This window comes from Brassica napus, chromosome A6, assembly GCF_020379485.1.
Source record: "Brassica napus cultivar Da-Ae chromosome A6, Da-Ae, whole genome shotgun sequence".
Taxonomy (NCBI): domain Eukaryota; kingdom Viridiplantae; phylum Streptophyta; class Magnoliopsida; order Brassicales; family Brassicaceae; genus Brassica; species Brassica napus.
In genome coordinates, this window is record NC_063439.1 from 14,813,094 (window position 1) to 14,885,182 (window position 72,089).

Genomic DNA, 72,089 nt, shown 5'->3' on the forward strand with positions numbered 1-72,089 from the left:
AATAAGGAAACTAAGAAAACCCTAGTTTCCCAGAGGACCCGGATATCTGTTAATTACCACACGTCAAGCAATCAGAACACGAGAATAACAACGATAAAAATAAGAAATCGAAAAGAGAGCAAAATAGATCTTATTCCGAATCTGCGTATGAGCGTTACAACAAGGTATAAGCCTGGGCTCGAGAGCTGTCGGCGAGATTCCTAGTTCTAGCAACCCTAAGACGGCTAAACCTAATTGAGTCGCAGCTCGAAATAACAAAAACGGAAAGTTGCCTAAATCGCTCTAAGTGCTAAGTTTGCTCTGAAAAAGTTCTCTCCTCTGCTCCTCGCCTAGGACTCCTTATATACTAGCTCCAAGGTCGGTTTACGCTTTTACTCTTCTGCCCTTAAGCCGTCATAGCATAAAAATGGAGATATTCCATTTTTCCCGATCTTCACAATTATCTTCAAAACTTCCGTATTTATCCGCGGAAACTTGACATTTATCCTTCCTCGCGGGCCAAGCGCGAACCACGCTGTGGTTCACGGGCTTTTGGTTAGGAAAGATCGTAGGATGGGCCTCGAGTCGTGTTTTAGGTCCCTTTGGGCCGTCTTCCGACTCGACACGTTTACTACGAGTTTTCCGCGGTTTCTAATCCGCGAAGTTTGATCGATGAATTAGAATAGCGGGAATCATAGACTGAGCTTGCTACGGTCTTCGGGAGATAGCATTCGAAGGTTTGACGAGAATGCAAGGACTGGTGTCGTATCGATGTTCGGAAAGGTTCAATCGCTATACAGCGACCGATCTTTGGCTCGAGCCCGGTCGCTATGTAGCGACCGAGCGAAACGAGTGCTCGGTCGCTACGTAGCGACCGAGCTTCGGCTTGAGCTCAGTCGCTACGTAGCGACCGAGCAGGACGATCGCTCGGTCGCTACGTAGCGACCGAGCTTTGGCTCGAGCTCGGTCGCTACGTAGCGACCGAGCGGGACGATCGCTCGGTCGCTACGTAGCGACCGAGCTTTTGGCTCGAGCTCGGTCGCTACGTAGCGACCGAGCGGGACGATCGCTCGGTCGCTACGTAGCGACCGAGCTTTTGGCTCGAGCTCGGTCGCTACGTAGCGACCGAGCGGGACGATCGCTCGGTCGCTACGTAGCGACCGAGCTTGGCTGAGCTCGGTCGCTACATAGCGACCGAGCGGGACGATCGCTCGGTCGCTACGTAGCGACCGAGCTTTGGCTCGAGCTCGGTCGCTACGTAGCGACCGAGCGGGACGATCGCTCGGTCGCTACGTAGCGACCGAGCTTGGCTGAGCTCGGTCGCTACGTAGCGACCGAGCGGGACGATCGCTCGGTCGCTACGTAGCGACCGAGCTTGGCTGAGCTCGGTCGCTACGTAGCGACCGAGCGGGACGATCGCTCGGTCGCTACGTAGCGACCGAGCTTTGGCTCGAGCTCGGTCGCTACGTAGCGACCGAGCGGGACGATCGCTCGGTCGCTACGTAGCGACCGAGCTTTGGCTCGAGCTCGGTCGCTATGTAGCGACCGAGCGGGACGATCGCTCGGTCGCTACGTAGCGACCGAGCTTGGCTGAGCTCGGTCGCTACGTAGCGACCGAGCGGGACGATCGCTCGGTCGCTACGTAGCGACCGAGCTTTGGCTCGAGCTCGGTCGCTACGTAGCGACCGAGCGGGACGATCGCTCGGTCGCTACGTAGCGACCGAGCTTTGGCTCGAGCTCGGTCGCTACGTAGCGACCGAGCGGGACGATCGCTCGGTCGCTACGTAGCGACCGAGCTTGGCTGAGCTCGGTCGCTACGTAGCGACCGAGCGGGACGATCGCTCGGTCGCTACGTAGCGACCGAGCTTTGGCTCGAGCTCGGTCGCTACGTAGCGACCGAGCGGGACGATCGCTCGGTCGCTACGTAGCGACCGAGCTTTGGCTCGAGCTCGGTCGCTACGTAGCGACCGAGCGGGACGATCGCTCGGTCGCTACGTAGCGACCGAGCTTGGCTGAGCTCGGTCGCTACGTAGCGACCGAGCGGGACGATCGCTCGGTCGCTACGTAGCGACCGAGCTTTGGCTCGAGCTCGGTCGCTACGTAGCGACCGAGCGGGACGATTGCTCGGTCGCTACGTAGCGACCGAGCTTTGGCTTGAGCTCGGTTGCTACGTAGCGACCGAGCGGGACGATCGTTTGGTTTGAATCCCAAAGAATACTTCTTCGTAGAAATAACCTCGTATAGTTTATTTCGACGAAAATTACATCCCTTCTTTAACCCTTTCGGAAATACGATCTCTGAGGATTTTCGGATGGTAATTCCGTCGTAACCGTTTTTGACCCCAACAGTTAGCCCCCCAGCCCGTTAGGATCATGCATGGGGGGATCCTAGCGTGCGGTTAGGCATGTTTGGCAAGTTAGGCGTGATGGATGGAATTAATATGCGAAAGTCCGAGCTTGAATAGTAAATCCTCATGTCTTATAAGAAGAGAGGTAACTTGTTCCATAATTTTTTCACTTTCTTGTTTTTTCTCTAAGATCTTTCAAAAACTTTCTATCTTTCTCTCCACCCTTTTCCTCTATTCTCTTAAGAGAAGTGTAAAGATGTCGAGCAAGAAAAGATTGCGAAAAAAGGGTCTTCGTCCGCGAGTCCTTACGAAGAGCTCGTCGTTCCGAAGACGGAGTTCGTGCCTCACTCGGTGCATCCTGCCGAGAACGAGGCATGGTGGGTTGCTCATTATGGCTCGCTGATCCCTCCCAAGGAGAAGCCATTCCCGGTCCTGGTCCATCGTGGAGTCGAGGGAAAAGACGCAAGTAGGACCACTGACGAGTTTCTCGCGACGATGCGGTCGTTCTACCGCATCCCGGATGTTGTGGAGTTCCGGGTTCCCTGCCGCGGGGAATGTGCTAACAACCCCCCGGAGGGTTACTTTACTTGTTATGAGGTGTTCATAGTGCGTTGTCGCCTCTGGTTCCCCATACCCGAAATTCTCGTCCGAGTGTTGGACCGTTTTGAAGTCGCGATAAGTCAGTTGACACCCCTTGCCATTCAGCACCTTATTGGGATCTTGATCCTAAGCTATGAGCATGGCCTTTCCCTTTCCGTCGATCATTATGAAGCGCTTTTGAGGCTTCAACTTGTCAAGGATACGGATAAGCATAGGTTTGTCCCTCGGAAATTTATGTCGGTGGTTAAGAAGTTCATTTCGAACTTCAACTCGTGGAAGAAGTTCTTTTTCTTTGTTCGTTTGGACGCTGCGTCCGTCGAAGAGAGTTGCATTCCACTGTTCCGGAGGTTGCCGAACAATCGTCCCTTCATCAATCCTCTTGCTCCGTTCCCTGAGGATATTATCGCGGTGAGGGATCTTCTCAGGAATGGTCCCTTCTTCTGGACTTCTTTCACGCCGAGAAGGGTTCGGAAGGCGCTGAAATTTGTGCACCCTGGTCCAGCTTTGGACGCGGATACGGGAAGCGACTCCGAACCCGACGGCCAGAGTCCCGTTGAAGCTCCGACAGCCGCGCCGGAGTCGAGCTCTTGGAAGGGAAAAGACGTCGATCTCGGCGACATAGAGTTTTCGATGGATGACTCTATGCTTCCAGGATGGGATCCGAACCTTGCTTACGGCGACGGAAGCGGTTCGAGCGAAGCCCCCATTCCGGACTTCGATGATTTCTTTGCTGGGCTGCCATCGGGTTTCGATGCTCCTCCTCCTACGAAAGAATCGGCGAGGCCGAGAGTCGTTGCGGAAGGATCTCGCATCATCAATGGGGTTAGTTTTTTTTTTTTTGGGAATTTTTAAGTGATTGTCCTATGTATGGATTTGTAACACGCCTATTGATTTTGCAGGGCCTGAGCTTGCTGGGCTCGGCCATCGAGGCGGGTCATAGAGAAGCCATGGTTTACCGCTTCAAGGCGGAGAAAGCGGAGCGGGATCTCGCCCGCGTGCAAGGCGAGATGCTGGAGCGAGAGGCACAGCTTACTCGTGATCATGCGCGGGCTGTTCGCAGATCGGAGAGGAAAGGCAAAAGAGAGATCGTCGAGGTGATGAAGACTCGCGCATCTCAGTTCCAGGTTGAGTACGGGAATCTTAAGAATGCCTTTACCTCGGTGGGCGACTTTCGCGAGTGCCGTGGTTCGGTCGGAAGTCTTTGGAGGACGCAAGCCGACGACTATGTGTTTGAAGAAGAAATGAGCTTGATGAAGAGTGGGATGAGTGACCGTGCCCACGCTGAGGCGCTTATCCCTCCGATCGACGAGAGGATTCAAGGGTTCTGGGATTCCATCCCGGTTTCTCCTGATACCGAGGAGGTCCCGATCGATTTTCACGGCGGTGGCGAGGAAGTGGATCGTCCTGCGGATGCGTTTGGTGCTTCGTTGTCCGGGGACTTCGACTTTGGATTATGAGGGATGGATCAGTTATCCTTGTTTTCGGTCGAATGTGGCCTTTGAATTTGGATTTCGTTTAGGCCACGATGGCCGTATTTGTATTTCCGGGACTGGCCGTTGGTGGCTTTGAATCCCTTGCCGCTTTACGCGGTTTATTTATATGATAAATGTTTCGTTTCGAGTTTTTCCTGAGTAGGGTTGAAGTAAATACGAGTTGTCGTCTCGTATGTAGTTCTAATTAGACGTTCGATCTGTTGGTTCGTTCGTGATTTTCGTAAAAATTTATCTGTCTTTACGATTTTCGAGAACATTGAGATACGAACGGAGAGGCATGGTTTATGATCTCGTATCTTTTAGATATCATGCCTTGAGATGTTTGAGACCAGAGCGTTGGGTTTAGGGCAAGACCTAGGTTTACTTTCGGTTAAGGTTTGTGCGGTGACTAGCCGGCTATCGTTTTTCCTGTTGCGATTTCTTCCTGACTCGCACCGGTTTAAAGTCCGCGATATGTTCTCGGCTTATATGACTTGTATGGTACGAATCGAGCATCTTCTCAGAATCTGGAAGTGCTAAACCAAAATTTCGGATTTTTGTTGTAGCGCGCTTTTGTCCTTGTGCTGGACGTTTTTAAAGATCAAAAGAGTGATCGGATTGCGTTTGTTTAAGACGGCTGGCGTGTTCGTCGGGGCCAATCGACGAACGGGGTGTAAGGTTTTTAGTGGTCGCGTTCGGACAATTTGTTTAGCATTGTCCTCGAATTTTAACTTTTTGCGACGTCTCGCAGTTATTTTCGAGGATTATGCGTGTTTGAAAGGTGATAATCTTTACGATTTTTGGGCCGGATGAGGCCGCAGACGAGCGTAAACTGAAGCGTAAGCGTTTTCGATAAAAAGACAGTGTATATTGTAAAAATTTTTATGTTTCTAAAAACTCGATTACAATAATGGCGATTGTGGGAGTATACGAGTATACGCACCCACTCCCCCCCCCTTTTTAGAGAGGGGGATAGCTGAACTCGTCTTTTGACAAGCTGCCTACGTACCCCTTTCGAGGATCAAGCCATCTCGTAGTTCTGTTTCATGCCGCGAGTGTTCTTACTCGGCGGTTGGTGTCGCGATGTCCGCCTTGACCGTGTCGATCGTGGCTGGGTCGACGCTATTTTCCGGATGTTCCGGTTGAGTTGTCGCGTGGGCTTCGGATTTATGTCGAGCTTCGACGTCCGATGCGTTTGCGTTGACAGACGATTTTACTTCGTCCTTGTGCGGGGTGCTTTTGGCCGAAGATCGATCTATCTTCGCGCGTTTGCCGTTTGCAGAAGCCGTGATTTGCCTTAACTTATGCTCCGCGAGGAAGCATAGTCGCGACTGTTTTTGGCATCCCCAGATGGCCGCGACTCCGCTCGGCGTTGGGAACTTGAGACCCAGGTGGTAAGTTGACGGAACTGCCTGCATGGCGTTGAGCCATGGGGTTCCCATGATCACGTTGTAGATAGCGGGATGGTCGACTACCGCGAATTCGACGATTTTCGTGATCTCCTTGGCCATGACTGGCAATTGGATTGACCCGAGAGTCATCGACACTTCGCCTGAAAAACCCGTGAGTGGTTTTGGCGTCGGAATTACCTCTCCGAGTTCGATACTCATCCGATTGAGAGTGTCGCGGAAGATTACGTTGACCGTGCTTCCCGTATCGACGAGTACCCTTCCGACTTCTAAATCTCGTATGACGAGATCTATGACGAGAGGGTCGCAGTGAGGTTGGTCGATACCGCCGGCTTCTTCCTCCGTGAAGGTGATCGAGCAATTTTGGCCGTCTCGAGGAGGAGACCATGTAGGCCATTTTGCGCTTGATTCTGCCTTCCGTTGGTAAGCCTTGATGGCTGACACGGTATCGCCGCAGTATTGAGATCCTCCGATGATCATATTGACTCTGCGACGATTGTTATCGTTCCCTTTGTCATCCGGCCTCCTACCGCGTTTATCCCCAGGTTGGTTTCGTTGAGGAGATTTTTCGGCGGGCGGATTTCTGTCCGTCTTTGGAGGCCGATCAGAATCGAGGATGAGATCCTTGACGCTAGTTACTTCCGAAAGCTCTCCAGCGAGCAGCTTCGCGGCCAGTCTTGCTCCTAAGACTTTGCAATTAGTCGTGGAGTGTCCTCGGGATTGGTGGAACTCGCAGAAGGTGTTCTCGTCATACCCTTGATTGCGAGTCCATGTGTTGCCCGTGGTCCGGCCTTGATCCGAACTGATCGCATAGTTATGCGCCCCTTGGAGATCTTCCCCCTCGTGATGGACGTACTTGTCGTTACGAGAGTTCTTCTTTTTCCCCTTCGGATCTGCGTCTTTCGAGGATGGTCTTGCCGGCTTATGTTTTTGCGATAAGACTTTAGTTTCTTCCTCCACTATGATATAGTCTGTTGCTTTGTGGAGGGCGTCCTGGATCGTTCGCGGTTTGTCGAGAGTTATCCATTTTCTGAATTTCGACTTGTACCAGAGCGTCTTTCTCAGCGCGTCGATGGCCACTTTGTCGCTTATCCCGCTGACCCTGGACATTATCAATTTGAATCGGCTGATAAACTCGCGGAGGGGTTCGTCTTCCCTCTGGGAGAGACTCCAGAGATCAACATCGGAGGTTTCCCTGTCTATGAATACAGAGTACTGTTTGAGGAATTCCGATGCGAGCTGTCGAAAACTCCCGATGGTGTTGCGACGAAGGCGTGCGAACCATTCGAGCGCTGCTCCTTCAAGATTTTCGACGAACAGGCGGCAATAGCCGGCATCCTTTTCGCCGTCCTTCAGTCTTGCTCTTCCCATCGCGATGTGGAAAGCCTGAAGGTGCGCTTTCGGATCGGCCGTACCATCGTACTTCGGTACTTTGATCTTTCCCGGATCGGACACCCTCATGTCCGAAATGCGATTGGTAAAGGGGGTCTTTCGAGCTCCTTCCAGCAGTCGATCGATCTCGGGGGCGGCACTAGTAGCATGATGGATTTGAGACTTTACGGCTCTCACTTCTGCCGCAGTCTTGGTGATGTAGTCGCGAAGATCGCGGATATCCGATGTCTCGTCAGAGGATTTCCGAGCCTGTCGGCGCTTACTGCGAGTGAGCTCGGTTTGCCTTTCGGCCAGCTCCTCTTGTTCGTTCCAATAGGCGACTTCTTCTTCTTCCGTCATTGGTTTTTCGAACGGGGAGCCTTCCCGAGCGGATCGGCTTCTGGTCCTTCTTGGATGTCTGTCGCCATCCTCGTCGCTGTCGTTGGAGACATCGCTAGGGTCCAGGTCAATGTGTTCGGCTTCGTTATCCTCCGAGTCCTTTGCAGGGAGCGGAAGACTTTCAGAGTTCCCCTTCTCGATGGGAGACTTCTCGCTGGGGTTTTGACCGGAAGGTCGTTCCCGCGCGACTCCTGCTCTATCGAGTGGGGTGGCGAAATCGAGCCTCTTCCCGCGGATTTTGGTGGTTCCGCGGGGACGGATAGCTTGGGTCCTTGCCGTTAAGGTTTCAACCTGTTTGGTCAAGGTATTCACGAGCTTATCCTGTTCTTCCGACCTTTTTTCATAGGTGGCGAACATCTTTTTAAACTCCTCGAGAGTCGCGGCGTTGGCTTGCGCGTTGGCCGCAGATACGTCCGCTACCGGAGTGTGGAGATCGGTGCCGCTGCCTCCGTTAAGGGGAGTTTGCACGTTATCCGCGTCGTTGGTTGACATGTCTGACTGTGTGTGGCTTTTGCGGGTTAGATTGATCCGTAAGTCCCCCTCCTTCTAGCGCCAAACTGTGGGAACCGAAATTCGCACTGTCGATTTCCGTTTAAATAAGGAAACTAAGAAAACCCTAGTTTCCCAGAGGACCCGGATATCTGTTAATTACCACACGTCAAGCAATCAGAACACGAGAATAACAACGATAAAAATAAGAAATCGAAAAGAGAGCAAAATAGATCTTATTCCGAATCTGCGTATGAGCGTTACAACAAGGTATAAGCCTGGGCTCGAGAGCTGTCGGCGAGATTCCTAGTTCTAGCAACCCTAAGACGGCTAAACCTAATTGAGTCGCAGCTCGAAATAACAAAAACGGAAAGTTGCCTAAATCGCTCTAAGTGCTAAGTTTGCTCTGAAAAAGTTCTCTCCTCTGCTCCTCGCCTAGGACTCCTTATATACTAGCTCCAAGGTCGGTTTACGCTTTTACTCTTCTGCCCTTAAGCCGTCATAGCATAAAAATGGAGATATTCCATTTTTCCCGATCTTCACAATTATCTTCAAAACTTCCGTATTTATCCGCGGAAACTTGACATTTATCCTTCCTCGCGGGCCAAGCGCGAACCATGCTGTGGTTCACGGGCTTTTGGTTAGGAAAAATCGTAGGATGGGCCTCGAGTCGTGTTTTAGGTCCCTTTGGGCCGTCTTCCGACTCGACACGTTTACTACGAGTTTTCCGCGGTTTCTAATCCGCGAAGTTTGATCGATGAATTAGAATAGCGGGAAACATAGACTGAGCTTGCTACGGTCTTCGGGAGATAGCATTCGAAGGTTTGACGAGAATGCAAGGACTGGTGTCGTATCGATGTTCGGAAAGGTTCAATCGCTATACAGCGACCGATCTTTGGCTCGAGCCCGGTCGCTATGTAGCGACCGAGCGAAACGAGTGCTCGGTCGCTACGTAGCGACCGAGCTTCGGCTTGAGCTCAGTCGCTACGTAGCGACCGAGCTTTGGCTCGAGCTCGGTCGCTACGTAGCGACCGAGCGGGACGATCGCTCGGTCGCTACGTAGCGACCGAGCTTTTGGCTCGAGCTCGGTCGCTACGTAGCGACCGAGCGGGACGATCGCTCGGTCGCTACGTAGCGACCGAGCTTTGGCTCGAGCTCGGTCGCTACGTAGCGACCGAGCGGGACGATCGCTCGGTCGCTACGTAGCGACCGAGCTTGGCTGAGCTCGGTCGCTACATAGCGACCGAGCGGGACGATCGCTCGGTCGCTACGTAGCGACCGAGCTTTGGCTCGAGCTCGGTCGCTACGTAGCGACCGAGCGGGACGATCGCTCGGTCGCTACGTAGCGACCGAGCTTGGCTGAGCTCGGTCGCTACGTAGCGACCGAGCGGGACGATCGCTCGGTCGCTACGTAGCGACCGAGCTTGGCTGAGCTCGGTCGCTACGTAGCGACCGAGCGGGACGATCGCTCGGTCGCTACGTAGCGACCGAGCTTTGGCTCGAGCTCGGTCGCTACGTAGCGACCGAGCGGGACGATCGCTCGGTCGCTACGTAGCGACCGAGCTTTGGCTCGAGCTCGGTCGCTATGTAGCGACCGAGCGGGACGATCGCTCGGTCGCTACGTAGCGACCGAGCTTGGCTGAGCTCGGTCGCTACGTAGCGACCGAGCGGGACGATCGCTCGGTCGCTACGTAGCGACCGAGCTTTGGCTCGAGCTCGGTCGCTACGTAGCGACCGAGCGGGACGATCGCTCGGTCGCTACGTAGCGACCGAGCTTTGGCTCGAGCTCGGTCGCTATGTAGCGACCGAGCGGGACGATCGCTCGGTCGCTACGTAGCGACCGAGCTTGGCTGAGCTCGGTCGCTACGTAGCGACCGAGCGGGACGATCGCTCGGTCGCTACGTAGCGACCGAGCTTTGGCTCGAGCTCGGTCGCTACGTAGCGACCGAGCGGGACGATTGCTCGGTCGCTACGTAGCGACCGAGCTTTGGCTCGAGCTCGGTCGCTATGTAGCGACCGAGCGGGACGATCGCTCGGTCGCTACGTAGCGACCGAGCTTGGCTGAGCTCGGTCGCTACGTAGCGACCGAGCGGGACGATCGCTCGGTCGCTACGTAGCGACCGAGCTTTGGCTCGAGCTCGGTCGCTACGTAGCGACCGAGCGGGACGATTGCTCGGTCGCTACGTAGCGACCGAGCTTTGGCTTGAGCTCGGTTGCTACGTAGCGACCGAGCGGGACGATCGTTTGGTTTGAATCCCAAAGAATACTTCTTCGTAGAAATAACCTCGTATAGTTTATTTCGACGAAAAATTACATCCCTTCTTTAACCCTTTCGGAAATACGATCTCTGAGGATTTTCGGATGGTAATTCCGTCGTAACCATTTTTGACCCCAACAACGGGTATTGAATTAGGAGAGATTGGATATCCGAACCCGAACGGGTAATATCCGAACCCGAATGGATATCCGAAAATAACCGAACATATGATAACTAATCTTATATTTATAGTTTACATCTTTCATTTTATATAAAATATTTATATTGATACTACACATACTTTAAATTCATATGATATACATACAATTACGTAGAAGATGATTTGTTATTCGCTTAAAATGCATGTCAAACTTTTTATTTCAGCAATTAACAAAAAGTTACATCCAAAATTTAAAAACAATAACCAAATTAATGTCTTTTTAGTTTGAAAATGTTATGTCCAAATCTATTAACCATGAAATCTATTAAAAATAAAAAATAGTTAAGTGAAAAGTTATATATTTAAATACAAAAAATTTGAGAAATGAAAATTTTCATTTTTTTTCTTCAAAATCTAAATATCCGAACCCGATCCGAAATAACCGAAACCGAACTTAAAATACCCGAACCCGACCCGAAGTACAGAAATACCCGAACGGGTTCTACACCTCTATACCGAAATACTCGAAAATCCGAAATACCCGATCCGAACCCGAACGGGTACCCGAACGCCCACCCCTATATGGAAATATGGTATCCGGAAGTAAAGATGGAGCTGGGATTTTCTCCAAGCAAAAATCAGAAAATCGTCGTCCTACTCTAAACAATTAGTAATATTTTCCTAAATTATTTATTCATATATATTAATGTCTTCCTAAATTTTTTATTTATATATATATATATATATATTACTTTTTGGTGCGACATGATTTATTAATTATTTAATATTTCAAAACCAAATGTTTACATAGAAAATTTATTTAGTGATATATGAACCATTAGTCATTACTTTAATATATGTAAATGAATAGTATATATATATATATATATTTACAAAATATAATATATATAAATTAATGTAAGAATTATGATGTAATTAATTTTATTTTTTCTTTTTAATGTGATATATATATATATATATATATTATATTTTTATGGTAATATATAAGTAAATATCTAATAATATATTTCAAAAATGTTGCCAAAATAAATATTTATATATAAAATTTAATTTAATGATTTTTTGAGATTTATTAATAATTATGATATTAAAAATTTGTCAGAAATATATATTTTTTACAAGAGAATTTTATATGCACAATTTGACTGATATAAAATTATATTTTATGAAAACTATGTCTAGGAGTTTGTGGTCAACTGGTAAGGAGAAAGACTTAGGATGTTAATACATTTTAGGTTTTGTTCATTTTCCATGCGAAATTAAATTACATGTTACCTGGACATTTTACATAGATATATGTTTTTTTCTTTTGGCCCATTTGAATATCTGAAAAAAGGAGCTATCCATAAAATGCACCTCCACTTGAAAACTAGTTTGGGTTTTTTCATATAAGCCTGGAACACCCCTAAAATAATAAGAAAAAAAACCATGTCATTGTTTTATGAGAATGTATACTTTATAACATATTAGGGTAAACCCGCCCTACGGGCGGGACAATAATTTAAAAATAATATTGAAACATCTTATATTTGAATGAGAATTTGTAAATATAATTTTTTTTTAATTATAAATGTAATTTTCACTATTTGTTTTGTTATTTTTGGTAGAGATCACAAATGTTTTTTGATTATGATAGTATTTAGAATAAATATCTTTAGAATGGTAGTTGATTATATTCTATAAGATAAATATAGATTATTTCTTATTTTTGTATGTGTATTTTTGAATTTATTGAAATTTTGGAAATAAAAACATGTTCACAAAAAAATAATTGATTCAAAATGATGTTGAAACTCACAAATCATTGATTGAATTAAATGGTTTAGATGTAGACAAATGAACTAACTCTTTAGAAGTAAACACCTTCTATCTTTTTTGTTTCACATGATATGATCTATTTTGACTTTTGAGCTTTACATGATATTTGTTCTTAGTAAACTTACATTGGGATACACCAACCAAATGATCTGTGTGTTTGCTCGCTCTTTAGAAAATCTGTTCATGACATAAAGTAATGCTTGCCTTAAAAACGTATTGATTTCACATAGGTTTTGGTTTTTTTTTTTTTGTCATCGACTTTTACAGACTCATACTGACTCTGTAAACCATATCGGAAGATCTGCATCCATGTAAACAACAAAAAACGGTTGTATCCTTGCACTGCGTGCGAGGCTATCCGCTTTAGTATTTTGCGTTCTTGGTACATAAATGATCTCTGATAGGTTTTGGTTTATTTTTTCTAGTTTAAATGTTTTTTATTATTAACTAAAAAGATTATCGAAACTATATTTTTATAAAACATGTACATTCAGTGAATCGAGGAAGTATATTTTATTGTTAAAATATAGTCTTTTTAACTATAATTTGGGGTTAACAACTATATTGTGGTTTTAATTATTAATTATAATATTTTTGTTCCTATACTGGTTAGTTTTATGTTTTCCAAAAAGGGTAGTTTTATGTCTTCTGTTATGATAACTTTTTCTTATCTCTGTTATTTTTTATTTGTCTTTTTTGAATTCATATTATTATTTGCTGCAAATTAAATGTAATATATATATATATATATATGTATACTTCGTAAATGAGCGGTTTTGATTTAGCTTATAAGATATTGTTTGTTATTAACATATTTTTTTGTATTCATTTTTTATTTCATGTCTCATTATTCGGTGTATTTGGTGTGTGTTTTTATTTTTAAAATGCTTACGTTTTTAGTATATTAAACTATCATTTGATTTTTGATTTTTGGGCAGTGTAAAACCTTTTCGGTTGAGGAAGTGGAGAGAGATGTAAGAGACATGGGCAGCTTCAAAGCGCCAGGACCTGATGGTTTTCGGCCGGTGTTCTATCAGAGGTGTTGGGAGACAGTAGGGAACTCGGTGGCCAGATTTGCTACTCTCTTTTTTGAGACGGGGAAACTCCCATAAGATACGAATGATGCTCTAGTGGTTTTAATCCCGAAAGTGAATAAGCCGGAGAGTATTACGCAGTTTCGCCTTATAAGTCTTTGTAATGTGTTGTTCAAAATCATTACGAAGGCTATGGTAGGGAGATTGAAGGGGGTCATGAAGAAATTAATAGGTCCTGCACAGTCCAGTTTCATTCCGGACAGGCTAAGTGCTGATAATATTGTGGTGGTTCAAGAGGATGTACATTCGATGAGAAGAAAGAAGGGGCGAAAGGGTTGGATGCTATTAAAATTGGATTTGGAGAAAGCTTATGATAGACTGAGATGGGACTTTCTGGAGGATACGCTCAGGGCTGCTGGTTTGTCAGAGGTTTGGGTGAGAAGGGTTATGGAATGTGTCTCTGGTCCCTCGATGTGTATTTTGTGGAATGGAGAAAAACCAAATCGTTCAAGCCATCAAGAGGTCTCAGGCAAGGAGATCCCTTGTCACCGTACTTGTTTGTGCTATGTATGGAGAGGCTCTGTCACTTGATTGAGGAAGCGGTGGAAGAGAAGAGATGGAAGCCTATAAAGCTGTCGAGAGGTGGTCCGGAACTATCACATATTTGTTTCGCAGATGACCTTATTCTCTTTGCTGAAGCATCAGTGACGCAAGTAAGAGTGATAAGAAAGGTGTTGGAGAAGTTTTGCAAAGCTTCGGGGCAGAAAGTAAGCCTTCCGAAATCCAAAATTTTCTTTTCTAACAACGTTACTACAGAAAGAGGGGAAAGAATAAGCCGGGCAAGTGGTATTGCTGCAACAAGGGATTTGGGAAAATACTTGGGGATGCCGATCTTACAGAAGAGAATAAACAAAGATACGTTTGGGGAGGTCCTTGAGAAAGTTGCCTCACTACTATCAGGTTGGAAGAAGCAGACTCTAAGCCTTGCAGGAAGGGTAACCACGACAAAGGCGGTCCTATCATCAATACCGGTACATACGATGAGTACGATAAACTTGCCAGTGAGTACACTTGAGAAACTGGATAGTTTATCAAGAAGCTTTGTGTGGGGTAGTGGTCAACACTTGGTCTCATGGGAGAAGATCTGCAAACCGAAGGCTGAGGGAGGTCTTGGGATTAGGGGGTCGAGAGACATGAATAAAGCTCTGATAGCTAAGGTGGGATGGCGGCTGCTGCGTGATACCGAAAGTTTATGGGCTCGAGTTCTTCGCAGTAAGTACAATGTGGGTAGCATCCATGATTTATCTTGGACGGGAAGGCGTAGTAATGGATCCTCTACTTGGAGTAGTGTGGTATTGGGGATTAGGGAGGTGGTAATGACAGGACACAGCTGGGCTATTGGAAATGGAAGAGACATTAAGTTTTGGACAGACAGATGGCTCTCAAACCAACCTCTCAGCTCAGTTACGATTGGAGAACTACCAGAGGGATATGAGGATGTTACAGTCAGGGAAATGTGGGTTGTAGGTGGAGGATGGGATCTAGCTCACATTGCTCCTTTTGTAACTGATGAGACACGATTAGAGCTTGCGGCCGTAGTGGTGGACACGGTTAATGATAGTGAGGATCGGTTAGCTTGGAGCCAGACTAAGAATGGACAGTTGACAGTGAAGTCTGCTTATGCTCTGATCACGCGAGATGATGCTCCAAGACCAAATATGGAGTATCTCTTTCGACGCATGTGGCATGTTGTGCCTCCTGAGAGAGTGAAAATGTTTCTCTGGTTAGTTGGAAATCAAGCGATCATGACAAATGCTGAACGTTACAGATGGCATTTAAGTGGGACTGATGTGTGTCAAGTGTGCAAAGGAGGAATTGAAACGATCCTACATGTTCTTAGAGACTGTCCTGCGATGAGAGGAATATGGGATCTGTTTGTTCCAGCTGTGAAGAGGCAAACTTTCTTTTCTATGCCTTTACTTGAATGGCTCTACAAAAACTTGAGTGATAATGGAACAGGGAGAGAGATTCCGTGGCCTACGACTTTTGCGTTGGCGGTGTGGTGGGGTTGGAAGTGGAGATGTGGAAATATCTTTGGTAAGAATAGTCTCTGGAGAAATAGAGTTGGATTCTTAAGAAATTTAGCTAAGGAAGTGATGCTAGCAAATGAGGCTGAGAAAGGTAATCCTAATGTTGATCATAGAACTGAAATAATGGTGGGATGGGCACCTCCTCAGAGCGGGTGGATGAAGCTTAATACAGATGGGTCGTCTCATGGAAATCCGGGGCCGGAAACTGCAGGTGGGGTGTTGCGGAATGGTGAAGGGGAGTGGTGTGGTGGTTTTGCTCTAAATATAGAGAGATGTGGAGCTCTGTTGGCAGAACTTTGGAGAGTTTATTATGGGTTTGTAGTTGCTTGGGAGAAAGGTATTAGGAGGTTGGAGTTAGAAGTTGATTCTCAGGTGGTGGTAGAGTTTCTTACGACAGGGATTGGAGACACTCACTCTCTGTCTTTCCTTGTACGAATGTGCCATGGCTTACTGAAAAAGGACTGGTTGGTCCATATTGTTCATGTGTATAGGGAAGCAAACCGCTTAGCTGATTGTTTAGCTAACCTTGCATTTTCTCTTCCGTTTGGCTTTCATAGATTAGATGAGACACCGATCGAGGTGGTTGTTTTATTGCAGGAGGATGTTGTTGGACCCCCTCGGCCACGACTAACTCACTTGTAATCTGAAGTTTGTTTTTGAATAAAGTTTGGGAGTTTCTCCCAGTTTCTTACCCAAAAAAAAAAAAATCCCCTAGTTTATATTTTTTTTGATGAAATGTTAAATTTATTGATCATCATAGGAATAAGAGTTTATGTACATGGTTGAATAAAGAATAAAATTTTCTATCTAGTTATGTGTTTGGAACCAATATTGCATTAGCCCCATTAAGCGAGGCTTCTCCCAGTATCTCACAGACAAGAGTTTATTCCTTACATCCCCTAGTTTATATTTGCGACGTGATTTTGCTACATGTCATTTATACAATCAATTTCACAAAACAAATATGACATGACTACTCAAATTGATGACATGTCTTATAGCTAAATATGACATGACAATTGCATTTAATGTTATTTTATATTTTTGGTAAACTTTTTAAAATATGGTAATAACTCATATATTACATTTAATGTCAATTTATATTTTTGGAATTTTTTTTAGAATATGGGAATAACTCATAAATCATCATTAAAATAAATATATTCAAATATGACATTATAAATTTCGAAATATAATTTAATTATATATTTTTAAATTATACAATTTTATTACTAAAATTTTCAAAAATGTATACAATTTTTTTAGAAAATTATAAAAATTTAATCATAAAATCATTATTTTCTTATATATCTACAAATTTTATAAATATTGTTTAATTTTAATTTTTGGTAATTATGCAACTTTTACAAATTTATGGTAAATCGATAGAAAAATCTATCTAAGATTACAATTTCAAATATATACATGCATATTCTTAAATATAAATAATTAATATAAATAGATAGAAAAATCTATCTAAGATTATAATTTCAAATATATACATGCATATTCTTAAATATAAACTTTATGTTTAATTAAATCAAATTTATATTAAAATATTGATATGAAAAAGAAAATTTACAATATTAATAAAATTTCATTTTAAATTATAATTTATATTTATTTGTTAAAGATATTTTAAATTTTTTTACTGCACATGGTGCAGGAAGACACCTAGTATATTAAACTTATGTAGAGAAGGTGTGATGTGTAACAAATAAGGTCCTTCAGTTCAGAAAATCAAACGAAGAAGGTTCTTTAATTTTATTACAATGTAATGTTTTGGCTGCCGAAGATGAATAATACCATATACTGTGTTACATGGAAACGGAAGCGGATACGTGGAAGCGGAAGCGTAAGGAAGCGCAGAAGCGAGATTTTTTAAAATATTAGGAAGCGGGTACGTGTTGGAAGCGTATATCCATATATAAATAAATATATATATATATATATTAATTTTTACAAAAATTAGGACTAAAAATTATATGATTTAAATTTGAAATAATGCATTTATTCATTTCTAATAATTTTGAAATGATTTTATATTAAAACTGTAAAAATACACATAAATTAAATTTACAAAAAATATTATATTAATTATTTTTAATACTTCATAAAATAATTGACACAATATATTTCAATATGTGCTATATCTTTAATAAAAATCTCAATGCATAAAGATAATTTATAGTATTATTTTTAATATTTGTATATTTATAACTCAATATTCATTACTATTAATTTTTTTATTGTATATAGATTAAAACTATGGTTTTATATTTTATTGATATACATTGCATTTAAAAAAAAAAACGGAAGCGTGATTCCAAACCGGAATCATAAGCTTCCAACAGGTTTTTAAAGAGAATATTTTAGAAACGTTTTGGAAGCGAGATTCCGCAAGCTTCCACAAGATTCCGATTCTGATTCCGGTTCCGAAGCGGAAAGCGAACGTCTGATGAAGCTTCCATGAAACATATCGCATGTGAGCATGACACCTTCCAACAAAATTTATGTCATATATTATTTTTTCTTCTACTGATTTTGATGACCATTCACTATTATGTCTTATGAATATTTGTCGCTTTTGTTTTTATGAAACTACTGATATTATCTAGGAATTTATCAAAAAAGACTTGTTTTTCAGAAATCGATTTTGTAATTATTGAAATCACTTTTCAGCATTCGGTGATGTATTTTTATCTTACCAGAAAGTTTGATTATAAATATTTAAGTCCCATAACATTATGTTTCGTTAAAACTTAAAACCATAAGTTTTACATTAAATTTTTTGACAGGTTTTCTTTATTTATACAAAGTAATTAATATTTATTCCTTTCATAATTATTCAAGATAAGGTGGAGGCTGCAAAAGAAGAAATCAAGTTAGGGTAACTAACTTTACATTCCATAAGCAATATCACATTTAAATTTTGTCTGTGACTTATTAGGAAGCAGCCATATGTCATTTTGTTTAGAATATACAATAGATCAAAGTTGCTTAAAATCAGAGTGAACCCATTCTTTATTCTTGTTCAAAGTGTGTGAATTGTTTGCTATATTAATTTTATCTGCTGGTATGATAGTAGTTTTTTCTTAGCTATGTCTTCGGACTTGCTAGTTATCTTATATATTAAAACAGAAGTCACAACCTTGATTCGTGTATGATTTTTTAAAAAATAGACCTAATGGACCTATTACTAGAAATTCATTTTACATCTTTCATATTAATTTTGGACTATCTATTAGGAATTTATCACATTTAATTCATGTCCACATCTTAATATTTACTCTTCCTAAACACACGATTAACTTACCCAAACCATCTACTTTCAAAACCTAAACCTCTCTGCAAACGAAACATGAAATGAATGCTTGAGGTTTGTTTCATAGTATATCTCCATACGAAACTGGTAAGGAATTGTTGCTACGTAGTTAGATGCAGTCATATACATCAATCAAAAGTAGCAGAAATTAATTGACCACCATGATATTACGCTATCAAATGCTTTTGTGTGAGAATCCACACACAAAATTCCAACCATAGATTTTAAATTGACAATCGAATAAGCTTATATTGTTTAAAATGAAAATATTAGTTAAATGAACATGTTTCTTCCATTACTGTTACGTTATTTGATTGTTAGTCTTGAACATGACCATTTGTTCATAATCTTATTACTTAATAACCTAAACACAGTGAGCATTTGGAGAAGATGAACATGGTATACCTGCATGTTTTCAAGTTTAAGATATGATAATTGGTTAATTCATGTAAATTAAATTAATAATTAATTGTGCTCTAAATTCGTGGAAACCCCGTTAACTAAACAATCTTTTTCATACATTTAAAATTAGAATAATTATATGCCGAGAATATGGTCGATGTCCAACAAAGGATCATTCCTTGGACAATATAACAAGTTTTTCAAAACGTGTATTCTGTTAAAATAATAACCGGGATTTGCGAAATGATAGTTTATATGGAATCAACGAAATGTTACAATATCATATTACTGGTAACATTTAAAAAAGGATATTCTAACCATATTGTGTGTGTTTCCTAAAACTTTGCTATGAAATATCCAAACAACTACCAAGAATATCCTCTAATATATCACATAATTTATATCTACGATATAACTAACCATAAAAACCGATTTAAAATTTTCTACAATTAATTTTATTCCTAAAGTCACAGTATATTCTCCGTAAATACCCTAACAAACCTAGCGATATATATATATCGATTGCACTACATTTAACCTCAACCATCACCTAAACTAAAACAGTTTGAGCAATGTCTATGATTCAAGCATTTTCGTTACTAAAAGACGTCAAGCCTTACAAACAGGGCTGGCGAGTCCAAGTTAAGTTGCTTCACTCCTGGAGGCAGAAAACCAATTATGGAGGAGATACCCTTGAGATGATATTCGCAGATGAAACTGTAATATTCATTTTATATGTTGTATGTTCTGTTTTAGTTTTTGTTTATGTACTTTATGAACTAAATAACTATGTCTATGTACTAATTTTTATGATCTATTTTGTTTCAGGGTGTTAAGATACACTGCTCGGCCAGAAAGACTCTCATAAAAAAAACAGAGAGTAAAATTCGGCTTGGTGAATGGCGACTCATAGACACATTTACAGTGTCTCACGCAAGAGGACAGTACCGTCCCACAGACCATACTTACAAAATGTCTATCATCGAAGACACCTCTATAGACCAAAGTACTTTTGAGTGTGATGATGTGTTCCTGAATTTTCCTCCTTTTGACAATATTGGAAATGGAACTCTTAATACTCACTTCCTGATCGGTTAGTCAGTCAATGAGAATTTTTTAACATAATATATGTATATTGTACTAATATTAAGCAATTAATTATTTGACAGATGTAGTTGGTCAAGTATCCAGTCTGCGTGACATCCAAACTGTCCAAGTTGCAGGGAATGATAAGAAAAAAATTGAATTTCGCTTAATGGACATCAAGTAAGTGATTCAAGATATTATTGTGGTACTTTTATTAAGCTATATATTATATATACTTTCAGTTTAATTTTTTGAAAAACCTTTTTATTTCAGGGGTCAAAGCATTGCATGTTGTTTGTGGGGTAAATATGCAGAACAGCTAGATGAGCATCTCCAACAAACAAATAATCCTAATATGGTGTGCATGATCCGCTTTGCTAAAATTGGGTTTTACAGAGGTATTACAAATATAAAAATAAATAATTTATCCTTTTATCTTTTGTATATTTATATTTATCCATTTTATATACGGTTATAATATTTACCAAATATTACATGCTTATTTTGTGTAGGAGATGTGCAGATAACCAATGCTTTTGATTCATCCCTGGTTTGTTTCGATCCTGACTTACCTGAATGTCTGGCTTTAAAAAACAAGTAAGATTCTGGGCGAAATAGAATTTGTTATCAGTTACTTAAAATTTGTCTAAACATCTAAAAACGGATTTATTTTCATTTTCAGAATGCCAAATGATGAGTTTGCTCTTGCTCTAACTGATACAAAGAATGATAAGCGTCCGATCAAGGATCAATTGATGATTGGAATGATGTGGGTATTAAATCTATATCTGAAATCATCATGGCAACTCAGGTTTCTTTTGTAAAATTCTAATTAACTTTATATTTACCAACGTCTACATTTTATCAGTTCTAAAACTATTGCTATGTTTGTACCCTTAGGAGGAGGATTGCAAAATAATTTGCTCAATTGAATCTATTGATACGGATTGGAGCTGGTTTATTTTTGGTCATGTTAGCCGGAACAGGTGTAACAAACGTTGCCTTCGCATCAAATCGAAGGAAGGTGGTAATTTGCCTCCAAATGAGAAACCATTATTCTGGTGCACATCATGTCGTGTTAATACCACCACCGTAACACCACAGTTAGTTTTTGTTTAATTTTAACGAGAGTTTTATTTTTTTAATATTTTTTTTATATACGTTTACGGTTCAAATTGCTGATTATTTTTTTTTGTTTTGAAACAGATTCAAATTGCATCTGATTGTCAAGGATGATACAAGTACTTGCAAACTGATGCTTCTTGATTCTGTTGCTAAAGTCGTTGTGGGCTTCGAAGCTAAAGATATTTGGGATGGTTCCTATGAAGAGGTTATAATAATTTATAACATCATAAATATATTTTATACACTTTGTCAATTTATATCTTATATATTAAATACAGATTGAAGATCCAGATATTTTGCCAAAAGCTATAACAGATATGGTTGGAAAATCTATTTGTTTTGGTCTTTCTCTTGGCTCTGAAAATGTTAAAAATGGATCAGACATCTTTCTGGTTTCACAAGTATGGTCTGGTGATAAGATTCTCCAAATCGAGTCCAACTCTGAGCCTATTACTCATGTTAGCTCTGCTTCATCAATAATGTCCGGTGGAGAGGTATTTTTGGAATCTTATATGAAAATGTGTTGTCGTGTATTATTTAAAGACCTTTATTTGTTTAATCATTTTTCTGATTTTTAATATTATTTTCAATGTGTTTTTGTCTTGTGATAAGGTTTCTTTAACAGAAAAAAGTGAAGCAAATTCATCTGAAGGTTCTTCTACCCCATTTTCAAAGCGTAAGGAAAAAGATCAAGTTGATCAGACTTCAACTTCCAAAAAACTTTGTACCAAGGTGGTGAAGATGGAGAAGATTAAAGATGACGAGCTGAATGTTTAGTATTTTTTTCTTGCTTTTTGGCTTTTCTTTTAATTAATGGTTTAGTTTTTTTAATAATGTCTGTTGTTTGATAAAACAGACACTTTGTTTTCGGAGTTTTACTTAATAATTATGGGTTTTTATATTGTCTGTTTATTTACTTATCGAGAATCTAAAACAGAGGCATTTCAACAGAAAAACCTAATATGAGAAATCTTTATAAACCACAAATTTGATCTAACCAAACCACTAATTTAATCTAACCAAACCACTTAATTATCTATCACACAATGTAGTATAAACAAACTTACTTGGACTGCACGTACATTAGAAGTTCCCTGTTTATGAAAGTTTCAGCAAGACACAGTACATTGTCAAAATGATCTCTGAAACCAAAAAAAAAACAACACATGAAGAAATACACATTAAAATAAATGTTTAATTTAATCGCTTAATAGGATATTAGAAATGTCATATTTGTCAAGTTAAAAAATGTCCTAAACAATATACGAAAACAAGTAAATTATATAACCCAGACTTGAGGCAATCAATATGTGCGTTTACATATCTTACAAATTAAATGAATAAAAAAATAGTTGAACAAGTTAAATAATACAATATCACTCCATATCACTTATCTAGATTATAGGAACTAAATAATTGAAAGTAATAACATAATATTACTAGATTATAGGAACTAATAAGTTTTTAGGCCTTTGCAAACAAAACATCACAGGTTCACTCCACATAACTTTTCTTATTCTCGAATTGGAATTACATTTCCTGTAATCTCGTGTTTGATCATCACGGAACGAGAAGAGACTGTTCTCGAGACTGAGTAACGTAATCAAGTATATTATTTGACACATACCACAACCAGACTTAGTTTTATGGTTTACATGCTGATATTTTGACCCAACGAACAGATTTGCAGATATAATGAAGAGGAAACAAGGTTTCCCCCCCTATACAAAGAGGAGATTCGACACAACAAGCAGAGAGGATAACGAGACGCAAACAGAACAGTGGGAATTTAGTTCAAGTTAAAAGATCTGTGAACCGAAAATCAATCAGAACTCTGGATGTTCCTGTGTCTACAGTTTTTAAGAGACTATTTCATGGTTTTGGATACATTCCCAGCCCAGGTATTTCACCTAATGTACAACAACCGAGACAACTCACTCCATGTACACCACGAAACATAATCAAATGTGCTACAAGTAAGTTTCAGTGTATCAAATGCGCTAATGTTGATGTTTTTATATCCCCACTGTCCATTTGAATCTAACCAAAACTATATGTTTATCATTCTAAGGTATGGATTGTGGAACTGGACAAGCTTCATACGGAACTTTACAGAGAAGTTGTCTCACATCTGTAGCATGTAATTATAGATATCATTACCACATTGAGTGTAAATCGTATGAAAGATATTCAGAGACAAAATACTTATTTTTTTTTATTACTTTGGTAGACAAAGCTGGCATCAGAAAGAGACCACGATCTGGCTTACAAGACAAAACTAATATATGCAGTTTTATTGATCATCTGGATGAGGATTTACATAGTGATGCATTTCAAGAGCAAATTAGTGGTAATGAAAGTGAAGAGGATTGTAATGCAGTAGCTTATGATTCAGACTTTGAAGGTTATAGTTTAACTTTGTTTCTATATATATATATAGAAATATATACTTGACGATAATCTTAGGTTTCTATCCGTTTACTGTACCAACATTGTCATGTTTTGATCGTATGCAGATAGATTTGACGAAATTTTACAAGCAGATCATGACTGTAGTTCACAAGAAAACACAGATTCAGAATCGGATCAAGAAATTGAAGTAGTTGATTTAACAGTCAATAACGAGTCAAATACCATGCCGTCCAGGAACAGAGTTAAATCTCTAGCATCACTTTTTGAAGAAGCATTTCGTGCTACTGAAAAACCAGCTAAAAGAACTGGACCAAAAGAAGATGGTAATATACAATCCGTATACTTGCATTGAATATTTAGATCTACAATTTTGACATACTGATTTTTTTTAATGGTATATACAGATTATATAGATGAAGGGGATGCTACTTTCACATGTACTTACTGTGGAGCTATTATGTGGTTTGGTGAACGCTTAAATAGGCGTCTAAAAACACGCAACCCTAAGTTTGCTCTCTGTTGTATGCAAGGACAAGTGCAGTTACCATTACTGAAACAACCACCAGAAGTGCTTAGAAATTTACTGAATGGAGATGATAAATTAAGCAAGCATTTTCAGAGAAACACAAGAGCTTACAACATGGTGTTCTCATTCACTTCACTTGGTGGAAAGGTTGATAGAGCTGTTCGAAAAGGAAAAGGCCCAAACATGTTGGTACTTCAAGGGGAGAATTACCATTTAATTGGTAGTTTACAACCACCTACTGGAAATAATGCTAAGTTTGGACAGCTTTATATCGTTGACACTAAAAATGAAACAGAAAATCAAACTAATGCTTTAAGGTAACTATTTTAATTTACTTTTTTAAAACATAGAGAAGATTTGCTTACTGTGACTATTAATCTGAACTTTGTTATGTTTGTGCTTTTTTACAGCAAAGGGGGGCAAGCGAAAGCTTATAAAAAACGTGATGGACTTAAGAAGGAGATCATTGACCTTCTGATAAAGATGCTGAATGAGACCAATCCTTACGTTAAACAGTTCAGATCAGCAAAAGATCGTTTCAACATCAATCCTAAAGACTCTTTTCACATGAGGATAGTCAGTGATAGAGCAAAGGATGGAAGAACCTATGACACACCCACAGCATCAGAAGTGGCTGCACTGGTTCCTGGAGATTTTAGTCTGGACATGGATAAAAGAGATATTGTTCTTCAACAGAAATCAGGCAAGTTGCTAAGGATCGATGAAATACATGCTTCATATCTTGCACTTCAGTATCCTCTTTTATTCGTACATGGAGAGGATGGTTTCAGGCTTGAGATAAAGAAAGGTGTTACTGAAGCTACAGAGAAACTAAAAAAAAAAATCTCAGCATGAGGCAATTCTTTGCCTTTCGTTTGCATGAACGTAAGAATGAGGCTCATACGATCCTAACTTCAGGAAGGTTGTTTCAGCAGTTTGTTGTGGATGCCTACACAACTATAGAATCTAATCGCCTACGCTATCTGAAGACTCACCAGACAAGTTTGCGTTCTGATACTTATGACTCTATCAAAGAGTCTGAAAATGCTGGCAGGATTGATATGGCCGAGCAAGGATCTTCGTTTCTCTTACCAGCTACGTTCACTGGTGGTCCTAGATATATGAAAAACCTCTATCTGGATGCAATGACTATATGTAAGCATTTTGGTTTTCCAGATCTTTTCATCACTTTTACATGCAATCCTAAATGGCCAGAGATCACAAGACATCTTAAGAGCCGAAAGTTAAAGGGAGAGGACAGATCAGACATCATTTGCAGGATGTTCAAAATGAAACTGGATTCACTGATGGATGATTTAACTAAGAAAAATATCCTTGGCAAAACTGTATCATGTGAGTTAAATATTCAGCTTTATTGATCATATGCTTTAATAATTTCAACTATTTACTAAACTAATATTTGTTGTCTGATCGTTGCAGCTATGTACACAATTGAATTTCAGAAACGTGGTCTACCACATGCTCACATTCTCCCATTTATGCATCCTACAGCCAAGTTCAGCTGAGATTCCTGATAAGTCTCAAGAACCAGAGCTGTACGATATCGTCAAGGATATGATGATTCATGGACCATGTGGAGCTGCTAATATGAAATCTCCTTGCATGGAAAATGGGAAATGTTCTAAGCTTTACCCGAAATCATTTGCTGATAAGACAACAGTGAGTAAAGAAGGATTTCCGATTTACCGTAGAAGAGAAGATACTGATCGTTTTGTAGAGAAGAATGGGGTGAAATGTGACAACAGATTTGTTATTCCTTATAACAAGAAACTATCTCTACGTTATCGAGCTCATATTAATGTAGAGTGGTGCAACCAGGCTGGTTCTATAAAGTACTTATTTAAGTACATTAATAAAGGAAGTGATCGTGTGACAGTTGCTGTGGAACCACCAGATCACATGGTTGCAGACGCGCTTGGTTGTCCAGAAGGAGAAGTGGACCCAAAAAAAAGGAATGAATTTAAGGAGTTCTTTGATTGCAGGTATTGTTTTTTCAATCTTTTTATGTATAACTATATTTTAAAAATTAATAACATGATATAAGAAACTAATAAAATCTATTTTGTTTGGTAATGTAGATATGTTTCTTCGTCTAAAGGATCATGGAGAATTTTTAAGTTCCCCATTCATTACAGGTCTACTGCAGTTGAGAAGCTTAATTTCCATCTTCCAGGCAAACAAACCGTTATTTTCAAAAAAAAAGACAAGCTGGAAACAGTGGTCAGTCGTAAACTCATTGAGAATACAATGTTCTTAGCATGGTTTGAGTTGTGTAAAGTTGATGATCTGGCTAAAACTCTCACATATGCTCAGATTCCTAACTTCTTTACATATTCAAAGAGGCAGAAGATGTTCATAAGACGAAAAAGGGGATTCAGTGTTGGCCGAATCAACTATGCTCCACGTAATCAAGAACATGCTTATTATCTCCGTGTGTTGTTGAACTATGTGAGAGGTCCTACGAGTTACGATGACATCAAAACATTTGAAGGTGTTGTTTATCCAAGCTACAAAGATGCATGTTATGCTCGAGGATTGTTAGATGATGATCAAGAGTACATTGATGATATTCTGAGGAGAAGCTATGAAAGCACAGGAGCTGAACTAAGACAGTTGTTTGTTATGATGCTCATGAACAACAGTTTATCTGGACCAGAGGACGTTTGGGAGAAGACTTGGGAATGTCTTTCAGATGATATTGAGCATCACAAGCGTAACACTTTCAATAGGCCAGGTAATATTAATTTCTATTTTCGTTTATTATTTGATGTTGTAGCAAAATGTTACATTATTTTTCAGTCTTTTTTAAATAGATAAACTTCTGTTGTAGGACTATTGTTAAGTGACGATGAAAAAAAGAAATTCGCTTTGCTGGAGATTGAAAAGATTCTGAAGCGTTGTGGGACTTCTTTGAAAAAATATCCTTCTATGCCACAGGTAGCAAATACACATAGTAAGGATTCAAATGTCTTGATATTAGACGAGAGAAGCTATGATCATGAGGCTTTGTTAGAAACTCTGGATAGAGATATTCCAAAGATGACTCCAGAGCAAAGAAAAATATATGATGAAATCCTAGATGCTGTTAACAAGGAAAGAGGTGGAATGTTTTTTGTGTCTGGATTTGGTGGCACTGGGAAAACTTTTCTCTGGAAATTACTATCTGCAGCCATTAGATCGCGAGGAGATATTGCTCTTAATGTTGCATCGAGTGGGATTGCTTCTTTGTTGTTACAAGGTGGTAGGACTGCTCATTCAAGGTTTGGGATACCACTTAATCCAGATGAGTTTTCTTCGTGTACTATAGCTCATGGATCAGATCAAGCTAATTTGGTGAAAGAGGCATCACTGATTATATGGGATGAAGCCCCCATGATGAGTAGGTATTGTTTTGAGGCACTAGATAGAAGCTTATCTGATATTATTGGGAAGCAGAGCGACAAGCCTTTTGGTGGAAAGGTTGTAGTTTTCGGAGGAGATTTCAGACAAGTGCTCCCAGTAATAAATGGCGGTAACCGAGCTGCCATCGTTATGGCTTCAATGAATTCTTCTTATCTGTGGGAGCATTGTAAAGTGTTGAAATTAACTAAGAACATGTGATTATCATCGGGTGGTTTGTCAGCTGAAGAGTCGAATGATCTAAAGGAATTCTCTGAGTGGATCTTAAAGGTTGGTGATGGTACACTTGGAGAGCCTAACGACGGAGTAGCTGAGATCGAGATCCCCTCTGAATTTTTGATTACTGATTCTGATGAACCAATAGAGGCCATTAGCAAGGCAGTGTACGGAGATCCTTCTTCATTAAAAGGAAACAAAGAAGCTAAATTTTTCCAAGAGAGAGCCATTTTGTGTCCAACCAATGAGGATGTTAACATGATCAATGATTACATGTTGGATAAGCTGGATGGTAATTTATATTATCACCTTTTTGTGATTGATTTTAGATCCCAAATTTATTGTTTCTTATATACACTAACTACATCCTATGTTTTAATTTTTTTAGGTGAGGAAATGATTTATCTTAGTGCAGATAGTATTGATCCTACTGATACAAAAGCAGTGAATGATGAAGCACTTGACTCAGATTTTCTAAACAATATTAAAGTCTCTGGATTGCCGAATCATAGACTTCGCCTGAAAGTTGGTTGCCCAGTTATGGTTCTCAGGAATGTTGATCCTCCAGAAGGGTTAATGAATGGAACAAGGCTACAGATTACTCAGCTGATGGAATTTATGGTTGCCGCTAAGATTATCACTGGATCTAATGTTGGGAAGACAGTATATATTCCTAGATTATTGATAATACCATCTGATACGAGACTGCCTTTCAAAATGCACCGAAGGCAATTGCCTTTAGCTGTTGCTTTTGCTATAACAATAAACAAAAGTCAAGGGCAGTCTCTCTCAGAAGTTGGACTCTTCCTACCCAGACCTGTGTTTTCACACGGACAGCTCTACGTAGCTATTTCCAGGGTCACATCGAAGAAAGGATTGAAAATTCTTATTGTGGACAAAGATGGAAAACCTCAGCGTAAGACCGTCAATGTTGTTTTCAAAGAGGATTTCAATAATCTATAAGCCAAAGAGTCATGATGAGGTATGTGATTAAACTCTCCATCATTTACTGTTTATTACTATATGCTAATATCATATTTTAAAAAACTCTTTGAAACGTGATGTGTTTTTCAGAGTTATGCACTTCACGAGAAAAGAGGAGGAAGTTCTTTATCGTACTTGAATTTCTTGACCACCTGTTTTCAACGTATCTATGGATTTGTGTTGTTTTTGATATAACTTTTCATTGGTCTATTTATTTTCTAGATTTTTAAAACTATAGCAACGAAATAAAAACCATTAAACCAAGATATACAACATGCAATCAACTCACAGCCAAACCAATTAATCTGTTGTACATCATTTCTTATCTAACCAAACCATTTAGATATACTAGGAAACGATAAATGGTTCTAATCTAACAAAATTTCCCATCTTATACTAACCAAACCACTTAGATATACTAGCAAATGATAAATGGTTCTAAAAAACTAACCTGACTTATCGAATAGTGAGAGTCAAATGGCTGAGTTATGCTGGAGTCTTTTTTAGAATCCATTGTTATCAATATCATTCCTGAAAAAAAAAATATTGTCTAAAATTAAATAAGATTTAAACTACTATTTAACTAATTAATTAATCTTAGTAGTTAATCTATTGTCTTACTAATTAATCAATAAGATAATGAAATAATATTTTGTGGTTTACCTGATGTTTTCATGAATTGAGTGACAAGTAGCATGATTTTTCCTGCACTCGGTGATTTCCATTAAACATTCGTCAGTTACCCGATCCTGCAAAACTTTCCTGCAACAAAAGAGACCAAGTAAATGTTTTTACAAAACTCAAATTATCCCAGCTTGATGGCGATAGTTACCATAGTATAATGATCCTTGGCTTTCCTTGGAGCCTCTTTACGATCTTCCTCACAATTGTTCTTCCATGTCAGGCAGGCTGCGAGACAGTTTGTATAATTTATCCGTTAGCTTGACGAAATCAATCGGCTGCGCATAAAATGTTGAATTAGTAAGACTCACTCTGTTGTGCAGATCGAGAAATGAATATATACACTGAGAGAATATCATTACTCATGATCATTCAACAGTTCCTCTGCACGCCTAAACCATGTACGAGACTTTCCAGTGGGTAATATCTGGAGCCCTGTTTCTTGATCTCAAGATCATTCTACAGTTCCTCTGCACTAGAAGAACTTTGCAGTATCTTCCATTTCCGTCATCTTCAAGATGATTCTCTGCAGAGTGAACAAAACAGAGCTTAGGAACATGAAACAATCGTAAATAATATATATCTTCATTAGCTTGAGATTATCCTACGATCAAGCTCCAAAACAGATCAATATCAACTTAGTATATTAAAGTACCTGTCTCTTTTGTCAACGTCTCTGTTATTCCTCTACCCCGAACACAAATTAGATTCCAAGACTTTTAGGGAACAGATTTTATATTTCAGGAACTAAGCTTGATCACCCAATAACTGATGTTCGTTGTTGCTTCTCCAATTAAAGCTATACGCCGATCTGTATGATTTAGATATAAACTATCAAATATCGATTCAACATATCAAAACCCTAAAATCATCTAAAATAGTAATCGGTTGTTAGAAAAATTTAAAATAATCTCCAAACCTTTGTAGATAAGCGTTAGTTAGTGATGATCTTCAAAAACTTCTTCCATTTAGATTCAAGTGAAAACTTATCAGTATCTATGTTTAACGATTTGGTGAGGAAGTTAAAAACGATGTCTGAGATCAGCTTTGTTCTTAACGAAGCTAAAGACGCGTGTATGTTCACAAAAAGTTGTTTTGTTCCCGGAAAAAAATAGGTAACTGAAATCTAATGGACTCATTAATTGGATTATAGACTATTGTGGCCCATATTACAATCATTATTTAATCTCTCTTTTGATTGTTTTTTTTTTAATTTAAGAAGATAAGTTATTAAAAATTCTAGAATAACATGGTTTTAACGTTTTTTAAATATATATCTATAAGTCATGTAAAATATATGTCAATGTTATTTGTTAAGTTTTTGAAAAAATAATGGATTTGTCAAAAAAAAAACAAATCTTATTAATTAATCTTATAATTATAATATCAGAGATATAAGTTTTATTTTGTTTGACTCTAGATTTTTGTAAAATGCTTCAATATTTTTGGAAAAAAATAATTTTATATTTTACCAATCAAGATTTCAAAAATTCATGAGTTTAATAATCAAACACTAATTCAAGAAACAAAATATATAAAAGAAAATACAAATACATAGCTCATTTTTTGAAATGATTAATTTGATGAAAAACCGGAAAATTGAATCACAAACTTATGTTTGAAAAATCTATATACACATTTGAATATACATCATTCTTGACATAAAAATAAAATGTTTATATAAATAAAAATGAAAATTAATACCCGCGCGGTCGCGCGGATCCAAATCTAGTATTCCTTTAATACAAATGAGCTATTGTTCTCCTCTGGTCCGATCATATCAATTATCCGACATAAGATCCTCAAAAAGAACAACTTATTGCACAATGCAGTCCATTCGACGCAACTGCTCCACAAAAGAGTTACATCTCATATCGTGTAAGAATCCCATCCCTATCCAAGTCGACGCACTTAATAATGCTGCAATATATTATTATGTTAGATTAAACATTCAAAATGCTATGTCTAGCACCCTTGGATCCTTATGTCACAACTTACCAAAATTATAGGTTAGGCTCTCACTATTTACATGCTTCCGCATACCTCCGATTGATGTTAGGAGTTTTCAAGGCTCCTAAAACAAATGTTGTAATATAAGTGATTGTCGACCCAGTTCTGAGGGATATCAAAGCACCGAGAATGCAAGTACTAGCTTAATCTAAGTGCGATCGTGTAATTTTGATGGGTTTTAAGATATGACTAAAACTAAAAAGCAATAACAGAATGATACTTTCTTGACTAAGGGAAAAGAGAACTCATGGGCATAGGGATTAGACCTTGGGTGATCAAGTTTCAAACTAAGGATGGCAAATGATCAATCAAACTATCGACCTTAAGCCTAGACACAATTCTAAGCAAGCTCTATGTCTAGATAAATGCTCATTTGCTAACATATCTCAAACATCAAATGTCTTTGGTTGAATAATATGATAGCAATCATTACTAACAAGTCTATTAGCTATTTTAGCACCTTTAACAACAAATGTCTTTGGCAAAGTATACTAAAAGCCTAGGAGAGTTGTCTCAGACATTTCATCAAACACCTTTTGGGTGAGAAATGCCTATCGATCAATTTTTGAGTGGCCGACTCAAAAGATGCATTATGAATACTCTACTAGCAAGGAACAAGAATGATCTACACTAAAACATCCTAGAACTAACCTAATCACCCTTAATCTCCCTAACCCATGAATTCAAAAGGTGATTACTCACTAATCTTCATGATTCCTCTTAAACCCATATTGGATTTCAGATTAATCATGTAGACAAATAGATAAGAAATCAACAAGAACACAAGATGAAAGCAATGAAATCTAAATCAAAAGAAGTTTTACTAGTTGTTCTCTCCCCAAAAGAGATTATCCGCCTCCAATGGCTTACAAAAGTACTTAACTTAGGTTTAGAAAGTGTAAAACGTCAAGACAAATGACCGAAAGGTCCCTGGAAAATCATAAGTTTCGACTGAGTAAATGACGCGCAGGGACTTCATGGTGTCACTCCAGGAAGTCGCTCTGGCTTGGGAGCTACCTTATGGTGTCGCTCTGGGAGGTCGCTCCAGGCCTATTTTTTGGCCTCCAAAGTGATGAAACGGCGAGTGATGTAGGTGGGTCGCTCTGGAAGGTCGCTCTGGGTTGGGAGCTACCTTATGGTGTCGCTCTGGAAGGTCACTCTGCGATGCTCGACCAGGATGGATATGCTTCTAGTAAATTGATCATAACTCCTTCATTACATCTCCAAATGACTTAAAACCACTTCCATTAGAAAGCTAACTCAATTTGTTGTGTCTCCACAAAATCTTAGCAACAGAAGATTTCTCTAAAGGCTCCATCCATGCTCATCTTTCACCCTCTTTTGGATCACAATGCTCCCAAACATCTCAAATCACTTCATGGCACACTCCAACACCTAATAAGGACAATGAATGCAAAATGCAACCTAGACATGGCTAAATCCTAATCTATATGATGAAAATGCTCATGGATGAATGGATAAAACAATGAAAATATGCAAGACATCACCAATACATCTTCATGACCATTCCAGACCTGAAAATTGAAAGCATTTTACTATGATTAGCTGAAGTTTCCACCCTAGGAAATGGAGGCTGGCTATCAATCACCACGTTCGTCTTCCCTTTTTGTTCAAATTCGTAGCATATATAAAATAGAATATATTAGGGACTGATTCTACTGGAGACTGATCTAAAGACCATTCGAAAATACAGAGTTGGGCACTCTACTTTTGTCCGGACTTTATTTAATATGGACGGGACACAATGCCATTCCCAAACAATACATTTTTTCCCAAATAATTGAAAAACATTTAGCTTCGAAGATCCTGGCATCAATACAAACCAAAGGTAGGCACAGTATAGAACCTGTTCAAAGTTGATGATACTGTTTCCTGGATAGCAGCTATTCAGTTATATCTTGTGTTTGAAGTAACATCTCTATGTTCTTTTATTTAAATGCTTCAAGAGCTTCTCTATAGTCTTGTTTTCACGTTGCGTAAATATACCGACCAAATTAGCATCTTAATAATCCTCCAGACATATATATATATATTTTCAAAACAGGGTTAATGAATTTGATTATTGTGTATTGCCCTTACCTATTTCTGAAGTGAAAGATCCAATGGCTTTAATTATTTGTTGCCCAATCGATCTTCTTCCTGGCCAAAGCAACTTCTTTCCTCATGGGGTCAGCTAAACCTTCAAGTTCCTGTATGTAATTCCACCACTAAGCTTCTTACTCATCAAGCAGGACATTACCAAGAAGAAGCAAATGGTTCTTCTTATAAAAAGGAAAGAGCTTTGATCCACATAAGTCATATAAGCCCCCAAAAAATATACTATATCATGTCTTTCGTGATATTGATCACTTCAGTTCTAGGCCTAACATTTAAGTTCGATCTTTTACGGAAACAATACCTAGAAGGAAAGTTTTTTGTTCAATCCAATTGTTAAATCTTGAAACAAAAATTTCAGGAATAAATAAGATTATTGTGAGGATGTAAAATTATATATAACTCACCAATCGCTCGTTTCGACACAACAAAGATGAGCTTAAATCCTTTTCCAAACCTCCCTCTTCTTCTTCTCGATCTCCCAGAAAGCTGACAAAGCTGTCCTCAACATCTCTTCGTCTTCCTTTGATATTTGGACGGTGGAGGAGCAGCGGCCGGACTTCAAATCAGAAAGTAAGATTGATCAGTTAGCCATTTTATAGAAAAAAGATTAACTTTGTTTTTTTCACGGATTGAAAGAGTGATGTTCAAAGGAAGAATGCTAACCTTTTTATAGGTGTAGATACACCGCCTTGCAGAGGGTTAAGTCATATTCAACGTCAGATCGTGTTCACGTCGGTCTATTGATTTAAGAAGGCGATAAGTCTGTAACTTGGAGCGTTTCGGTTGATTAGAAGTGAAAATTAAACGACACTATTTTCACGTCAATTTGAGCCAATCGAAAACTTGAAACTCCATTGATGGTGTCTAAGAACGCAGAAGAACCTCTTTTTGTGTCGGGATGGAGAAGTTGTTTAACCCTAATTTTGGCGTACACTTGATGAAGCTGGAAAGGGGTTTTTAACCGATGGGCTCGCAAATTCTTTAGTAAAACATAAAGCCCACAAAATGTTAAGTTTGGTCAGAAAAGCAAAACACATCGTATTAGTTAATGGACACGTGTCTACCTCATGTTTTCTTATTTGATGATGTGTCTCTCTAAAAAAAGAGTAAAGTTCTACTTTATGTTATTAGATTCATTCCGTTCCTAAAAGATGTATTCTTTAGAAAAAAATTGTTTCAAAAAGATATATTTTTTACTTTTTTAATGTATGATTTTATGAAAAAATGTAAGTTTCAAAAACATTAATGGTGTTTATTGAATTTCTATTGGCTAAAAGTTATGAAAAATTGTTATTCACAAAAAACAATGCATATTTAATGAATTTTCTTAATATATGTGAAAAGAGAAGAATATACATCTTTTAAAAACAGATGGAATATATACGAAAATTACTTTGGAAATAACATTAAATCTTTTTTTAGTTTTTATTAAGTGGATTTTTTCCTTATATATAGTAATTGATTATTGAAGGAAAATATAAAAAGAGACTGGGCACGTGCCACTGTATGTCTTCACCTATGTCCACCACTGCATATGACTTGTCGCCTTCTCTGTTTTTGGGAGACACGTTTCTTCCTCAAACTCTTTCCTATGTTTAAAACATATTTATGAGTTGATGGTAATGTAACAATATAAATTGAACCTTGGTATTAGCAATTATGAGTCTTATAGGGAATTTAATTACTGAATTGTATCGTCATGTAGATATTTTGCATGTGAATACCGACGTTGTCGACTTAAAACTAAGTCCGAACATATCAATTTAATAAATAAAAAAATAACAGGAGTGCAAAGAAAACACTAATTACAGTACTGTTATTGTAGGCTCAACATATATCTACACATATATATATATATATATATATATATATATATATATATAATACACGCAGTATCATCGTCTTCTTGCATAATATTTTTTTCTGCTCTCGTCTCCTCTCACTACCTAAAAGAAAGATGGTTCTAAGCCGAACGACCACCGAAAGTAACGAACCTGTTAGCTCGACGTTTGGATCTCGCTATGCCCTAACTGCACTTCCCAAGTAATTAAGAAGGAAAAATCTTTTAATTCTTCTTACTGTTAATGAATTTTTTTAACGTTAACGAATTTACTCGTTAAATAATGATGGAATTAATTGAAGATATGAGATTGGTGAGAGCTCGATACCAAAGGATGCTGCGTATCAGATCATTAAAGATGAGCTAATGCTTGACGGTAACCCGAGGCTGAACCTGGCCTCGTTTGTGACGACGTGGATGGAGCCAGAGTGTGACAAACTCATTATGGACTCTATCAACAAGAACTATGTCGACATGGACGAGTACCCTGTCACTACCGAGCTCCAGGTCTCTTTATATTCCTAATTTCATAATAAGTGATGGTGCTGCCCAGATCTCATTTTAATTTCTAGTATTATTTGAACCAAACTGAAATCGCTCTAAATGATTTGGAAGGGTCACATTTGTGCAATGGGTTTTAACAAAATTCTAGGTTAAGAAATATTGTAATATATCTTGTATTTGTTAAAGAAAAAGTAGACAAAAAACCCGATAACAAACCGCGTCCGCGTAGAATGAGATATTTACAAAATATTTGTTAAATAATAATTTTTGAAAAGTATTTTTAATAATAAAACATTATAACAAATATATTTAATGATTTATTAAAATAAAACTGAAAAGATTTTTTTTAATCAATTGAAGTATAATATATATTTTGAAATTTTGAAATTATTGTATACTTTAGTTTAAACAATATGTATATATATATATATATAGGTATTAGAATATATTAAATGAACTGTTTTCTTCATTATTATAATCATTTGTATCTCTTGTAAAGTTTTAAAATATTGATCATGAAAATTTTAACTATGAATTTCTTACAAATTCAAAATATAAGATATATGAAAATTTAAAATTTTTTATATAAGAAATGTGATTGTTAAATTTATTTAAAAGTATGAAATTAAATAAAAATAGTAGAAGACACAAAAAATGTTATATGATCTATATTATGTAATATCATTAATTATCATATAGATTTTAAATCAGATTAAGTAATTTTGTAGTTTTTGTAAGAAGAAGATTGTTTTGAAGAATACTAATTAATTTTATAGTTAATTTAATCATAAATATGTTCAGATTTTGGACCAAATAATGAATGTCATATATCTATCTTATTAAAACTGAAGTACAAAATGGGATTGTTTATAAATGGATGAGCAAAATACGATTATTGATGCATATTGTTTATGATTGTACGTATAAAATATTATTAATTATAAGAAAACTTATTTGATGGTACATATAAAATACGATTAATTATATGATAACACATATTTTGTAACCTATGAAAACACATATATATATATATATATATATATATATATATATATATATATATATATATATATATATATATATATATATATATATATATATATATATATATAAAATAGTGATTATGGGTGGGCGTTCAGGTTCATTTTCGGGTCTTTTTGGGATTTCGTGTTCAGTTCAGATCTTTGAGGATTTGGTTCTGATTTGGAATAAACAATTTAAATAGGTTTGGTTTAAATATTTGGATAGAGAAATAATAATTATTTAAGTATTTTTGGAGTTTTGAGTATTTTTTAACTATTTAAGATATTTACGTTTAATTATTTGTATATATTTTCAAGCATTTATGCGAACTTAAAAGTATCATATATATTCTGGATGTTTTTATATATATTAAATCTAAAAATAATTAATATATATAAGTATATATATCTCTATTTTGGATACCCAAAATAATTCGGTTCAGATCGGATTAGGTTTCAATTCTTCAAATACCAAAATTTTGAATAATTCGGATATTTAATCAATTCTGGTTCCGATTTAGTACTACTTATTCGGATTGGGATCGGTTCGATTCTTCGAATTCGAATTTTTTGCCCAATCCTAATAAGTGACATAAAAAGCAAATAGCATCATATTTTTTTTTTTAAAATACACCCGCACAGGCGTGCGGGTCAAAATCTAGTGTATTATTAAAATTCAAGTACAAATTAGGTTTGTTTGGAAACATGTATAACAATTTTTTAAAAAAGTTTGTTTGGAAATATAGATTGTATTTTTTAAAAAAAGTTTGTTTGGAAATAAGAATTGCAATTTTCAAAAAAAATATGTTTGTTTGGAAATATAGATTGTAGTTTTAAAAAATAGATTTGTATGGAAATATGGATAGCAGTATATTAAAAAGAAAAAAGTAATGACTTATATTATTAAAAAAATTTGGAAATTCATTATATTATGAGAAACTATCTATTTATTACCTAATCGGGTTCGGTTTAGGTCTGTTTAAGTTTCGGGTTTCCGGAGTCAAAGATTTTTAAGCCTCATTCAGTTTGGGTTCACTTCGGATTTTTGCTGGTTCGGTTCGAGTTTGTATAATCCATTTAAATTACTTTTAAAATTTTAATCATTATATATTTATATGCTTTAAATTTCTCAAAAACTATAAAAATAATAATATACTAAATATAAATTTGAATAACATATGTCAGAATACCTAAACTTAACATATAAATTACTTTAGTTCAAATATTTAATAATCAATAATTATTTTAAGTATTTTTAGTGTTTTAAGTATACTTTTACTATTTTATATATTTACTATTGATTATTTGTATATATTTTCAAGTATTTAAACCAGCTTAAAAGTATTATATATATTATAGATGTTTTATATATATTAAATCTAAAAAAAATTAATATACATACGTACATAAATCTATTTCAGATACATTCGGGTATCCGAAATACTTTGGTTTGGATCGGATTCGGTTTTCTGAAAACAAAAATTTTGAATAATTCTGATTTATAATCAATATGGTTTGGGTTTGGTACTGTTTTTTCGGATCGAGATCGGTTCAGTTCTTCAGATTTGGGTATTTTGCCTAACTTTTATATTATTGACATGAAAAACAAATAGAAATATATTTTTGAAAAATATATCTGCGCGAGTGCGTGGATCAAAGTCATCCGCCTAGTTGTAATTATTTTAGCAACTTGAACTTATTTTTTATAATGATTCTAGTAATAACACATCATCGTAGCACAGTTGTTATAATATTATCAAATAATATAATACCCCGAGTTTGATTTAGTTTTTTTTTTCAAACACCCATGAGTTTGATTTAGTTTTCTTTTGTAAACGAATATCAAAAAGTAGGTTTGTGGAAATGTTGTTTTTACCGTTCATTGCTGACATATTAAGGTTGTTGGAACATTTCGTTTCCTAGGTTTCCTAGATACGCTGTGACTATTTGTAACAATAAAAGTAAGAAAAAGAAGAGTTTTCCAGTTTCAAAAAAGAAGTTTTTCAAGTAGTGTTTTCTGTAGAATCCGAACGTATAGAAGTCAAACAAACTTAATAAAAAATTTCTCTTTTATTAATCTCTCAATGCTTTAGAAAATCACTCAAAAACTAAAGTTCTCACACAATCACAAAACTCTTATGTTATGTCACACTTTGACATCTCCATATATAAGCATATAAAGTCTTAAACTCTCTAGACATATGATATTTAGAAAACTCCTAAATATCTAGGATTTTCCTATTTCCTAACTCCATATTTGGTAGAAAATAGATAACTTATTTCTCAAGTTATTTCAAGTTTAAATCAACATTCTCCCTCTTAAGCTTGAAGTCAGTTTTCAACACATCTTTCACTCCTATGAGCTCTCTCATTTCTTTAAATTTTGTTCTTCCTAGACGCTTGGTTAGTATATCAGCTCTTTTCAGGACTCTGGCTACATGATGCACTTCGATCAATCCATTGTGGACACATTCTCGAATAAAATGATAGCGACGATGAATGTGTTTGCTGCGGCCGTGAAACACAGGGTTCTTTCTCAAAGCTATGGCTGATTTATTGTCAATCATAATTGACACCACCTTGCTCTTGATCCCTGTGATCTCCTCCAAAAGGTCTTGAGGCCAAATAGCTTGCTTAGCTGCATCAGTCGCCGCCATGAACTCGGCCTCGCAAGAAAATAGCGCCAGTCTCTTGTTTATGTGAACTCCATGTGATTGGACTGTTTGCAAAGTAGAAAACGTTCCCTGATGTGCTCCTGCCATCATCCTCATCAACATTATGAGAACTGTCGCTGTATCCTTCCATTTTTGCATTACTTGATCGACTGAAACTAAGACCATATGATAATGTTCCCTGCAAGTACCGCAACACAACCTTCGAAGCTGCTTCATCAGATACCTTCGGAGATTGCATGTATCTACTGAGGACGCCTACCACAAAAGAGAGGTCAGGTCGAGTGTGCAACAAGTATCTGAGACAACCTATGTTCCTCCTATATTCCTTTTCATCACACTTTCTTCTTCCTGCGCCTTAGATAACTTCAATACCAGGTCCATTGGTATATGAACTGCATTGCAATCCTTTAACCATGTTTGAGATAAGATTCTCATAGCATATCTCTCTTGTTTCAGTGTGATTCCTCCTTGATGTTGAACCACTTCAATCCCAAAATAATAAGTAAGCTTTCCCAAGTCACTCATTTCAAAGTTCTCGGCCATTCTTTTTTTAAACTCAGTTATAAGTTCAAGACTTGTGCCTGTGACCAACAGGTCGTCCACATACACGGCTACTAGGAGAGCATCATCTTTCTCTGTCTTGCGATACACGGCTGGCTCCTTTGAACATTTAACAAAACCCAAGCTTCCAAGCACCTTATTAAGTTTCTCATTCCAAGCTCTCATATGTTGATCATGAATTCGATCCATTGGACATACCAATCTTGTAATTACGTCTCCTACCGTATGGTGAAGGGCTACAAAAACGTGCTCTTTTCTGTTTTTTTTTTTGGCAAAAACTTGTGGTCGTAAATAATCATTTTTAATTGATTGGAAAAACAGAACCGATGTGTAAATATGATAGCTCGACTATTCAATGCGCCTCTTGGAGACACTGAGACCGCCATGGGAGTAGGAACGGTTGGATCTTCTGAAGCTATCATGTTAGCCGGATTAGCCTTCAAAAGGAACTGGCAGAACAAACGCAAAGCTGAGGGTAAAACCTATGATAAACCCAACATTGTCACCGGAGCCAATGTTCAAGTAAGTATAACATCTTTCTCTCTCTATTTCTTAACATTTTAGGAAATAAAATGGTGAGAAGCGTAATAATTAGCAAATATAAATGTAGTTAAACATATTTTCAGAAACAATATTCTAGAATATGTTATGTATTACTGCGATTGTTATTTTCAAAAACCATTTGTTCACATAGATTAATACATTCTCTTTAATCCATTTTTGTTGAAGAGTTTAGTTTCGATACATATGTTTTTCTTCAGTATTATTACAAATTTTGGTTTTTAAAAAGTACATTTAGTATAATTACTTCCAAACCCAAAATTACTTTCAGGTGTGCTGGGAGAAATTCGCTAGGTACTTCGAGGTGGAGCTAAAAGAAATCAAGCTTAGTGAAGGTTACTACGTGATGGATCCAGAGAAAGCAGTAGAAATGGTAGACGAGAACACAATATGTGTTGCTGCCATACTTGGGTCAACACTCACCGGTGAGTTCGAAGACGTCAAGCGCCTTAATGACTTGCTGGTCAAGAAAAATGATGCGACTGGCTGGAACACTCCAATCCACGTTGACGCGGCAAGTGGAGGCTTCATAGCTCCGTTTATTTACCCTGAATTGGAATGGGACTTTAGGCTTCCTTTGGTGAAGAGTATCAATGTGAGTGGTCATAAATATGGGCTGGTCTATGCTGGTATTGGCTGGGTCGTGTGGAGGACACAACATGATTTACCCGATGAGCTCATCTTTCATATTAACTATCTTGGTGCTGATCAGCCAACTTTTACTCTCAATTTCTCCAAGGGTATCTATCTTTCGGTTTCTTGTTCGGTACTCTGAACATATAATGTTTGTTGATATAAATGTAATGTGATGAACGTTTTTGATTGTTTGTAGGATCGAGCCAAATTATTGCTCAGTACTATCAGCTCATACGTCTTGGCTTCGAGGTGAGTGTATTGACTCAAAAATATGTTTATGTAAATTCTTGTGTTAGCAATACATCTAATCCAAATTTTGCCGCGATGAATATATTCGAAATGTAAATAGAGGTAGGGTTAGAAAGAAGAAAAAAAGAATATATGGTCAATTTTCTTTTATGATTGTCGTCAATCTTTGTTACACATATAAACTTTTTAATACACATATATTAGTGTGAGGCACTTATATAGCCAGTGTGTTTCATTTGAATAGGGCTACAAGAATGTGATGGAGAACTGCAGAGAGAACATGTTGGTTCTCAAAGAAGGAATAGAGAAAACAGAGCGTTTCAACATTGTCTCAAAGGACGTAGGAGTGCCACTCGTAGCTTTCTCTCTCAAGGGTCAGAGTTTCCACAGCGAGTTCGAGATCTCTGAGATGCTACGCCGTTTCGGCTGGATTGTTCCCGCTTACACTATGCCTGCGGATGCGGAGCACATCACGGTTCTGCGTGTTGTCATTAGGGAAGATTTCTCAAGAACACTTGCAGAAAGACTTGTGGCTGATATTTTGAAGGTGCTTCATGAGCTTGATACCTTACCTTCCAAAATATCAAGGAAGATGGGAGCTGAGGATTTTGGCAATGTGAAAGGGAAGAAAGTGAAGAGGGAGAAGCTGATGGAAGTTATTGTTGGATGGAGGAAGTTTGTGAAGGATAGGAAGAAGATGAACGGTGTGTGTTAATGTGAAGTGTTGTGTTTGTGAATGAAAAAGGACATGGGGTTTGATGAAAGAGTTGTGTCGTGTTTGAGGCAATAATAAATCGTGAATTATATTAAGTTACAGCATATAAACCGAAACACCAAATTCAAAATCAAAACCAAAACTGAATATGTACTCAAATATATAAAATACAGTTTATATAACTTACAAATATTCATTATTTTGCTTTAAAATTACCAAATGTCTTTAATCCAAAATATTTAAATTTATACAAGTTACCGATACTTAATCTGAAAAACTTAATGTATTTGTGCCAGATTATGTGAAATTAACCAAATCGGATCAAATTGGTTCCAAAATTTTATTAGATATTAGCTATTTTCAAACATTTTTATTTGAACCAAACTATAAAATGAGAAAACCAAATTTATTTCACAAATAACTAGAATTGAACGAGAATCGAACTGAAAACTAAATGCCCAAACCTAGCCTAGATTATATGATAAGGTTGAAACCCATATTGAGCCTTTTTGATGTACGCCATATGAGGCACACAACTCATTTTATATGTCTAACTAGATTTTGATCCACGCTTTTGAAGTGAATGTTTTGTTTATTTAAAAGAGAATTGTTTTTGTAAAATGTAAGATTGTTTATAATTGCAAAATATTCAGAAATTTTATGTTTGCTTATAATACATTTATAATTGTGTTAAGAAAATCATGGAGTGGGAGGCTCTGATCAAGGTGACGGAGTTGCTTAATTTCCTTGGTCTGGTCAACTATTATTGTCAGTTCATCAAGGGATATTCAAAGAAGGCAACACCGATTTTGTATTTTGTAAAATAAATTTTGAGACAAGACTCACACACTAGCTAGACATATTTACGTCCTAGTTATGTTTTTGTATTGATTATTCATGTTGTGGTTCTGTGTGAAAGGCTTAACATCTTTCGAACTGATTTTCATACTAGAAGACATGCATGTTTTATTTTTCTTAGGATCATCGTGAAGAATGAAAATGATAGATATGATTTTATTTATATTCCCCTCATAGGCGAAAAAGTTTACAGGTGCATAATATATCTTAGGAATATAGTCTTTATATTTTGAAAATTCCTATATTTCCAGTATAATAAATCTTAACAAATCACAAGCTTCTAATATATGGAAGTTGTATTGATCTTTTATTGTTTTTGAATCGAAATCTATAGATTTAAAATAGGAAACAGCGGACCTATGCGGCGTAGTGTTTCACAATTCTTAACAAAATTTAGTAGTTAGAGAAGTTTACAGAAATTTTTAATTTACCACAATTTGATATCATTTTCCAAATTTACCTGATAACTATTTTTATAAATACTTTAAGTTCGTGATAAAAAAGACTGAACTGACCTTTTTTAAATCATTTATTAATTTTATAATTTTTGTATAGAAGTTTATAAACCCAACCAAAGGGGGATTTAAAACTATTTTCTATCCAGGGCACAATATCATTTATAAATAAATTCATTTATACAAGAAAACTCTTGAAAAACATATATAAACTGTAGCGGTGGCAACATATAAAGTCAAAAATAACTTTAAGAGCCGATAAACCTGAGGATGTAAAAGGTGTTACTTTGTCTCCACCATCATACATGCAAAATCTCTAAGATCATTCAAATTAGCAAATTTTTTATCTTTATGGATGTTATCAATATAGCGACCAACTTGATGTTCAAAAGTCTTATGCTACGTATGTCTAAAATTTTCAGGATAGAACTCATAAAATCTCAGAACTTTTAAGTGATCAAACTCACGAAATGAATGGCTGGATCTCACAGAACCAATGCAACCAAGAAATTCAGTGTTTACCTAATCAAAGCGGTCATTAAACTCCTAAATTTTACATATCCAATACAGTCTAAAAACATTCCACCATGTAATGATGCAAGTTGGTTGTATTTGAACCAATTGCTTATTTTTGGTTGAATTCTTTTAATTAAACTAGGGTCGGTCCGCCCTACAGGCGGAATATATTTTACTTGTGATCTAGGTTATTTCTTTTTAATAATTTTGTGGCTTGTGTTTTAGATTTGCATTTGCAAGAGATATATATGAAAATGATTTTTTTTCTTTTAAAAAGTTTTAGGTGAGAAGGGATTATATGTGATAAGATGTATTTTGCTTGTTTACAATAGTGGTTTTGTCCAGAAAAATTAATTTTATGATACTGTATATTAGTTAAATTTTATCTACTAAATTAAATTATTTGATATATAATGTGTGTTGAATTTGATGATAGTATATAAATGAATTTTATCTGTAATTCAATTAAAACATCAGAATATTGAAATTTAACCCAAAAAAATTAAAGATGACTAAATTTTTTAAATTATTTGTTTATGTTTATATAAAAGTTATATATATATAATAGTTATGCTACTATTATTTTATCAAATTTTTTGTGATCAAATTATTTTATCGAATTAAGTTATATTTTACATATGTCCAGTTCAAGACCAGTAAAATTTATTAATTATTGTGTCTATTCATTTGTCGAGTATTAATTTATAAAATTTCTACAACATATATATATACATATTATTTATTTTTTTATTATTTTGTGTCGATATAATGAATATCCACTTATTGGTTATATATTATATTACCAAACATTATTGACTAAAGTAAGAACTTCATTGGTTGTACAATTTTTTAAGTGGATGAATTATCGGTTAGTATTTTGAAGCTAGTATTTTTCTAGGATCGGTCTGCCTTACGGACGGGATATACTTTACTTGTGTGTAGATATAGTAAACCTTCATCAGTGTTGCTATTATAAAAATATTTTTGTATCCCTGAGATGTAGTGTGCCTTAATGTCCTTTGCTAAATATTTTAAAATTAAATCATAGTATTTGTTGAACAATGTTAAAAAAGATCGGGAAAGGATTTAAGTTGAAACTCATGTATATTTGTTGTTTTGGCACTGCCTTATTGATCTTTTTATTATTATTTATTATGTTTTCTTTTTAAAAAGTTTTATCGACATGACTCGAACTCAACGCGCTAACCATCTGTTCCTTAATTTCTTCTACCCCGATCCCTTGTTCCTTAATTTCTTCTACCCCGATCTCTTTTTAACTATCTCTATGTTTCTTGTGTTTCTGATTCACCGGATGATCCATTAAGCTTACAACATCCTCTATTTATACAAACTTTTAGAAGTTCCACATTTCGTACGAATGTCCCATTTTCCTATTTCACCTACAAAATTAACTGACTGATCTTTGTGCAAGCATATTGAAGTTAAGCTTTGAAGTGAGATGTTGCAAAACAAAGTTAAAATTGAGGCCCATTAATAATCTCCACCTGGTCCAATTTTAACCTTCTCTTATTTTCTCCGTCACCAAAAATCAAACAAAAGCCCCCTTTTGTCTTCTTCTCCACACCGAAAAACTTCATCTTCGTTAACCTCAAAGTTTATCCTTGCACCGAATCCCCTTGCCGCTGCTTTGTCTGAAAAGAACCCCAAAGCTTCTCGACTCCAATAAACTCTTGTTTGTTTCCGTTGTGATGACAATCTCATCGACTCCGTCGAGATTACGTTGTCGTGTCTTTAGAGCCCCGATTTACTGGATGGTAAAAAATAACTCGATTCCATGCGCCTCCAGTCGCCATATTGTCAGCTTGAGAGCTATTTACGACTCTCACTCATACCTCCCTCCTTACCCGATTAAAGCTTATCCTTACCCTATTTGATGACATGGCGGGCTGAGAGGAGAAAAAACACTACTTTATATAATAAAATTACATAATCTTAGCTACGCACGAAATGTTTATTTTTTTTTTGTTTTTTTCTTGGTTTTGAGGTGTTTAATATACAGTTGTTTATGTAAATGGTTTTCTTTCGATGCATATTATAGATAATTTTAAACTTTATTATGACGGTAAATTATTATTCATCTAAACGGAAAAAATAAGATTAAAATATTGTATCTCAACATCGGTGGTAGCTGTTGATTGGTGGTAGCTAGGCATGGGCGTTCGGTGGTCTGTTCGGTTTCGGTCCGGGTGATTCGGATTTTTGGTGTTATGTTCATAAGTACCATTCGGTTTTTACTAATTATCGGATCGGGTTCGGTTCGGTTCTTTCCGGGTTCAATTCGGATCGGATTTAACCAATGTTTAACATCGTACAAAAATATATCTTTAAAAACCTCAAAAATTTACCAAAAAAATTTCAAAATATATAAATTATTTACAAATCTAATTAAAAATTAGTTAAACTATCTAAATTAACTAAAAAGTATTCAAAATAACAAATAAAACAAACTACAAAAATATTTTGAATACTCTAAAATATCTAAATCACCTTAATATATATAAAAACATTAATATATTTAACTAATTTCAGATATCTCCGGCTCCTAATTCGGATTTCGGTTCGGTTCGGATTATAACCAAATTCTAAAGTAGTAAGCTCATAAGTCCCATTCGGATATTTTTTGTAAAACAGTTCAGATTCGGTTCGGGTTAAGGTTGGTACTTCGAGTTGAGTTAAAAAACGTGCATGCCTATGCCTATGCCTAGTGGTAGCTATGTCAACGTCAAGTCTGTTGATTGCATGGGGATTGTAATCGGTTAAAATATGAGTGCAACGCGATGAGTGCTATTTGCGTTGACACGGATAAGGGATGTGTAGTTAGTTGACCCGCCCTTTCCGTTTAAATTTTAAATGAAATGTGGACCGGTTAAACCGGACAGATTCGATCTCTAACCCTACCAATCAGAGTTTAATCTGCAGAACTAAACCAATCTTAACTCTACTTGCTAGTTTTCTAATACTGCTTTATTCTATCATAAATTAGAAAAAGAAAATATTATACTTACAACAAATTAAACTATATTATGAAAGTTTATGGTTGTCGATTCTATTTACATCATATACCAAATTGAATTATTTTATGAAAATAAATCACTGATGATTCTGTTTACATCATATTAAAAATCTGATGTAAAGTTTTTCTCTAACATAATATGTGCTTAACTAATGATAAATTGTATTTATTAGCTAAAATACAAAAATCTTAATGTAAAATCATTAATAAATTCTTAACTATCTCATTAGATTAGGTAGACTTTTGCTATAAAAATAGAATACTGACGGTACAAAAAACGGATCTGAAACACAGGGTATATGTTCACAAACTATAAGTCAAGGTAATACTGGCTAATATCGTATAAATTGTACGCTAAGGGGGGGTTATTGGGCAAAGAATTCTAGAGGAATTGTTAAATTTTGAGATTTCATTGTTATTGGTTTGTGAATTTTTAAAATCTAAATAAAATCCATTGTAATTGGAGTGATGATTTTTAAATTCCACTCAAAATCCTTTGTTATTGGAAAAGTTTAGTTTTCATTGATTTTAAAATTCTATTAAAATCTATTGTTATTGAGATGTAAATTTTCTTTGTTTTTACTCATAATACTCAACTTTGAGAATATCATTTATACCCATAAGATTTTTGAAATCAATGTAATAAAATACATTCACATACAAAATCTCAAATTGAAGAATGAAATAATATTCAAATCACAACTTTAACATAATACAATTCACAACTTAAAAAATAGAAAATAAATAAATTTAAAATTAAAAATAAAAATTGTAAATAGTTTTAAAAAGGACTTTTGAATTTTTTTAAAAATCATTTCAAAAATAATAATTCAAATTTTTTTTACAAAAATTCAAATTTAAAACATATATTTCAAAATTATATAAAAAAATATTTTTTATTTTTTATTATTTATATATCTATAAATTAAGAAGTAGAAATTAAAAATTTTGGTCATTTTATTTTTTGAGATCTTTTTTGTGACAAAAACATTTTTAAAAGTTTTTTTAAGAATTTCCTTAATTGAAATGATTTTCTTTCCTATTTTTTATACCACCATTAATTTCTTACTTTAAAAGTTAATAACAATCAATAGAATTCTTCTATACAGAAGTAATGAAAATCTATGTAAAAGTATTTGATAAAATTTGTTAAATTTAATTAATTTGTAAAATCCTCTCAACTATTTTTTTTGTCAAATTCTACAGAAATTCATGTTCCAATAACCCGCCCTAAATTTGAAAAAGGCGGCAACGTTTTCATAAATACGTGGTGGCGATTCGACCGACAATGTCGTCTTATTACATGAAAAACAAAAACACATAACAAAATGTATTAATAAACCTTTTAACCGAGAAAAGGGTAGTCAGTGTAAGTGTGTAACCCACGACAGGATCAGAAGTATAAAACGTCGATCTATCATACTTATTCAACGCCGCATCAACTTCAAACCTCTTTGGCAGATTCGGGTTCACCAGAAACCACCGACCATAAGCCACCAGATCAGTCATTCCCTTCTCCACCGCACTCCCGTCTTCCCTCTTGAAACCTCCAGCGGCGATGAAAGTCCCCGAGAAGGCTCTCCTCATCGGCGTTAGCATGTGAGGACACTCTGTTACCCATTGTTTTCATCCTCGCTTCGATCACGTGACAGTATAAGATTCCGTATTTGTTCAGAGACTCCGCCATGTGAACCGCTAACGCTTGTGGGTTTTGTAATGATCCACCGTAATCGTCAGTTCTGTCGTTCACCGTGTCTTTCATGAAATTGGTCGATCAGATAGCCATTAGCTCCATGGATCTCTACTCCTTCGAAGCCTGCAAGCAATAACAACATTCAAGTACACGTATATAATGTAAGAGCCTTCTTGAACAATATCATAGAATAATGTTCAACACTTTATTATTCTCAAATTTATCAAAATTTTTTTGACCAAAATAGCATTGATTAAAAAAAATTTGAAATATTTTTTTATTTTATATTTGGATTTGAGTTTAGTGATTAAAATTAGGCATGGGATTTCGGGTATTCGGGTCGGTTCCGGAAAAGAACCGTTCGGGTCCGGGTTTTCGGTTATTTAAAAAATGTATCCAATGAGTTGTAACACCCGTCTCTTTTACACTCGAGCTCGACGTGCTACTAATCAACAATTCATATCTCAAATCCGTAAAAAGGTCGACTTTTTATGTGACAACCCGCCCCGTGGGACTACCCGCCCATGGGCCCAGGCTCACAGCGCTGCAGCGCACCGACCCCAACCCCTCCATTATGAGTTCTCACTAACTCCATAATTAGGTTGTTGGTGAGCCTCGAACCCAGGACCTCACCCTTTAACAGCATTCCCACAGGACAAGCTGTCACCAATTGATACGGTTCGGTTTCGGATCGGGTACGACCGGTTCCGGGTCGGTTCGGTCTTTTGATAAAAGTAACCATATTCAATCCGAAAAATGGGTACCCAATGTTTCGGTTTAAAAAATATCCAAACTTGTACCCGAAACCAATTGGGTACAAAACGGTTCGGTTAAAACCGTACCAAAATCAAATTAGTAACCGAAATAAAACCGATTTTGAAACCTAACTCATGACGTACATCATGTCTGAAGACTGAAACATGTTAAACCAATTTTGAAACCAAACAAGAACAAGAACATAACATACTTGATGTCTGAAACAAGAACAAGAACTGAAATAAAGCAAATCACAAGTTCACAACAGAAACATAAAGAAGTTGATGTCTTAAACAAGAAAAAAAAATGAAACGAAGAAAATGATCACAAATGACACAGTCACTCTCTGTCGTCCACACTCCATAGCCACTCCTTATTCTAAATTGCATCCAGCTTCAAACTCTATGAAAACAAAAACAGAAACGTATAAGTGTTCAAAACTTCAAGATTCAAAGTTATACTATAAATGTAAAGAGTTTAGAAGAAGTGAATCATACATCTCATAAGATCATCTTGAGTTTCCACATCTGAAAGTAACTGCTCTATTGTAAGAATGCCTTTCTCATTGATGTGAATGATTTCAACCATTGTTCTGTGCACACTAACACCTCGACCATGAAGTGTGTTAAGCAGCTCCTGTATGGGTCTAAGACTCTCCCACTAGTGCTAAATGCACTCTCTGATGCTACAGATGATGCTTGAACCGCAAGAATATCAGCAGCTATCTGAGACAAGATCGGGAATTTCACACTGTTTCTTCTCCACCACGATAAAACATCAAACTCGGTTCCAAGTCCAGTACCACCCTTTGTAACCTCCACTTTCTCTCTCAAATAAACTTCTAACTCATTACTAGAATCTTCTGTACCTGTTTCTTGTACAAGCTCCTCGTAGAGATTATCCATTCTTTCATATCTGATACCACTGCCTATAACTTGACTCTGGAAAACTGCACCACTGTCTTGAGTTTGGGTTTGAGAAGACGATCCTACTTGCGACTGTGAACCAACTGATCCTCCACCACTTGTGCTGTATCCAAGAGTGTACTCTTCATATAAGCGCTTCATGATCTCCATAATTGAGTCAGAAAGCAGAGTATACTCGATGCTTTCGTTTCCATAGAGCTTCTCAAAGCAGAGGTTAGCAAAGTTTATCTTCTTTCTTGGGTAAAAGACAGTAGCAACAATCAAAAGCTTGTTCATCTTACAGCTCTTAGACTTACTGCTCTCAAACTTAGATTATTCCGTAAATGGATTCCAGTACTTCCTTATTTTCCCCATCATCGTCAAAGCATTGACCCGCAGTGTTTCATACCAGGCACACAGCTTATCTTGCTGACATTCCTAGTGATCGGGACAATCTCATTGTAGATCTTGTGTGACGTAATGCTCTTTGTAGCCGAGAGCATCAGAGTTGAATTGTAAAAGATGACAAGAAAGTGCACCAACCTCTCAGCTTCTTTCCAATCTGTTGTAGTCGCTGGTCCAATCCTCTCTTTTCCATTTTCAAGCTCCAAGAAGTAGTCATTGTACGGTTTGTCTTCAGCCTCCATCTTCTCAAATGCTGCTCTGAATTTGATCGCTTGGTCTAGCATGAGATAGGTCGAGTTCCATCTCGTCTTGACGTCTAATGGAAGGCTTCCTCTAGTCATCTTTCCACTATCAACCCGAAATTCGAAATACTTGAGTCTATTGGTTGAAGACCTCACATACTGAACCCCATTCCGAATGGCAGTCAAGCTATCATCCACCTCGTTTAACCCTTCCTTCACAATCAGATTCAGAATATGTGTTGCACACCTAACATGCAAGAACTCACCCTTTAGAACCTGCGCATCTTCACCATGTTTCATGAATTCTTTCTTGAACTTCTTCATGGCCGACGTGTTAGCTGTGGCATTGTCAACTGTGATGCAGAAGACTCGTTTTATATCCCACTCTACTAAACAATCTACCAGGACCCTTGCAATGATAGACCCTTTATGATCGTCAACATTCTTGAACCCAATTATCATCTTTCTAAGCTTCCAACTTAAATCAATGAAGTGAGCAGTAATCACCATGTAACTAACCGCAGTGTAGGGAGCAGTCCAAATATCAGTTGTGAGAGAGAGTCTTTGCTTGTTCTGTCCAAGCACCTTCTTCATCTCTGCTTTCCTTGCCATATACATTGCTGCAATCTCCTTTGTGCAAGTCTTCCTACATACCGGCGGATCCATCTGGGCTTTCTTGCAGAATTTTTTCCACGCTAAGCTCTCCACAAAGGATAACGGCAACTCGCCTAAGACTATCATCTCATTGGTAGCTTCTCTGAACACTTTCTCAGACACCTTAGACAGACTCATGTTACCTTCTTCATCAACATTTATCTGTGACTGGTCTCTGGACTTATTTGCAGTCTTCCATACCATGTATGCCCTACAACCGCTCTTGTGCTTCCTCAAATTAGAGGTCCCAGACTTGGTTGGACAGCTAAACTCTTTCTTACAATAGCGGCATTTGCATCTGTTGTAGTTGGTTGGCAGCCTGCTGTAATGGTTCCAGACATCAGACCTCGTCTTTTTCTTTGACCTAGAACCATAATCTTCTTCTCTCTCGTTCCTTTTTCCCGAACCCGGTGTTTGTACATCTTCATCTGAAGATACTTCTTCATCCATTAGTTGATGGTTGACTTCGTCTTGTTCATGAGTTGGAGAAGAACCCATCTACATAGTACATACAAGAACAAGTTAAGAACTGATACAAATTTTGAATAAAGAAATTGTAGCAATCAAACATCAAAACTGTAATCATACTCGACTAAGAGTCTAAGAATTATCAAACATCAACATTCAACATTATCGGATCAAAAGTTATCAAATACGATTGAAATTTTTTCATGTATATAAACATAAATGAGGAATCAAAGTTATCATTTATCAAACAATCAATATAGCTTAATCGATCAAAGTATCAAACAATCAAAGATTCGGAATCGTTGCTCACCTCCGAATGAATTCTCGAAGATGCAGACGGTGGAGAGAGAAGAGAATCGACTAATGTTTCCAGCTTTAAGATTTCTGATAACACCGGTTGCTCTATTTGTATATAAAACTTCACAATTCTCGATTGCTATAATGGAGAAGATGAATCGAAAAGCTAGGGTTCGTATTTTGGGAATTGGGGTTTGTCTCGAGCTGATACACTGTGTGATCATACACACGCGTGTAACGGTTATGTCGGGACTTTAAGTCTGGATATATCGGATATCCGATTTGGCTCGGGTAAAACCCGGATCCGACCCGTTACCCATGGATTTTTATATTATTATCCATTGGTTACTTTTGGCTGTACCAAAGTCAACCCGAACCGGGCAAAATCGGGTCGGTTCCGGTCCGGTTTTCCGGTTCCAGTTATAAATCCCATGCCTAATTAAAATTTAGAGTTTAACATTTATGGAATGAGATTATGGTATGGTTTGAAATAATTAATTTAATCATTTTACCTTTTAATTAACATTCTTTAAAAAAAAGAGAGATAGAAGAAGTAGCTACCCTTGATCTGTATCTGAAACTCCCGTGGCTTCAGTGATGAGAAGACCTCCTGGAGTGGCTCTCTATGCGTAGTATAAGACAGCGTGAGGTTGAGGAACGTTTCCGTATGACCTCTGTCTCGTCAATGGTGCAAGAAAAACCATTAAAACGATTCAAGTTTTGAGCTAATAGAAAACTGAGAAGAAGAGGAGCATATATAACATATACAACGTACCTGTGGGAAAGATTGAATCTACCCATCTTATAGGGCGTGAGGAGAGGGATACTCTGTTTCGATAGATAAGTATAAGAGAGATGAGTAGCAGAGACATGAAGAGATCGCGATTTCCAGAAGAGAAATACTAATCTATTTATACCCGATATTACAGATCTCGCCGATGGAAACAACACATTGAAGAACTCGTAGGGGACGCCTGAATTAATGGGATTAAAGATGTAGAGACCATAACGCGATCCGTTATAGAAACAGCAAGGACACTTGATCATCACTGTCGCCGCCGAACTAAGAACAACGAAGAACACACATGCTTTCAGCTCACAGATTAGGGTTAGCGCATAGTAATGTGGTTCGCTGGGCTGGAAACAGATTACGACTTTAAGCCCAATAGTATTACAGAGACACATAACGTTCAAAGCCCAGACGGTAACAAAAATGATGAATCGCTGCGTTTTATTAAATGTACACGTGTCGGCTCGACCTTGTCCGAATTAGTGAGCTGGAATCTGACGTGGAGCCCTCTGGACAGAGGGAACTCTACTTTATATATAAAGATACATCATCCATAACTGGTAACTTAGTCTTGTAATTCTAACAAAAGGAAAACACTATGTTGATCAGTGACTCCCATCCATTTTCCCTGAGCTTATACAATTTTGCTTAGTGAATTTCAGAATATCCTATTTGTGATCCAAAGAACAAGCAACATTAATTGTTAGTAGAACACAAACTCAAAGGTGTAGAAATGGTTGAGAAAACCATTAGCATGTCGTCTTTTGATACCATCATGGCTTTCAAAATAATAAAGTACTCTAAGGATATAAAAAAAAAAAACCAACCAACCGCCACAATTTTTTATAGTGAGAACGAGTTTATCGTGTCTTTGAAATAAAACCTCTTGGTTTAATCCTTTTTTTGTTGTTTTAATTTTACCTTTCTTAGTTCTTTCCTCTATTTTTTTTTCGAAGTCTTCTCGAACCATATCTTTCCTCTTACAAGAATCTCCAACCACATTTAACAAGGCAACAAGCTTATCAAAGAAATCCCCAACTCCAAAATGCTTTTGAACAACTGCCACGACAACAAACTGGAGCTGATGAGCAAAATGGACATAATATGCAGAACTCAATTATCTCATAATGAAAAATCTCAATCCACTGAATCCACCCTTCATATTACTCGCTCCATCATAACTTTGTACTCTTAAATTTTACATACTCAATCCATGTTTAGCAAACAATGAATCAACATCAGCCTTCATATATCAAGAAGATGTCTCCTTCACATGAACCAAGCCAAAAACATTTCTTTAACTATCCCATATTTATCAACAAAGCAAAAAAACCACTGCCATTTTCTCTTTATCAGGAAAAATCTACAGTCTTATTGACCAACAAGAAAATTTTATCGTAACCAACTTCTTGAATAACATATTCAATTCTTCTGCAAAGATGACTTATATATGTTTGAATTATGTGGGACACTATCTCTGATTTTTTTTAAGGAACATTCTCTAAAACAATCTTACTTACAAGCTCATTTTGCTCTACAATATATTTCACAGATTGCAAGAAGTTTCCCTTGTTAACTGAATCCACTGACTCATCATGATCTCGGAATGGTACTCCTTGTCATAACAAATACCTAAGAGCATCAACTGGAGCATTAAATCTTTTCTTGTATTCATATTAAGGGCGCCATCTTGCTTATAAAAAGAATGAACAATTGATTACCCTGGTTTCAATAAATAATCAGCCCATTTCAATGCACTATTGTGATAATTATTTACTGCTCCTACATGATTATGTAATCTCTAATCTTGTTCAAGTCATCAAAGCCAGTAATCACAAATGCATTTTTTCACTTTTTTTCAGTGTAATCTCTAAACAAGTAGAAGAACAAACATAATTGTAACGACCCGGTATCTCTAAACCAGGCTTGGAAATTTTTTTGGATTAATTACTGAACCAAACCGGGTGCATTTATATAAATTGTAAGTATCTCCTTCTAGCTAAAACCTAAAGCTCAGCCGCCATCGTTGGAACATGTGAGTAGAGAGAAGTTGCCGATGTCTGAACAAAGTGACCTTTAAGGATAAGTATCGCTTCCGCGTATTGATGAGTTGTAAGATTACCTACAAGAGGTCCATAGTTCTTGAAGGTCGACTTGGCATCATGATACTATCAGATTGCTATAGCTGAGAACCATCTACATATGCAGATGTTTGTTTATGTTATGTATATTATGAGTTGTAGTGATACCATTTAGCTCGAGGAATGCACCGTTAGCATTCGTGAAGCTTGTGAATGATGTTTTCGTGAACACTTGGATTAGTGTGTGATTGTATTCATCGACGACATCTTGATTATTCTCGGATCAGAGAGGAGTAGGATGAGAATTTATGAATTGTGTTACGTAAGTTAGGGGAATATAAGTGGTTTGCTAGCTGAATAAGTGTAGTTTATGGAAGAGAAAAAAAAATGAATTTTTGGGTCATGTGTTTTAGAAGCAGGAGTTTCTGTAAATTCAGAAAAGATTATTACAAGGTCAGAGTGGACGACACCTAAGAGGTACATAGACCTGAAGTGTTACTATAATTGGCCTAGAGAAAAAAATTGTAGCTACACTCCATGACAGACTTGTCAGATGGTCAAACAGAACATCAGTTATTTATGGGGTTATTACACAATCTACTTCTTCCAGATTGGAAATGAGATATGCTGATGTGGGTTTCCTCATTGGACTAAAGAAGTCAAGCTTCATGAAGAATAATGTATGATTATGGACCATCTCACTAAGTTAAACTCGAGAGGGTATCCTCAGGATTTGTGCCTAGCTTGCGAGAAAAAAAATTGAGGAAAGCATCTAGCTCTAGAATAGTTCATGTACAGTAACAATTTTCATTGAGGCAATCATATATCACTTTAGGAAGCTCTTTATGGAAGATCATTCGCACACATGCTATGGTGGACCAAAGTGGGGAACCACTATGATATATAACAACCAATTGTTAAAAGGACTTTGAAGCAAATAAAAATGCTCAAGAATCACCTAAAGGACGCTGATGACTAAATAATAATAATATATATATATATATATATATATATATATATATATATATATAGTTAAGGATGGAGAAATTTGGAATTCAAGTGGGTGGTTTAATATAACGGGAAATGACGATATTTTAAGGAAGACCCCAGACTCAGAAATTGAAGACCTAAAGGAATGAGACTGTACCATATTTTTAAATGCATTGTTGGAGTTTATTGTCAGGGTTGTTAGACCTCCTATGACTGTATCAGTTCTAAGGGACATCGTCAGGGAGCCAGAGCTCTTGTTGCAACAGTCGCCAAGGAACTTTGGTAATTTTTGTTTGCTCCCAATCAACCAGTGGAGATTATAGAACAGCAAGTTAAAAAGGTTCAAGGAATGATGAAAATGTTGGCAAAAATTTGTTTGTCGAAGTTTGTTGGACGATCGAGAGCTCTTTTAGTATGGTAATGGACAAGCGACTCAGATTTGAATTCGGGACGAATTCCTTATTACTAGAGGAGAATTGTAACGACCTGGTATCTCTAAACCATACTTGGAAGTTTGTTTGGATTAATTACTGAACCAAACCGGGTGCATTTATATAAATTGTAAGTATCTCCTTCTAGCTAAAACCTAAAGCTCAGTCGCCATCGTTGGTGTGAGTAAAAGAAGTTGCCGATGCGTCTCACCACCTACGTCATCTCCTTCTTTTTCTTCATGGATTTCTCTTGGTGTAAAAGGAGAACCATCAGCCGTGTGTCACCACTGTCATGATCATCTCGCCGGAAGAGGGTCTGAGATCCTTGCCATGCCGGAACCATTATCAACCCTCGTCATGGCTGAAATCATAACCGAGAGATGCAGAGGAGGCATGATCTAAACTGTAGCTGTGACGTTTAACACCAATCACCACCATCGTTAACCGTGAGCCATAGGAGGAGCAAGCCATGTCACCGGAGAGTCGTTTCGTGATCACAGGAGTTCGAGCCAGCCACCATCATTAACCGTATTCAAAGCCGTGTAGCAGATAAGTGTTATATTCTCTGCTACGTGTGTTACAAGCAGCATTTTTGGCATAAGCTAAATGTTTCATGCGTAGGGAGGAAGCATGCAATTTTGGATGTTACTTGCTTGACAAGTAATTTGTTCTAAACCCTAAGAGAGTTTGTTGAACAAAGCATATATTTTTTCGGGCATTTTTGCATTATCTCTGATTTTGGCTAAGGCGAAGATCTTTTCTTGAACTTTTGTTACACGGCTTAGGACCTTGAATAAGTATAATTTATTTTTAATATGTTTCGTCCGCGTGAAATCAAATTTGTCATTGCTTGTTTAGTTTTAGGTTCTTTTCTTAAACCGGATATAAGAACCTAGATGGTTCAACTTTGACTATTTCATTTAAAATTAGAGAATAAAAATAGTTGTTTTATTAAGAGTTATGAGATTGTTTGGAGACAGATACAGAGACGGCTACAGAGACGTGCTGCTGTATGCTGGATTGTATGGACGTTACGGCCAGCTATAATCGACCGGTTGAGCTATAGCCTGGAGGTGTCGATAAATCGTCTATGGGCGTGTGTGACCGAGCACATATTCGATGGTTTTTTGGCCTGTTAGTTGGCAGAGAGTGTGCACCTTGCTAGGACTATTATTTGATCTCTTGGCACTTTAGGTACCGTGTTTGCAACATGTTAGGATTAAATTAAATTTATTCGTAGTGCTTTATCTGAGTCCATGGACATCGCGTTTAGTATCACATACCTCACTGAGTGACTTCCCTGTTACTCACCCTTCTTTCTTCTCTATTTTTGGTGGGACTGGCGAGTATATGATATTTGGACGGATTTGTGCTACTGGGCTTTTTATTCGGATTTTTATTTGGGCTTAGAGTGAATAGAGTTGTGTATATGGCCTATTATTTTATGAGATATTGTTGGTGGCCTATTTTTCCCAAATAGGAGGTGACGGGTTTCACAATAATGCTCTATCGTTTTCCACACTATATTCCAACCAATCATCATAGAGATTAAACTAATATGGATTAAATTGTTTCAATTTAGTTTCAAACAATATTTTATGAAATATATGACCACGAGGTTGACAAAGAACTTTAATAAGAAATTTGCGTCTTATTTCATCTCTTTCATATATTCTGATTTTTTTCTTTCTCCGAGATCATATAGTAAATTCTCGAAATCATTTTGAGACTTGATGCAAATTTTCTTTTGGGCATGAATTATTTTTCCATTGAGAATTTAATTGTAAAAAAAAAAAAATTCTTTCGTCAAACAACGATTCTGTAGTTTCTAAGTTTTATGATGTTTTATTGACTAAATACTCACGTTACCTTAACAATTAAACAAAATGCAATATGTTTCTTATTGATTTCCCATCCATTCTCACATTCAAACAATAATTATATATTTTTTTATTGAACACAATATTAATGTATAGTTATCAAGTCTTTATCTAATTTACCAATTTTGTAAAAAATTCTAGCCTGTAATCAATTAACTTAGCCGTAAGTATTGTAAATTTGTAATATTAAAATTAGACAAAAAGTAACAGTTCTAACTTAGGAAGCAATATTCATTTCAATAAAACTTGTTATCTGTGTCACCTTTTTGTTCGTTTGATTTAGAGTTTTTTTTGTATCGGGAGCAGGAAACTTTAATTAAAAAAAATTAGTTTGGAGTTTTTTCTGTTAAATACTTAGTTTGAGGTTTTTACCCAAAACAAACGTAGTTGAGGGGTTTTAACGCTAAAAATCCATTTAAAAAAGAAGATTGAACAAAAGACAAAGATGTGCACTACATCAACTTATTAACACCCACTTTCTCTTCTCATTAGTTTTCTTTAGCTTTGAAGAGTGATTTATACAAAATACACACTTTCTAAGTTTTAATTACATTTTGGGACAATATAAACAAAAAAAGCGGCTCTCGCAATGAAATTGGCGATTTAGGGTTTCGATGATTTCTCGAAGATGGGATCTGGGTATTAGCGCAGGAGATTGGTTTGTCACAATTTTTCAAGATCACAACCCTGATGGTTGGAATCAGGGCTTTCATTCGGATCAATTGGGGATCGAAATTGACATCAACAAGGGGATTTTCGGGAGTTTAAGGAAACTTAAGATCTGAATTGAATGGCATTGGGTTCCGATCATCATCAAGATGGAATCGCGGATCTATACAGGTTGTATGTTATATAGGTTGCGACTCTTTAATTCTTTTCTTATATATTAAGGAGATCGACCTAAATAATCAAAGATTTGGTTTTATCAGGGCATGGAGTTTATGGTATTTTTGAGATTTGAGATTGAAAAGTATCAATCTACATCAATACGGGTTCATGGAGGAATATTTTGTGAGGGAAGATACGGAAAATTGGGGTCACTATAATAGGAAGATAGCATTGTCTCTCCGGTGCATCATTCTCATATCATCATCCTGTTATATCAGAGCTCAAAAGTGGATTATTTTTGCTGTTATCATGACACATAGTCAATTATTGAGCCACGGTGAGGAATTGAGGAACGACGAGGGCGCTTGCAAGAGACTGAAGACTTCGGTGGCGCATTTTGACAACTCCGCGCTAATCAAGACCTACTCCAAAACCTTGATTGGGAGGTGTATGAATCCGAAGGAGCAGGAAATGAAGGCACTGTTCACAAACTTTCTAAAGATTTGGAAATTGGAGGAAAAGGGTTACTGGTATTGATTTGGGATTTGGCAAGTTCCAGTTCAATTTCAAGACGGAGGAGGACCTTGAAGCGGTAGTGAAGCAGCAGCCTTTCCACTTCGACTATTGGATGCTCTCCTTGGCGAGGTGGCAACCAAAGCAGTCCAAGTCTTTTCCATCAGAGATCATGTTCTGGATCCGAATCACTGGAGTCCCGCTTGAGTTTAGGACGGTCCCTACTTTTGAGAGTATTGGCCGTGCTATGGGAAGAATGATTGCAGTTGATTTGGATCAAAATCGTGTTCAGGTGGTGATTGATGCCTTCAAAGAGTTGTGTTTCGAAACTAATGTGGACTTCAAAGGAGGAGAATTCTATGATGGTAAGGAAGTGGCGGTTTCATTGCGCTATGAAAAACTTTTTGGATATTGCAAGCTATGTGCTAGTCTCTGTCACAAAGATGAGTTATGCCCACTTCAGTTGAAAAACTCAAAGAGGAGTCAAAAGCGAAGGAGGGAGACCAGAGATGGCAATGGAGGATGATATGACGGTGCGAAGCATGATGATCGAGCTCAGAGCTACAAAGGCGTGGTCATTAATGGTAATACGGGTCAAGATGTTCGAAGGGAAGGAGACAGCCGGGAGTACTATGGGAAGGGTAAGGGTAAGATGTTCGAAGCACCAGACTCTAAATGGGTCAAGGTAGCTGATCGAGGATCTAGGAGACCTTCTAACCACCATGGAAAATACAGAGGAGATAGCGAGGGCTCACGGTACAAATCTACGCGTTGAGAAGACGTGAGAAACGGTGTTACAGAAGTGGGAGCTGGTGCTCGAGAGTCACATATCAGGCCTTCTTCAGGACAGTCAAGAGCGGATCAAGGCCAGAGGGTTCCACCTCAGGAAGTTCGAGAAGAAGGAGAGATCAAGAACAATAGAGATGATGATACAATGTTACCATCTATAGAGTTTCAACTGGAATAGGCTAAGACGCAAGCAGAGGAACAGAGGTGATCTTGGAGGCTACTGATGAGGATAAGGGATTACTTATGGTTCGAGGAATGATGGAGAAGCATAAAGATATAGCAGAGGATATTGAAATGGAGATAGATGCTATTAATGCTACCCTAACGGAGAGTGGTGTGGACATGGAGGCAGAAGAGGAGTTTCAGACTCTTTCGGAGGAGGAAGCTGAGAAAGCCTCCTGGGCTCAGATAGTTCACGTTCACACACAGGAGGAAGAATAAATGGTGAATGGTGATGCTGACATTGACAAACAGGGGCAGGGGACTTGGCGACGAGGCAAGGTAACCGCAAGAGGCTTTTTAAGCCTACTATCAGTACTGCGGGAAGCACCAAGATGAGGATGGCAAGTGGGCTCGTCTCCCCACGTAAAAAGGCTGTATCTAAGGGGGGATCTCGTCATGGAGACAGCAGCAAACCGCCGGAGAGCAAGGGTCCTTCAAACCCGAAACCGGCTAATCTAAAAAAATTTAAGGTTATGGATCAAGCCTCATCTGCAGTAAGATTAAGATAGAAGGAATTGGCTTATGGGGGAGTTTTCTTCAGTTATTATAATAAATTCTATGAGTATTGGTGTTTTAAGAGTAAAAGGGAAGCAGTCATTGTGATGTTTCTTTTGGATTTTATTAAGCTTTGGAATAAAAATTTCTTCTCGTGTTTATGGTGCTTTAATCTTTTAAACGTAATTGATCCATATTGCGGAGATGGTCTTTTTACTTTGGATTGAAAACATGGAAATGCGTGGGGATTAATGTGGCTAATCTCTTCAAGGCATTGTCGGGTTTTGGAATCTGGCTGGGGGAGATATACGAAAATAAAGATTGCTTGGTCATTTGGTTGGTTCAGAATCTGAATGTATATAAGTGTCTATTGCTCATTTGGTAGGAATGGGAAAGCATTGTGAAATTATGGCTGACGCTAGTGAGGATACGGAGAGGGGTAATGGGAGGTGCATCATGGAGTTTAGAGAAAGTATATGGGTCTCATTCCTTTGGAGCTACATGGCGTTTATCATGTCGAAACAAAGGACTCCATATAGTTTTCGACACGAAATTTGGGTTACATTTATCAGTTTATCAGATGTTCTTAATTAGATCATAGGAGTGTCAAAACATTTGGTTATTCTTGTGTTTATATGATACGGAATGTGTGGAACATTCGGCAATCTATTGGAAATGGAGTATTAGGCTTGGATAGTATATCTCATACACATGAACGGTATGTAAATGTGTTGGGATCATGCGTTCTACGGGGATTTTCATTTTACCTAAATTTTATTCTTTTTAATAACTATACGGAATCGAGGAGAAATTATTTTTACAATGGTTTAGTTGGATTTTTATCTGTATATAATCCGAAGTTTACAAGTAAGGTACTATATTATATCTGGCTTCGTGAATACTGCATCAAAATATTTCACTTCTATGGTTACATTGGGTGTTTTTGGTGTTCAGTATTATTGGAACATAATTTATATTTGGCTTTATTGACGAAAATGACGATTAGTTTGATTTGGAATCTAGATTGGCGACTGTTGAGGAATGATTGGTTTAGTGGTTCTGTTCTGAATGATGGGCCCAGATGGTGTAAATTTGATTTTCATGGGTTTGCTGAACTTTTGAATGCAGTGGTAGTATGGTGGCTGTGAGACTTTGGGATTATATGATTTCGGGGTATCATTCAACCTCAATCTTCCTGTTCAAAAGAGCAATACAAATATTGTTATATATGAAAATATTAAGCTGGAACTAAAGAGGTCTCCGAAGTCATTGGACCATAAGTTATCTTCGGGAGACATGACATAACATAAACCAGATTTTTTTTTTTAATCTAAAACGAAACAAGATTTTTAATTTGTACAAGGGTATCAATCACACTTTGGACCATAAGTTATTTTCGGGAGATGTGACATAACATAAATCAACGTCATGGCAAAAACGGAGAGGTAAAGGAAAAGGAGCAGTGATGATCAGATGTAGACTGGATAGAGCCTTGGCTAATGAGGTATGGCATACATTTTTCCCATGTTCTTACACAGAATACTTGGGGATGGTGGGTTCGGATCATCGACCTATGGTTGTTTTTTGGAGGATAAATTATCAAGAAGAAAAATGGGACAGTTTAGGTTTGATAAGCGGTGGATAGGTCAAGAGGGGCTTATGGAATCAATTGTGTCAGGATGGACAGAAAATTAGGGAGGCCAATCAAAGGATTTTATTACAAAAATTAATAATTGTCGTCATGAAATATCTTCATGGCGGAAAGGCCATCAACCATATGGGAAGGAAAAAAGTAAGGATCTTCAACATGCGCTGGAAGAAGTACAAACATATAACAATAGATCACAGGAGGATGTTATTGAGGTTTCCAGGAAATTACAAGAGGCCTATTAGGATGAGGAAGAATATTGGCATCCGAAAAGCCAGAATATGTGATATCCATCTAAGGATCTTAATACTAAGTTTTACCATGCTCTTACAAAGCAATGTCGGATCCTTAATAAAATAATGGGACTCCATGATGAAGCGGGTAATTGGATAACAGAAGAGAACGGCGTTGAGAAGGTGGTGGTCGATTATTTTGATGGCTTGTTCAGTACTACTAATCCAATGGAGTTTGATAGTTTTCTGGAAGAAATAGGGCCATCAATTTCTCCTCAGATGAATCAAATGCTACTGCGATTAGCAACGGAGGAAGATGTTCGACAAGCTTTATTCATGATGCATATAGAGAAAGCGCCAGACCCGGATGGAATGACTGCTCTTTTCTTTCAACATTCTTGGCATGTTATTAAAAAGGATGTGGTTGAGTTGGTGAATAATTTTCTGGTTACAGGAGATATGGATCCACGCTTAAATATAACTAATATTTGCATGATCCCAAAAATAGAGAGAGCTACAAGGATGACGGTACTAAGGCCGATAAGTTTATGTAATGTTGGTTATAAGATCATTTCGAAAGTCTTGTGTCAAATACTGAAAATTTGTCTCCCACGGCTAATTTCGGAAACACAATCGGCTTTTGTGGCGGGAAGGTTAATTTCGGATAATATTCTTATCGCGCAGGAAATGTTTCATGGACTGAGAACCAATAAGTCTTGTCAAAACAAGTTTATGGCGATCAAAACAAATATGAGCAACGCATATGATCAGATAGAGTGGAATATTATTGAGGCTCTCCTCCACAAGATGGGGTTTGATCCTCATTGGATCAAATTAATGCGAGAGTGTATATCTTTGGTTCAATATAGGGTACTTCTCAATGGTCAGCCACAAGGTCTTATAAATCCTCAGCGTGGGTTACGTCAGGAGGACCCTTTATCTCCTTATTTATTTATTATGTGTACTGAGGCTTTAATTGCGAATATAAAAAAGGCAGAGTGAGCAAGAGCTTGTCCAGCAATCTCTTATCTGCTATTTGCAGATGATACTCTTTTTTTTTGGAAGGCAAACAAAGAAGAGTGTCAAACTATTCTCAGGATTCTAAAGGAATATGAGGCTGTCTCAGGGAAACAAATTAATTTTCAAAATTCGTCAATTCAATTTGGACATAAGATCGATGAATCCAGTCATCAAGAATTGAGAGATATCTTGGGAATTCAGAACCTATGAGGAATGGGATCTTATTTAAGTTTACCAGAAAGCCTTGGAGGATCTAAGGTACAAGTGTTTGGTTTTGTACAAGATCGATTGAATAATAAGGTTAATGGATGTACTTTTAGATTTTTTACTAAAGGAGGAAAAGAGGTGATTATTAAATCAGTGATTACAGCTCTGCCAAACCATGTGATGTCTGTGTATCGGTTACCAAAAGCTATAGTAAAGAAGCTCACGAGTGCAGTAGCTCAGTTTTGGTGGAGCCCACAAGGAAGTACAAGAGGCATGCATCAGAAATCATGGGATAAATTAAGTATAGATAAAGATAATGGTGGACGAGGCTTTAAGGATCTGACTGATTTTAATATGGCGATGCTTGGAAACCAACTGTAGCGGCTGATTGAGAAGCCAAATACTCTTTTTTCACGAGTTTTCAAAGGACGGTACTACAGGAATGATTCACCCCTGGAACTGATACGCTCATACTCCCCGTCATATGGCTGGAGGAGTATTATATTTGCTAGATCTTTGGTTGTAAAGGACTAATTAAACGGGTTGGAACATGGTCATCTATTTCAGTATGGAATGATCCTTGGATCCCATCCACTCGCCCGAGACCAACAAACAAAAACCTTCATAACAGTTACTCGGACCTCACAGTGGATTCTCTCATTAATTCAGAATCCCAAACATGGAATTTACCGGTAATTAGGTCTTTGGTGGGTCCACACGATGTCAAAATTATTGAAACTATTCCATTGAGTAGAATTCAGATGGAAGATAGGAATGGATGACATTTCACTAACAATGGGAAATATACAGTACAATCAGAATATCAAGTAGAACAGGTCTATCCTGACAAGGAAAAACCACCAGAAACTTATGGACCCACAGTGGATACACTCAAAGCCTTCTGCTGGAAAGTGAGGTGTCCTTCGAAGATAAAGCATTTTTTATGGCAGCTGCTCTCAGGTTGTATAGCGGTAACAAAAAATCTATAAGCGAGAGGGATACAAAGAAATACACGTTGTGCATGGTGTGGAGAACTGCAGGAATCAATAAATCATGTGTTCTTTGAATGTCCTCTAACACGTCAAGTGTGGGAACTATCTAAGATTCCATCGAATCCAAACTTTATTCCTATTGGTTCTCTTTTTGCCAATATGGACCATATGTTTTGGAGAGTCAACCCAAAGATGGATGACCACCAGTTTGCATGGATATTATGGTATATTTGGAAAAATCAGAACAACAAAGTGTTTAGAACCCTCGATATTGATCCGAGGGAAACGCCTAAATTATCAGAATTGGAGTCAATACTTTGGGTCGAGGCACATATTATCAATAATCAGAGGTTGGTGACCAGACCCATTCTAGTGACTACATGAAGATGGTGTTTCGCAGATGGTTCCTGGAAAGATAAGGAACTATTCTCAGGCAAGGCTGGTTTAGCACGGTACCGGGTTTTGATGGTTTGTTATGGGCAAGGAATGTAAGGGCATGTCTGTCACCTCTACATTCAGAGATGGAGGCATTAATTTGGGCAATGGAAAGCATGAAGAATTTAAGAGAGTTTCAGGTTACATTTGCAACGGATTATTCTCAATTGGTGAAGATGGTTTCAGAACCAGAAGAATGGCCAGCATTTGAAAGCTATCTGGAAGACATTAAGCTTTTAAGAAGAAGCTTCCTCAACTCAGATATCGTTCATGTACCTAGGACGGAGAACCTAAGGGCGGATAGCTTGGCACACCGTGCTTGGAAACAACCGTCTTTCGTCGTACACATGGATGCAGAGTTACCTATTTGGTTTACATAGTCAACATGAGTCTATGTTTGCTGTGAAAAAAAAATACATCTTGGGAAACTTTCCACTACTAAGGTAGTTTTTGGGTGGTGAAAGACACCATTACCCCCACCAACAACAAACCTTCTCATTATCTCCTCCTCCTTTTGTGCCAAGTGATTTCGTATTTCACTTATTTTAAATTTATCTAAGCAGTTTTTATTTAACTTTTAATCAAATCGCTTTATCTCTAATTTACTCTCTGAATCGTAGCAACAAAATTAAAAGTGCGGTGGAGAAAAAAAACTCGAGGTAGCTCCAACGGCGGCAGAAATTCTGTAAAAGTTGCATATGTGAGAGAGTAATTGTCATGAGAGAGTAACTGATGTTTGAGAAAGGCAAGGAGTATAAGATGAGGAGGATGGGAAGTCACCGTAGTTAGTTGAAGGTGAAGATTTGGTGACTAAGAGAATGAGGGGAGAGATGACGATTCGATGACAGAGAAGAATGTGAAAGTGAAGAAGTGTAAAGACACTAGGAATGATTATGAGAGGAGGGAGGAAAGTGTAGTATAAGATGGTGCTTCTTGGGTTCTGATGGGGGTGGTGCGCTAGACCACAAACACCGACGTCATCTTCTTTGCAGATATATCAACATTGAGCGCCTCACATTTTCCCGTCACAACTGTGCTAACCCAACTCCACAACATCAAATTCCCTAAGATTTATTGTTAAGGACATTAGCTGGATGGTCATTCAAGTCTTCGACGATGGCGGCAGACATAAGGTTGTTATTTTGTATTGTTGCGTGAACGTGTACCCATTATGTGTGAGAGATATACAACATCAAATCTGGCCAAGTAAAAAGGTTTGGTCTGTTTTAATTTGATAAGTTTTAGAGGAGATGTGTGGGGATAGTGTCTGATTTATATGGATATAATTTGACAGTGTCTTGAGTGTTTTTCTTGAAATGGTGTACATCTTTGTTTTGATACTAGTTTTGATTTTTGACAAGTGGTTAAGGAAGAGAAGCTCCATTAGGGCGACTTCCAAGTTGAAAGCTCCATGAGTTTCGGTGCTTCACATTGGTGTCAATCGACGCCAAGCTTTAAGCATCGACTGACGAAGACAGACAAACATCGATCGACATAAGTTTCTCTACACCGATCGACAGAGGAAGATGCATCATGCGCGACCGTTAGAATCCGAACTCACGAGGTCTGACATCGATCGACCCCAGGATCCAGCCGCCAATCGACATCCAGACTCAAACAACGATCGACACATCTAAACTAGCATCGATCGACGACCACCTATGACCTACCGAGTGCAGTTGCCAAAGATAGATGTATCACACCTGAAAGCATCTAGCGTTGCGTGCTCCTGGTGCTGTTCCGGTTGCTCAGCCTAAGAACCAGAAGAGGAAGCTTGCCAAGAGTGATAACGGGGAATCTTCGCCGCAAGGAGGATCGAGCCTAGCGTCGGGACTTCACGGCAAGGTTTGTCTCTCACCTGAATTCTCGATTTCTTTCTCGGACTTAGTCTTAAAAAAAATTTTTTGTTCGCAGTTCATGTCGTTGATCGATGGAATGATCAGCGAGTTCGGTTCTGAGACCAGTCGTCTTACCGGGGAGTTGGTGGAGCTTCAGGGTAGATGGTCCGAGACCGAGGCCATGCTGACGGCTGTCAAAGATTCTCATTCCGCGAAGGTGTCGAAGCTAGAGGTTGCGATAGGGGAGCTCGAGAGGGACCTCGGGAAGACGGCGAGTTCCTTGCTTAAGGAGAAGAAAGCCAGAAAGGCCAAATCCTAGGAGGTGCGTCGGCTTCAGCGTCAGATCGAGGGTGATGGGGGACTAGCAAGCCGCGGGATCCAAGAGGCCACGGATGTTCTTCGCTCAGAGTTTCAGGCTCGCTTGGCGAAGATTTCTGCTTCTCTGGGTTCCCTCGAGTGTATCCAGAGCAGGGACTTAGCTTTGGCGACGATTGAGGGCTGGATGGCCGTGGTTCGGTCGTTCGAAAGTGAGGCTCCCCCGACTATGGAGGCGGAAGAGGCTCGACTGTCCGGTTGTAAGGGAGATATGGCAGCCGTGGATGGAGATTTCGATCTTATCCTAGCTGACCTGAAATCCGCGTGCTTCCTTCCGACGTGTTCAGAAGACCCAGAGGGGAAAGACCCGATGGTCGGAGAAAACAGAGGTGACGCGGCTCCAGGATCGGACGAGGCGACGGGTGAAGAGGGGGCGTGAGTTCTGAGGATGACTTGGGTTAGATCTCTCGCGAGAGATTTGTTTTTATGTTTCTATGTTTTGGCCTTAAACGGCCTTATTTCGTGTTTCGGAACTGGCCGTGTGTGGCTTTGAATCCCTGTCGCTCTGCGGCTTTTTATGATGAGATAATCAAATGGTACTTTTTTTTACGAGTTAGTGTATAGTGGGGAAGGAAGGTGATGAGTTGTCGTCTCATATCCTTCTTCGATTGCGAAATGTTTCATTCGAGATCTGTTTCGAGAGTTCTTCCGCGAGATGTGGGCTTCGCGGGGGCGCTGAAGATATTGAATATAAACATAGAGGCATGGTTTAGGGATCTCGTATCTTTTGATATCATGCCTTGAGATGTTAGAGACCAGTGCGCTGGGTTTAGGGTAAGACCTAGGTTTACTTTTGGTTTTAAGGTTTGTGCGATGACTAGCCGGCTATCGTTTTTCCTGTTGCGATTTCTTCCTGACTCGTACCGATTTAAAGTCCGCGATAGGTTCTCGGCTTATACGACTTGTTTGATACGAATCGAGCATCTCTCCGGAGACAATTTTTAAGCCAACCAGAAGTGCTGGACCAAAATTTTGGATTTATTTTATAGCGCTATTATCCTTGTGTCGGATGTAGGAGAGTCATCTTTGCGAGATGACTATGTCTGTTTAGGACGTTCGCGAGTTCGATGTGATCAGCATCAGACTTAGCGACGGATGTCGCCGTTTTGAGTTTTTGCGCAAAATATGTTTTTAAAGTGTACCTTGTACATAAAAAATTTTGTTGACAGAGGTTTCGTTTTTCGTTGTTCGGAAGAAATAACTCTTTGAGACATCTCTTGCGACGTCTCGCGATGCTAAATATTGCTTCTTCCTAACGGCCGAGTGCTCTGAGTAAGTAGTTTGCTTGGTTAAGATGAGTCGGAAACATCGGGTGTGTGGTCGGATGTTTTCGAATTTGGGAGTATACGAGTATACGTATCCACTCCTCCCCTTTTTAACGAGGGGGGGGGGGACAGCTGAATTTGTCTTTTGACAAACTGCCTACGTACTCCTTATGGAGATCAAGCCGTCTCGTAGTTCGGTGATGGCGAGTTGGTTTGTTTAGTGATAGTATTTTTTAAGATGCATCGCGTTCCAGGTTCTAGGAATTTTTACGCCTTGCATGTTGGCTATTTCGTAGGAGCCTGGTCGGACGACTTTTTCGATTTTATAGGGACCTTCTCAGTTTGCTCCAAGTTTTCCCGCGTTTCGTTCAGCGGTGTTTTGGAAGACTTTTCGAAGGACCAGATCTCCTTGATTAAACCTACGATTTCGTACGTTGGAATTATAGTATTTTGCAGCGGCGTGCTGGTAATTTGGGATTCAGATGAGCGCTCGATCTCGGCGCTCATTAATGAGATCGAGATCATCCAGGAGCATGGCATCGTTGAGTTCCTCCTGTTCGGATAGTAACCTTCTTCGAACGCCGGGGAACTCTACTTCTGCGGAAAGCATGCATTCCGTGCCGTATACCAAAGCGAAGGGAGTTTCTCCCGTTGCTCGCCTTGGGGTGGTACGGTGAGACCAGAGGACTCCCTCGAGTTCGTCGGCCAACCTGCCCTTTTTGGCCACTAAACGTTTCTTCAGTCCGTTGAGAATGGTCTTGTTGATTGTTTCAGCTTGTCCTTTGCATTGCAGATATCTGGGAGTTGACTTGTTGAGTCGTATCTTCTATTTTTTGCAGAATGCTTCGAACCGGGTGGAGATAAACTGAGACCCGTTATCGGTTACGATCTCGTAAGGAACTCCATGCCTACAGATGATGTTTTTCCATACGAAATTTTCGACTTGGACATCTTTTATACTTGCGTATGAGTCCGCCTCTACCCATTTTGAGAAAAAATCGGTGAGGACTAGAAGGAAACGCGTTTGCTTTGAATTATGAAGAGGTCCGACAATATCCATGGCCCAGCGCATAAATGGATAGGGCGATGTGATGGAGGAAAGGACTTCAGCCGGTTGTCGGATGGTTGGCGCATGCCTTTGGCATTTTTCGCATTTCCATGAAAACTTCTCGCAATCTCCGATCATCGTTGGCCAGTAGTATCCATGGCGTTTGATTTTCATGGCTAGCGATCTTCCACCGGAATGGTTTCCGCAGGAACCGGAATGTACTTCCTCCATTACTTTTCGTGCTTTTTCCCCTTCTAGACACGTCATAAATTGTCCAGAGAATCTCCATTTGTAAATTTTGCCGTCCACTGTTACGTAGCGTGCGGCCTGTGTTTGGATTTTACGGGCTGCCCATTTTTCGGTGGGCAGTTGCCCGTCGAGAATGTAGTCTCGAATCGTCTGAAGCCATGGGGTATCGCAGCCGTAATCAGATTGCTCCGATTGTGGTTGAATCGTAATTTCTTCTTCCTCGTCATCTTGACCTTCGATGAGATTGACGACGATTGGTGGTCCGATGCTCGGATGTTCAATGAACTCGACTGGAATTACCCTTTTAAGTCTTGGGTCGGAACTTGATGCTAGGGCCGCGAGGGCGTCTGCCTGGACGTTCTCGGAACGGGGAATTCGCGTAAGGGCAAAAACAGTCAAAAATTTGAGCAATACTTTGGACCAGTTTGAGGTACGCGTCCATCCGTTCCTCTCTGGCTTCATACTCTCCGCTGAATTGACTGGCCACTAACTGGGAGTCGCAGTAAGCATGGAGATTACGTATTTTTAAGCCGTGAGCCAAACGTAGCCCTGCGATGAGTGCTCCGTATTCGGCCTCGTTGTTTGAGGCGTGGAATTCCAGCCTTAACGATTGTTCCAAGATCTCGCTCGTTGGAGATGTGAGACGGATTACGATGCCCGATCCCTGCTTGGATGAGGATCCGTCGACGTGGAGGAGCCAAGTGGAATTTGGTTCCTCATTGGTTATGGTCCCCGTTGGAAGTTCGACTAAGAAGTCTGCGAGTACTTGTGATTTTGCGCTCGTCCTTGGTAGGTACTCGATGTCGTACTCGCTCAATTCGACCGCCCACTTGGCTAGTCGGCCTGACTGACTTGGGCTATGCAGAATTGTCCGTAGGGGAAAGATCGTGAGGATGACGATCGTGTGGGATTGGAAATATGGTCTTAGTTTTCGGGCCGATGTTACGACCGCGCATACCAATT

At 38.0% G+C, this 72,089-nt stretch overlaps 3 protein-coding genes across 7 annotated transcripts; all 3 read left to right on the plus strand.

Moving 5' to 3' along the window:
• Positions 1–19,745: 19,745 nt before the first annotated feature.
• On the plus strand, positions 19,746–22,161 carry LOC111211496. The gene is made up of 10 exons (XM_022712625.1): positions 19,746–19,892; positions 20,002–20,266; positions 20,343–20,439; positions 20,533–20,657; positions 20,772–20,856; positions 20,942–21,032; positions 21,160–21,362; positions 21,466–21,589; positions 21,663–21,878; positions 21,997–22,161. Exons 1-10 carry the CDS (start codon positions 19,746–19,748, stop codon positions 22,159–22,161), a joined length of 1,518 nt encoding a protein of 505 aa, XP_022568346.1.
• A 1,296-nt stretch (positions 22,162–23,457) lies between these two features.
• On the plus strand, positions 23,458–28,921 carry LOC106426899. The gene is made up of 12 exons (XM_022693518.1): positions 23,458–23,524; positions 23,615–23,788; positions 23,901–24,119; positions 24,201–24,639; positions 24,733–25,130; positions 25,241–25,668; positions 25,763–26,325; positions 26,422–26,516; positions 26,601–27,077; positions 27,174–27,911; positions 27,966–28,250; positions 28,347–28,921. The coding sequence occupies exons 1-12, from the start codon at positions 23,458–23,460 to the stop codon at positions 28,919–28,921; spliced, it is 4,458 nt and encodes a 1,485-aa protein (XP_022549239.1).
• Positions 28,922–35,626: 6,705 nt separating this feature from the next.
• Positions 35,627–42,609, plus strand: LOC106426880 (glutamate decarboxylase 2). Of its 5 annotated transcripts, none has more exons than XM_013867615.3 (8): positions 35,968–36,098; positions 39,544–40,167; positions 40,249–40,294; positions 40,387–40,581; positions 40,675–40,875; positions 41,186–41,654; positions 41,747–41,799; positions 42,044–42,609. In XM_013867615.3, exons 4-8 carry the CDS (start codon positions 40,519–40,521, stop codon positions 42,512–42,514), a joined length of 1,257 nt encoding a protein of 418 aa, XP_013723069.1. In that variant the 5' UTR covers positions 35,968–36,098; positions 39,544–40,167; positions 40,249–40,294; positions 40,387–40,518; the 3' UTR covers positions 42,515–42,609. The 5 variants fall into 5 exon arrangements, with proteins under 5 accessions (XP_013723067.1, XP_013723069.1, XP_022575235.1 ...); XM_022719514.2 differs by having other exon boundaries at positions 39,544–40,084; positions 40,215–40,294; XM_022719518.2 differs by having other exon boundaries at positions 39,544–39,910; positions 40,215–40,294.
• Positions 42,610–72,089: the final 29,480 nt, after the last annotated feature.

Excerpts from the sequence above, each read along its gene's own strand:
- LOC111211496 (XM_022712625.1), top strand. The coding sequence starts at position 19,746 with ATGTCTATGATTCAAGCATTTTCGTTACTAAAAGACGTCAAGCCTTAC. Across the intron at positions 20,440-20,532 it reads TTTCGCTTAATGGACATCAA|GGGTCAAAGCATTGCATGTT; the intron begins GTAAGTGATTCA and ends TTTTTATTTCAG. Across the intron at positions 21,033-21,159 it reads TGATGATTGGAATGATGTGG|GAGGAGGATTGCAAAATAAT; the intron begins GTATTAAATCTA and ends TTGTACCCTTAG.
- LOC106426899 (XM_022693518.1), top strand. The coding sequence starts at position 23,458 with ATGGATTGTGGAACTGGACAAGCTTCATACGGAACTTTACAGAGAAGT. Across the intron at positions 25,131-25,240 it reads CAGGCTTGAGATAAAGAAAG|GAAGGTTGTTTCAGCAGTTT; the intron begins GTGTTACTGAAG and ends TCCTAACTTCAG. Across the intron at positions 28,251-28,346 it reads CATGTTGGATAAGCTGGATG|GTGAGGAAATGATTTATCTT; the intron begins GTAATTTATATT and ends TAATTTTTTTAG.
- LOC106426880 (XM_013867613.3), top strand. The coding sequence starts at position 35,709 with ATGGTTCTAAGCCGAACGACCACCGAAAGTAACGAACCTGTTAGCTCG. Across the intron at positions 36,099-40,674 it reads CTGTCACTACCGAGCTCCAG|AACCGATGTGTAAATATGAT; the intron begins GTCTCTTTATAT and ends TTGGAAAAACAG. Across the intron at positions 41,800-42,043 it reads TCATACGTCTTGGCTTCGAG|GGCTACAAGAATGTGATGGA; the intron begins GTGAGTGTATTG and ends TCATTTGAATAG.